This window comes from Xyrauchen texanus, chromosome 8 (assembly GCF_025860055.1).
Source record: "Xyrauchen texanus isolate HMW12.3.18 chromosome 8, RBS_HiC_50CHRs, whole genome shotgun sequence".
NCBI lineage: Eukaryota > Metazoa > Chordata > Actinopteri > Cypriniformes > Catostomidae > Xyrauchen > Xyrauchen texanus.
Window position 1 is genome coordinate 48,827,094 of NC_068283.1, and position 72,089 is coordinate 48,899,182.

General features: G+C 44.7%; 1 protein-coding gene across 1 annotated transcript; it reads right to left on the bottom strand.

Annotated features, from left to right (window-relative positions):
• Positions 1–2,617: 2,617 nt before the first annotated feature.
• On the bottom strand, positions 2,618–59,058 carry LOC127648210 (GTPase IMAP family member 8-like). Its single transcript, XM_052132791.1, is given in 6 exon segments — positions 2,618–4,163; positions 12,934–13,291; positions 13,335–13,976; positions 48,672–49,790; positions 50,009–50,062; positions 58,966–59,058. Coding segments are annotated over 5 exon segments (2,163 nt in total). The 5' UTR covers positions 58,988–59,058; the 3' UTR covers positions 2,618–4,163; positions 12,934–12,965.
• Between the last annotated feature and the right edge of the window lie 13,031 nt (positions 59,059–72,089).

Genomic DNA, 72,089 nt, shown 5'->3' on the forward strand with positions numbered 1-72,089 from the left:
AGTTTTCCTCACATCCACCGTGGTAAGACACCACCACGTGGTTCTGCACTTCAAACCGAGCAAAGAAGTCATTCAGCACATCTGGAAGGGAGGAATCTTTGTCACAGGCAACCGATGTTGTCCTGTAGTTGGTGATGGCCTGGATGCCCTGCCACATACGCCGCGTGTCACCGCTGTCCTGGAAGTGACTGTGGATTCTCTGGGCGTGTGCGCGCTTTGCCTCTCTGATTGCCCAGGACAGTTTGGCCCTAGCTGTTCTTAGGGCTCCCTTATCGCCTACTCTGAAGGTGGAGTCTCGGGTCCTCAGCAGCGTGCGCATCTCCGCAGTCATCCACGGCTTCTGGTTGGAGCGTGTGTTGATGGTCTTGGAGAAAGTGACATCATCAATGCACTTGCTGATGTAGCTGGTCACTGATGCTGTGTATTCCTCCAAGTTGGTAGAATCGCCATATGTTGCAGCCTCCCTGAACATGTGCCAGTCAGTACACTCAAAACCGTCCTGAAAAGCAGAGATGGCTCCTGCTGGCCAGGTTTTCACCTGATTCTGAAGCGGTTTTGTGTGTCTGACGAGCGGTCTGTATGCTGGAATTAGCATAACAGAGATGTGGTCTGAGTAGCCGAGGTGGGGGCGGGGCTCCGCCCGGTACGCGCCTGGGGTGTTTGTGTAAACAATATCAAACGTGTTTGCCCTTCTCGTTGCAAAGTCCACATACAGATGGAATTTAGGGAGTGCTGTCTTGAGATTCGCATGGTTGAAATCTCCGGTGACAATAAACAGTCCGTCGGGGTGAGCGTTCTGCAGTTCGCTCATAGCCCCATACAGTTCACAGAGCGCTTCCTTAGCGTTAGCGCTAGGAGGAATGTAAACTCCGGTTATGCAAACAGTGGTGAATTCACGTGGTAAATAAAAAGGTCTGCATCTAACAGTCATAAGCTCCAACAGTGATGAACAGTAGCTAGAGACTAGCACAGAGTTCTTGCACCATTCCGTATTGATGTAAACACACAAGCCACCACCATGATTCTTACCGCAGCGAGCTGTATTTCTGTCGGCATGTAACGAGGCGAGCCCGTCTAGCTGAATGGCGGCTTCCGGAACTCTGTCGCTGAGCCACGTCTCCGTGAAAACAAAGACGCAGCAGTCTCTAAACTCTCGCTGCGTAGCCTGCTAGAGTCGGATATAGTCCAGTTTATTGTCCAGGGAGCAAACATTTGAGAGCAGCATAGACAGGAGAGCAGGCCGGCTAGGGTTTGTTTTTAGCCTAGCATGGACCCCCGCCCTCTTGCCGCGCTTCCGCTTTCTCACACACTGCTTACCACGTCCTCTCCCCCGGCCACCGGCTTCAGGCGGCACCAAGGACTGGAGGCCTGGTTTCCACAGCAGTAAGTGTAACGCCTCCTGCAGTTCATCATGCAGCTTGGTTTTAGCATGAGTCTTATATTTTAGTAGTGTCTGGCAATGGTAGACACGAACACTGGTTGCTCCGATGTCCATGTGCCGCAAAAGTCGGGATTTTTTAACAAAAATAGCACCATTTTGGATCCGGAGTGGCCGCTGCTTGCTACCGCGCCGCCATCTTGGATAAAGACAAAAAGTTACTTACTAATATTATATTAATATAATAATACAATTATAATAATATTAACTAATATTACTATAGTTACTTATTAATATTATGGCCTTACACAAACCCCTTATCTAAACTTAACCAATCAGTAGAGTGTGTAAACATGATAGGAAGCTGTTGTGTGTGACAGAAGCAAGTAATTGTCGCGTATTAGATGGAAACGATGTCAAGCGACGTCATTGGCTGTAGTGAAAGTCAAAGGAATGCAAACGAGTGCAGTCGCACGATATCATTCAAATTAGCCAAATTTAGAAAGTTGTGTGAATCCTGATGATTTCACCGTGAGAGTGTGCTGCTTGGTCTTATAGAAAGAAGCTCCTTCTGAACCTCACTGTACTGTAAGACAGCAGGTTTTACAGACCTCAGTAATGAAAATGTGTTTGCTGTCATTTTTTAATATGGGGATCGAAACGAATATGCAATGCTCACACACCCGCCAACAAAGTATGTGTGAATGAGCCAATCCAGTTTCGAAGTTTTTTTGGTTTGCTGCTTGGTGGAGTTGAGCACATTGTAAACCTAAATGAACCCATGAAGCAGTGTAGTGGTATTGATTGATATTGGTCAGTTTTATTATAATTAAAATGATACATGGGCAGTGTTTGCCTCAGGATTCCTTGATGATAACCTGACATGAAACCCCTACAAAAAAAAAACAATAAAAAGAAATACAAATGGGCAGATGCTATGGGTTATTATGTAGGCAAGAATTTGGGCAATTGTTTTTTTTTTTTCATAGACAACATTTCTGGTTTAAGAAAGATGGTGGTAAAAAAAATAAAGGTCTATTGTGTTGGACCATTTTGGAAGCATTGATAGTAATCTGGTGAAGTGTATGATTTGTGTCCAATAGACTTAGCATATCAAAATATGCTCAATCGATACCAGAAACTAGTGTACTTTTTTTTTTCTAAAGCAGAAAGTACAATATAATAAAGAACACAAATTGAACAGACACTTGGTTTAATGGTGTTTAATGATTTATGGATTACATTAAACAGATTACACTTTCACTAAAACATTTGCAATTGGTTTGTACAAAGTCATTTGCTTTGAGCGGGCTTTGAACCTGCATCGCTGGCATGGGAGTCAGGTGCGCTAGTGACAGACTCTAGAGGCTGTAGCCTTTAGCCTCCTTGTTAGCATGCCTGATTTCCATGACGCAGGTTCTAAGCCCGCTAGGAGTGGATTGGGTGGGACCTACTACATTAATGCAATAAACGGTTTTCCTTTCACCAGTCAATACATGTAGATTTTGCCCATTACGGTGATTTCGCATGGCATGTAAACACCTTAATCTGCATTCTTATGTGTTTATAAAATGTGTACACGTGTCGTGAACATGACTCTTCACAATTTGATGTCAAAAGCAGAAATTAACAGGATTATTTCAAATGTCATGTTGAATTCTTTGCTTTGCAAGATTTCTTAAAATAGATGATTTTTGGGATTAATAAACATATTGGTGTGCATGTAAACTCTCATTTTTTTCCAGCATTCTTGTTGCATTTACACTGTTTTGACCAACAGATGAAACACTTTGAAACACGGAATCATTTTGCAAAATATAAATGGTTCAATCAATTGATTTGTAGTTTCAAAAAGCTTTGTTTCCACCATGACCATTAGAAGCAAGACAACAGTATTAAGATTTATAACAATATTTAAATAATTTTTTTCTCTTCATATATTTTCAATTCAGAATCAATCTGTATTTTTAAATAATTTTATAATCATGATTTATTCTTCTATCAACTGAAAATATAAGAAAAGTATCTACCATAGAAATATGACCTACATGTAAAAATGTTAAAAAAGAAGTCCATTCCCAAGATAGCAGTAAAATTAGTCATGTAAAGAGACAGGAATCTGATGCCATATTGGACAAAAGTCGATAGGTAATTATTGATAAGGGTAAAATATATAAAATAACTGACATGTAAGTAAAAGATGGGCAGTATTTAAGGCTCTGGGTTACTGAACAGAAGGTCGGGCGTTCAAGCCCTTGACCCTATCTGCTCCAGGGGCACCGTATCATGGCTGACCCTGCTCTCTGACCCCAGCTTAGCTTTAGAATTTCACTGTATATATGCAAAGAATTTATGTATAACATGTGACCAAAATAAAGGCTTCTTATATTCTAAAAGTAGGACTTTTCTTCTTAATTATTTTCCCCTAATTTAGTTACAATTCTTATATTAATTATTGTACACGACTTTCTATCTGGAGTTTGTAAGTTCTCCAATTATCTGGAAGCATTTCTCCTATGATGATCTCTGCCTTCTTCCATTAAAGACTTGATACAATCTTGAAATCCAGGTTTGGCTTGTTGTTTCTCAGACTCAATAATCAGATCAACGTAGTCAAGGGTGGACAGAAGATTGGACTTCAGGGTGATTTCCTGCAGAGGCTCCAATTACTTTTAAAAATCGTTAATAAGTTGGACCACATTTTCCTGAACAACAGCAAACTCCTCAAGTTGTTCAAAGATCTTTTTGTTGAAATGACTTCTCCAGGTGCATCCTCAAATTGCTTCTTTAAAAATGTCAAGGACAAAAAATAACTGTTAATACATTCACTTATCCACATTCAAAGTTAATACAAAATGCTAGTGACTTTAAATCTGTTCAATATATCTACTTTCACAGTCTGTAATAAAATGTAACAATTTAACGATTTGCAATTGTTGGTATTGCTCGATATGTTTATAGTCTGTTGCACTGATGAAACTAAATTAAGGGTGTGTTCATACTTGGCAGGTTTGGTTTGATTAAAACGAACTCTGGTGCGATTGCTCTGTTAGTGCGGTTAATTTAAACAAGTGTGAACGCTGTCATCGGTACCTTGGTGTGCACCAAATGAGCGGACCGAGACCACCTGAATAGTGTGTCTCGGTCCGCTTCCAAAACAATCTCTGGTACGGTTTGATTGATATATGAACGCAACATGGACCAAAGACGTCTAAACGAACCAAAAACAGGAAGTAATTTGCCTAATACTGACATCAAGCACACCTGTTTCTTCTCATCATAGGAGCTATGTTGCCCATTACAGTTCGGGACAGGTGTCGGAACCACCGGTCAGCCGTCCTTGCAGCATATCTTCATTTGTGTGTGCAACGGAGGAAGTCCTGGTGCTGTTTTGAATCCTTTACACATTTTATTAGCTCTTCATTTGTTCTCAGCTGGCAAAAATACCCCCATATATACATATATAAATATAACGAGCACATTTCGTCCAGCAGCCAGCATTGTTTTGGATGTTTGGCAAGTTCCGTCAAAAAATATATGTCATAGAAGCTGTCCAATCAGGTTGTGAATTATTCCTGATGCCTTTGGTTTTGTATCGTTAGGTTCGGTGTTAAAAATGCCAGTGTGAACGCTAAACGAACCAGGACTAAATGTATCATTTTCTTTCCTGGTCCGCACGAAGAGGACCAAGAGAACTGAACTGCAAGTGTGAACACACCCTAAATGTGCATAACTGTATCATGTTGAATTCTGTACTGATGGATGTGTATGAGGCAGCACGGGGTGACAAATCAAGCTGATTTCTCAAACAAAATGATTAATCAAAAACACAAAGTATTTCTAATTTTTGGCTACAGTATTATTTGTCAAATTAAAACACATTCAAAGCATAAGATTTATTTTCCCCTCAAAAAACTAAAACACAACAAGCAGAGAACCCAACAATACATTATTTAATACATTATTGCAAGACTTTTTAATTTATGCCTAAAAATGCTGTCCAATTATTTATTTGTAGTAATAGTGTGAATAAAAAGTCACCATCCCCTTTCAAAATATTCTCACAATGAGTTGGGAAACAACAGGTTGACTGTTAAAAAGCTAAAATTGGTCTGTGGTTACTGAAATTCAAAGCACTGCCCCCAGTGGCTTAAGCGGAAAGTGTTGCTGAACATATGGGCAAATGTGAGCTCCAGTTTCTTGGTGAAATATCCATAGAGGCATCTAAAGTGAGTTGTTTTTAATGGTATGTAATTTAAAATGTTGATTATGTTATACAGAAAATGGGAATCCATATTTGATTAACCATACACCCCAACCCTAAACCTGACTATCAGTAGAATAAACATGCTATCTTAGAGGTAGAAATAAACTCTGAATTGCGGTCATCACTCACTATGCAAATGCAGTTCCCCTTCTGTCGCTCTCTCCACGTTGTGTCCGAGAAGCGACACTAGGGGTCTCACTTGAGCGCCGATATTCACCTCTGAACTATGAAAAAAGGCCAATGAGAGTTGGCAACCAGTATTTGCATGTCCCGCCCCCGGACATACGGGTATTTAAGCGGCGCAAATACGGGAGTTCATTCAGAAAATTTCGTCGGAGCCGATGGTCGTGTCTGCAACTGCTGCTTACCACACACCAAGTTCCTGTCATCCCTCTGCTGTCACTGTTGGATTCCACGGCGCACAACTGCGGCTTTCTCTCGTTTGCACGGCTGTGCATTCCTGCCCCTGGGCGCATCGACAGTGCAGATCTAAAAAACTCTCTCACAAGTTTTTTTCCTAAAAGAGTGATTTTATTAAAAGAGTAATTTCCTCTAAAAGAGCAAAACACAGCGGCGTTGAACGTCCTTTTAAGGACGCGTCTTTATAAAGATGCCCTTCCGCCCCTGTGTTGTTTCTGGATGCGGTAGAGTGCTCTCCGCTTCCGACGGCCACAGGCGCTGTCTCGTGTGTCTGGGTAGCGATCACACAGAGGCTGCGTTTGTGGATGGTTCATGTTCTCACTGCGAGAACATGACCATGACAACGTTGTGGTCGCGACTTGCTTACAACCGTGAGCAAGCCACTCCAGCCGCCCCCCGTATTGCTCCTTCTTCCCACGGGATTGAGGACGATGCGGCTGGCGATGGAGGCGATTTGGGGATGGCAGCGGGTGCAGTTCCGCCGGGTACGCCCCCTCGGACCACCAGCGCCCCAGCACGCTCGTTGATTCCCGTCCGTGCTCGAGGCGGCGGCGACTCGCTTCACAGCCAGTCTGCCGACCCTCTTGCAATGGAGGCTGATGAGCTCGCCGCGGCATCGGAGGGCGGGGCATCTGATGCGGAGGACTCCCCTGGGCTGCCGCCTTTGGGCTTGCATGCCCAGGCTGAGGCTGACGCACAGATGTCCGACATGCTTTCCCGGGCAGCCAACAGCGTGGGCTTGGATTGGAACCCTCCATCCTCCCCACAGCCATCACGGCTGGATGACTGGTTTCTGGGTTCGGCGCGCCGCTCACAGCCTCGCCCCCCCCCAGTTCCGTTCTTCCCGGAAGTGCATGACGAGCTGACGTCTTCGTGGAGAGCCCCCCTCTCCACTCGTCACACCGCCACAGGCTCGTCGGCCCTCGCCACCCACGACGGGCGAGCGCCACGCGGTACGCTGGCGATTTCCCAGGTGGATAGGGCGGTTGCGATCCATCTATGCCCGGTACCCTACCACCTGGCGAGGTCGCCCCGTACTCCTTCGCGGACCTGTAGAGCAACATCCTCACTGACAGCGAAGGCCTACAGCGCCACCGGACGCACCGCTACCGCCCTGCATGCCATGGCTCTCCTGCAGGTCCACCAAGCCAAGGCACTTCGCAGCATGCACGGGGGTGGCCCTGATCCCGACACGCTGCAGGAACTGCGCTCAGCGACCGACCTCGCCCTGAGAGCGACGAAGGTCACAGCGCAAGCACTCGGGCAGGCGATGGCCACGTTGGTGGTCCAGGAACGTCAACTATGGCTGAACATGGTCGAGATGCGTGAAGCAGACAAGACTCGCTTCCTCAACGCCCCTGTCTCCCAGTTTGGCCTCTTCGGCGACACCGTCGAGGACTTTGCCCAGCAGTTCTCCACGGTAAAGAAGCAGACGGAGGCCATCTCTCACATCATGCCTCGCCGCAACCCTGCTGCCACGGTCCATGCCCCGTCTGCTCGCCGAGGGCATCCTCCCGCGGCCAGAAGACAAGCTCCTGCTCTGCCTCAACCCGGGCCCAGCTCTCAGCCCCAGCGTCGAGAAAACCGCGGGAAGTGCACGCCCCCTGTCTCACGGACTCCCTCGAGGACCCGGAAGGCTCCCAGGCGCTCCTGAGACAACACACCCAGAGTCCAAGACGTTAGCTCCGGAGGGGGTAAGACCGCTCCATCCCCCGGTGGAGGGCCGGGAGGAGAATCCTGTGTTTTTTCATTTGCCGCACCCTTTAACGGGGGCTGCGGTACCCAAATTCTCAATAAAAGAGCTATTTCCTTTGTCTCTGGGGCATATGGCCCGCAAATGCCGTTCTCACGGCACTCTGCTTTCAGGCCTCAACAGTCCCGGCTCCATGGACGCGGTGTCCCCGCCTTCAGCCCCACGACTGTTCCCGGCCGGCCGGTTCAGACGAGTCCAGAGGACGCCAGCATCAGACCTCCTCCTCAGTCATGAACCCGCCCCTGCCGGGTGCGCTGAGCAAGGTAAGTGCTTTGAGTTTATTCTCAGTACCAGAGCCTCGGACGCCACGTTGCCTCCCGGCGCCACGCTACCTGTTCCGCACCGCTGCGTAGCCCGCCGGTACGCCCAAAAAACCCGTCCCTTTGGTGCCCCTAGCACGGAGTTTAGAGGCGTGGCTTTCACTGCCCAACCCGTCACGCTGGCTGCACCGGACCATTCGACTCGATTACGCAATTCAGTTTGCCAGGTCTCCGCCCCTTCGTGGGCGTACATTTTTCCGCAGTACACGGCCTACATGCCCATTCCCTGCGCTGAAGAAATCGCCTCCCTTCTGTTAAAGGACGCGATAGAGCCTGTCCCTCCAACCCGAACCGAAGAAGGGTTTCTACAGCCCTTACTGTTGTACCCAAGAAAGGTGGCGGCTTACAACCGATCTTGGACCTCGCGAAGTTTTCAATCGGACCTTGTCCAAACTCCCGCTCAAAATGCTCACCCAGAAACAAATTCTATCTGGCATCTGGCATCTAGATTGGTCAGCGGTAGACCTGAAGGACGCGTACTTCCACGTCTCAATTTGCCCTCGACATCGACCCTTCCTACGGTTTGCGTTCGACGGCCAGGCGTATCAGTACAAAGTCCTCCCCTTCGGCCTGTCTCTGTCCCCTCGCGTCTTCACAAAAGTCGCAGAGGCAGCTCTTGCCCCGCTCCGAGTAGCCGGCATACGCATACTCAATTACCTCGACGACTGGCTCATACTAGCTCACTCTCGAGAGTTACTATGCGCACACAGAGACCAGGTGCTCAGTCACCTCAGCCGTTTGGGGTTTCAGGTCAACTGGGAAAAGAGCAAGCTCTCCCTGGTCCAGAGCATCTCTTATCTCGGTCTGGAGTTAGACTCAGTCTCAATGACAGCACGCCTCTCCAACGAGCATGCTCAGTCAGTGCTGAAATGCCTCGCTTCTTTCAAGCCAGGCGCCGTGGTCCTGCTAAAACGTTTCCAACAGCTCCTGGGGCATATGGCATCCTCTGCGGCACGCACAACGTAAAAGTTACCTCTGCCTGCCGCCAGGCCCTCAAACCCTGGACAGACCTTTGCTTTCTAAGGGCGGGAGTACCCTTGCTGTTGGCTGTTTTTCTGGCCCTGCAGAAGTTTCTCCCGTTGATTTGGCACAAACACGTCTTAGTCAGGACAGACAGCACCACGGTCGTAGCCTACATAAACCGCCAAGGCGGAGTACGCTCCCTCCACATGTCACAGCTCGCCCGTCGTCTCCTCCTATGGAGTCAGCAGCGACTGAAGTCACTGCGCGCCACTCACATCCCCGGCAACCTCAACGTGATGGCGGACGCGCTGTCAAGACAAAGCTTGCCCGGCGGAGAGTGGAGACTCCATCCCCAGTCGGTCCAGCTGATTTGGGACCGGTTCGGCAAGGCTCAGGTAGACCTGTTTGCCTCCCAATAAACCTCCCACTGCCCGCTCTGGTATGCCCGGACAGAGGCTCCCCTCGGGGCAGATGCGTTGGCACACAGCTGGCCGCGGGGCTCCGCAAGTATGCATTTCCCCCAGTGAGCCTTCTTGCAGAGGTGCTATGCAAGGTCAGGGAGGACGAGGAGCAAGTCATTCTGGTAGCCCCTTACTGGCCCACCCGGACTTGGTTTTCGGATGCGGAAGATCTAGCCGGCCTACCATCGACCGTCATAGATACAATCAATCAAGCCAGAGCCCCCTCTACCAGGCATCTTTACGCCCTAAAGTGGCGTCTGTTCGCGGACTGGTGTTCTTCCCGAGCCGAAGACCCGCAGAAGTGTGCAGTTAGGTCAGTGCTCGTGTTTCTTCAGGAGAGGCTGGAGAGGAGGCTGTCCCCCTCCACCCTCAAGGTGTATGTTGCGCTTATCGCTGCCCACCACGACACGGTAGACGGCAAGTCTCTTGGTAAGCACGACTTAATCGTCAGGTTCCTAAAAGGTGCCCGGAGGATAACTCCCTCCAGGCCTAACCTGTTCCCCTCCTGGGATCTCTCGGTCGTCCTTACGGGACTCCAGAGACCCCCCTTCGAGCCGCTTGACTCAGTTGGACTCAGGGCCCTCTCTCTTAAGACGGCCCTGCTGATCGCGCTCGCTTCCATCAAGAGGGTCGGGGACCTGCATGCGTTATCTGTTAGCGACACCTGCCTGGAGTTCGGTCTGGCAGACACTTTCGTGATCCTAAGACCGCGGCCGGGCTATGTGCCCAAGGGTCCCACCACACCCTTCAGGGATCAGGTGGTGAACCTGCAAGCGCTGCCCCGGGAGGAGGCAGATCCAGCCCTTTCACTGCTGTGTCCAGTACGTGCCTTACGTATTTACCTGGACCGCACACAGAGCACCAGACGCTCTGAGCAGCTCTTCGTCTGCTTTGGGGACAGCAGAAAGGGAATGCTGTCTCCAAGCAGAGACTACGCCCACTGGGTTGTCGACGCCATTTCCTGGCTTATCACACCCAGGCCGTGCCCCCCTTCTGTGGTCCGAGCCCACTCCACCAGGAGTGTTGCGTCCTCATGGGCACTGGCTAGGGGCACTGCCCTAGCAGACATCTGTAGAGCAGCGGGCTGGGCAACACCGAACACTTTCGCGAGATTCTACAATCTCCGAGTTGAGTCAGTATCGTCCCGTGTCCTCTCAGGTACCGAGCCCGTAGAACTCGGTGGCACGCCCACGATCTGACCCGGTGAATCGCTTGCATCTAGCGCCCTTCCCCCTAACCAGGGGAAACAGTGCGCCTTCATTCCCAGGAGATCTCAGGTTTGGGACACTGGTTGATTCCTCCCTAGCCCTCGTGGGTCGCAGTTCAGCGGAGGAACTTCGCCGACCCAAGCCACTGCGGGTACCGCGAGCTACCCTGCACTGGTATAGGTGCTCCACAGGTAAGGCCTCCTTCGGACTCCCCCTGTGTGTAACGCCACGGTTCTGTCCCCTCGGGTGAGTGGACCCCCGTGCTTCCCTTAGGCAGTCACGGCTGCCTCGGTTGCCGTGATGTATGTTCCCCCCTTTATAGGCTGGATCCACCACCGCACCGACTTTTCCACATAGGCCCTAAGTCAGGCCTCTGATGGTTTTGCCACTTAAACTTGCCTCCCCTCTCAGGTAGGCGTGGTATCCGCAGGGTCTTCTCCGCCCTGAATAAGGGCTAAGACCCCCTTCCCTCAATGCATGTAAGGGCCCCGGCCTAAGTTGCTCTATGCGAGAAACATAGAGAGAAAAGAGGCCCGGCCAGGCTTGGCCCGTTCCCAGGTTGGCGGCCAGCACCTTGTTCCCCCTCCGGGGTAACGATAAGGAATCCTGATGGCTTAAATGGGGCATTGGGGAAGGGTACGTGCAGCGGTCGTCCTGCACGTAAGAATACCTGCTCGCTTCTGTATCAGCAGTTCACGTACACGGCTCAGCTGCGTGGCTTTTATAAGTGGACCCCTAGTGTACGCTTCCGGACACAGCGTGGAGAGAGCAACAGAAGAGGAACGTCTGGGTTACGTATGTAACCCCGTTCCCGATGGAGGGAACGAGACGCTGTGTCTCCCTGCCACGTCGCTGAGCCGAACCACTGTTGTGGCGGACCATTTCCGGCTCCTCAGAAAAATCCTGAATGAACTCCCGTATTTGCGCCGCTTAAATACCCGTATGTCCGGGCGGGACATGCAAATACTGGTTGCCAACTCTCACTGGCCTTTTTTCATAGTTCAGAGGTGAATATCGGCGCTCAAGAGAGACCCCTAGTGTCGCTTCTCGGACACAACGTCTCGTTCCCTCCATCGGGGAACGGGGGTTACATACGTAACCCAGACGTTACTTTCTGGTTTCAACACAGGACGAAAATGTGGATCTCCCACCCTGCTGACACAATGCACTTATGGTTGCACCACAGAAGTTAAAGACACATCAACGGATGCAAAAATATCTAATGGGTGATGCCGCTTGTCAGTAACTCAGGGTACTGGAACATTCAGTAGCAAGTTACATGTTGACATCCTATTTGAACAAGCTGACAAGAGCTCCAGTCCCTGCTGAAGAGAAATCCCCACAACATGATACTGCCACCTTTACTAGCTTTGCTGTCTGCATGCTTTTCTTTGGGTGGGAAGATGTATTAGGTTTTCACCAGAAATTAGTTTGGCATTCAGGCCAAAAATTTGTATCACATGTGAACACAGCAGATTTTGCCACTTGGCCCAGAAATCTCCAATGTGCTTTTAGGCCAAGAGTGTTTTTTTTCCTTTTCTTTTGGCAACCCTCCCATAGAGACCTTGATCTATGCTGGGTCTGGGTGGTGCCATGTACATTTCCACTTCCTAATAATTGTCTTTACTGTGCTCAGAGGGACAGATGAAGCCATTGCAATCTTTGTATATCACTTCCCTGACCTGTGCCTTTCCAAAACTCTGGATTTTTCCACCTATTGTGGATTCTTTGCCTTGAATTGCACTTCTAAAGGGGCGGTCACACTACACTCCACGCTCCATTAAATCCCATTCAAATGCATCCATCCAAGCTCATTTCATACAACGCTGCATACCAAAGTAAAATTTTTGTAAACTCTGTCCCACGAATCTGTTCGACAAGTGGACGGCTGACAAATATACGATTGAAACGTCACACACTGTCCTCTTGGTTCAATTCAAAGAATGCATATTTCATGGGGATATTCACTTGTCCAAAGTTTGTGGGTTACTTAATATTGTGGGTTACTTTGTGAAAATAAAGACAAAAAATCTAATTGTAAACGTTGTAGGCTGTAAGGCAACAAAATGTGAATATTTTGAAAGTGGCTTGTGACTTTCTATACCTACTGTATTCTCGTGTTTTATTTGAAAAGTTTTATTGCTTAAAGTTGACTCAACTTACCTTTATGTGTTTTTTGTTTCTCTTCATTTCTGTCATAATTCTGTCTTTCTTCCTCCATCTTTTTCTGAAGACCTTCTCTCTCTTTCTATTTTCTCTCTCTCAAGGTTATCATATTCATTCCATATTTCCTGTTCTTTCTTTCTCATTTTCTCATCCTGTTTCTCCCATTCCTCTCGATCTCTTCTCAGCTCTCTCATCTTTCACTCACGCTCTTCTTTCTCTTTTATTTCTGTTTTATATCGAACTTCTCTCTCATTAAATTCATCTTCTCTCTTCTTCTTCTCTTTGTCTTGATTTTGTCTCTCTTCCTCCATCATCTTCATCATTCTCTCTTTCTCTTCTTCATGTTTGGTCAAGAGTTCTTCTCTCTCTCTGTTCAGTGTCTCGACTCTCTCCATCATTGTTCATTTGTTTTTCTTGTTGATCTCTCTCCATCTGTCTGAACATCTTACATGAGTAGTAACTGCCTCCGTTTTCTGTCACCATGACGTCTATTTTCTCCAGTAGATCAGAAACCTGTGTGCGATCTCTAGTCTCATTATTATTGAACACATGGAATCTGTTTCCACATTGTTCAATCAGGTTTCTAATCACAAATCCAGCATTTTTCAAACACTCTTCAATGGTTTTATCCTTCAGATCATCTCCTCTGGTGAAGAGCACTATGGTGTACTTTAAAGAGTTTTCACCAAACGTCTCTTGAATGGACTTTACCGTTTTTGCCTCCTCTTGAGTGAAACGTCCCAGTGGAATCACTAAGAGAAACACATGAGGTCCTGGCAGTATCATTGAGATGCAGTTAGTGATTTCTCTCTGGATCTCTTTACTGAGTTCAGTATCAAACAGTCCTGGAGTGTCAATTACAGTGATGTGTCTGCCGTTGATTTCTGCTGTTTCACTCTGACATTCACTGGTCACTGATTCAAAAGATGCTTCTGATTTAAATGCTTCTCTTCCTAAGATGGTGTTTCCTGTCGCACTCTTTCCAATTCCAGTTTTTCCCAGCAGCACAATCCTCATATCCTTTGTGTCGTCTCTTGAATCTAAAAATAATATATTACATAATTAAAAATAAATTAATTCAAATTTTAATCAGATTCATTACATCATGTACTGATTAATAATTGTCAATACGTTTTTGTTAATGTTTTGATTCATGTAATTCATTTAGTCATTTTTTATTATTTTGTTGTCATGCTCCCTGTGCCTGTTTCATGTCATGTGGTTTCCACAGCATAAGTGGGCTTAAATCCCCAACTACAATAAGGCCAAGGCCATACATCCACAGATGTAATCAAACAAATGGACAGTGACAAAAAAACAAGTAAAATAATACACTTAAATATGTCCTGGGATGTAACACCAGTTTCACTTTCCGCTGCCTATCTGCCAGAAAGCTTGTTATCCACAGACAGATAGAAGTGGGAACTGAGAGATGGGTTAATTTATTCCATAGGAGATCAGGGATGATGTTGTGAAAGCTGAACTGAAGTCCACAAATAGGATCCTTGCATAAGTTAATAGTCTGATTGTTGGTGCCAGATGGGCTGGTTTAGGTATTTCTGTAACTGCTGGGATTTTCATACAAAACGTCTAGATTACTGTTGTAACCTCCGTTCCCAGATGGAGGGAATGAGACGTTGTGTCAATTGAAGCGACACTAGGGGTCTTTCTTGAAGGTCTTGTTTACCTCTGAACTTGAGAAAAGGCCAACGAGAAATTGGCGGACAGAATTTGCATGCCCCTCTCCTTAACATACGGGTATAAAGGGAGGAGGACGTGCATCTGTTCATTCAGAGTTTGCACTGAGGAGCCGAGGATAAGGTTTCAGCCATTACAGTGGCTTGGTACAGCGTCATGGCAAGAGGGACACAACGTTATGTTCCCTCCTTCAGGGAACGGAGGTTACAACAGTAACCAAGAAGTTCCTTTACTGTCGCTCACTTGACGTTGTGTCGATTGAAGCAACACTAGGGGTCCGTATCCAATAACGCCATGACTCTGAACCGTGTTACGTGAGCTGCTGATGCAGGTGCGAGCAGGCAGTTGCGTGCTAGAGTAGCAGGCTGCATCAGACTGCACATATCCTTCCCCAATGCCCCATAGAAATTTCATCATAAAAGTTTTGCAAAAAGCAACATGCCAAGCATGGGAGTAGGCCGCACCAGCTGTGGCCTTTTCTCTTTCTCTATGTTTCTCGCATAGAGTGTAAAGGCGGCTGGGGCTATCTTAACGCTATAATATGCAATCAGGGAGGGTGTTCTTTTCCAGCTCCCATTATTTCAGGGGGAAAAGACCCTGCAGAAAGCACATGTTGCCCAGGCTGGGGGTGGTAAATGTGGAAAATACGTTGTAATGCAGTTCAATGGAAAGGAGGTGAGAACCGGCTTGACAATATAAATAATAGATTTAATGATAAACTTAAACAAAAGATACAAACACACACATGATGAACATGCCCGTAAGGGCTGCCTCTGCGACCTTCGTGAAGACATGAGGGAACAGGGACAGGCCGAAGGGGAGGACCTTGTACTGATATGCCTGGCCGTTGAACGTGAAACATAGGAAGGGTCGTGCCGAGGCAAAATGGAGATGTGAAAGTATGCGTCCTTCAGGTCTATCGGCGCAAACCAATCTTGATGTCGAATGCATGTTAGAATGTGTTTCTGTGTAAGCATCTTGAACGGGAGTTTGTATAAGGCCCGGTTGAGAGCTCGCAAGTCCAAGATTGGTCGTAGCCCACTGCCTTTTTTGGGTACGATGAAGTGAGGGCTGTAGAAACCCTTCTTCATCTCAGCTGGAGAGACAGGCTCTATCGCATCCTTGAGTAGGAGGGTCGCGATCTCCACCTGCAGGGTGCTGACTTTTTCGCCATGCACCAAAGTCAAGCGGATGCCACTGAAATGGTGCCGGGACCACAGGTGCTTGGCAGCAGGGTGCCGTGAGAACAGTATTTTGGCAGCAGGTTGCCATGCAAACGGCACGGAGTGGTCTGGTCACCATCTCTAGAGTGGTCATTTCATTCCCTGGGTCGCCATCTCAGGAACGCTTGGCCTTCTGGGCCTTCCGGGTCCCCCTGGGGGATGGAGTGGTCTGGCTAATCACATTAGTAAAACAGATTGCCCCCATCTTCTTACATATCTTCAACACATCACTGGAGCAGTGTGAAGTCCCTTGCTGCTTCATATACTCCACCATCATCCATGTCCCAAAGAAAAACAAGATCACATTGGTTAATGACTGGGGGTGTAACGATTCATTGATCTGGAAAGATGCATCAATCCAATAACCAACGATCCAATGTTATTGATACAACATGTAAATATCAATATAGACATTTTTTTAAGATGCACCTTTATTTTAATACTCTCATATCAGCCTCGTCCGTGTGCATTTCCGTCGATGAAGCAACCTTATTACATTAATTTCACTTTATGAGCTCTATTCACTTTTCGTGTGGGACAAGGATGTGCGCGGGGTCTGTGAAGCCAAATTGTGCTCTGCTATCCGTGCATGCGCGTCAACCAGGCTTCCTGCTAAACACGAGCTCCAGGCCAGTGACAGGATCAGTGCGAGCACATCAACCAAGCTTCCATGAAACGTGAGCTCCAGACCAGTGACAGGATCAGTGCGAGCACATCAACCAGGCTTCCCATGAAATGTGAGCACCAGACCAGTGAGAGGATCTGTGCGAGCACATCAACCGAACTTCCCATGAAACGTGAGCTCCAGAGCAGTGACAGGATCAGTGCGAGCACATCAACCGGTCTTCCCATGAAAAGAGAGCTCCAGACCAGTGATAGGATCAGAGCGAGCATGTCAACCAGGTGCTCCTTAAAATGCAAGCTATCGTGACAAATGCAGAGCGGCTCACATGCATCATTAATTCGGGCTTCTGTCGATATGATTACACATGCGACACATGAAATTTACATGAGAATTTACTATTTTAAAGTACCATGGAGAAGTACAACCATGTGAAACATCTTGACAATGCCTAAATTCTGAACAGCACTAATGAGTGAAGGTGAAACACCTGCTCAGCACCAGCATCAGTTATCAGACTTTACACATTTACACATCAACACCCTTACTTACATTGCTCCGACCTGAGGCGGCCGCGCTGAAGGGACCCTCGAAACACTTACCTTGCTCCGCACGCCAGGCGTAAGGTGGGCCGGCGACTGAGGAAGAGGGCCCCTCTTGACTCGTCACCACCGGCCGGCCGGGGTATGGTTTGTGTGATGCAGCAGGGCACATGAATTAGGGGGGCCATGTTCATGAGACCCAGGCTGCAGACGATCGGTGTCCGGTAGCAATGGGGCAGTGACCGTGAATATCGGCTGTGTAACCGAGGAGAGAGGAAACTGCTGTTTTTGGACAATGTGGGTAACGCAGATCATACGGGGTGTGGCGAATATAAAAGAAAAAGGGAACAAAAGATTTTCCTCCTGGCCAGGGGATGGAGTGGTCTGGCTACCAGTTCCGGAGTTCCCGCAGACATATCGTCAGCTCGTCGTGCACTTCCGGGAAGATGGGGACTGGAGGAGGGCATGTTTGCGAGCGGTGCGCCTAACCCAGTTCGAGTCCTCGCTGTCCGGCATCACCAAGACGCTCTCAGATGCAGCGATCGACATCTCACCCGGCTCACGAGCTCCGAAAGAGATATTAGGCTGGCACCGAGGCGAGTTGCCTCTCTCATCCCAGAACTGGACTGGCGCAAACGAGCATACTGGAGAGTGGGTGGTCTGTGGGGGTTTACCCAGAGGAACCGTACCCACTGAAGTCCCTGAATCGCCTTCAGCATCAACCAGGGTGGCCTCGTACCCATAGGTAGAAGGACCAGTGATGGGGACAGCTGATGTGGCTTTCCCTTGAATGAAGGAAAGCAGCAACTGCAACATTGAACACATGGTCATGTTTTCACAATGAGAATATGAACCATCCATGAACGCTTCCTCAACGTGACATTGGCCCAGAAACGTGAGGCAGTGATTGTGACCATCAGAGGTGGAGAGGTAACGACCGCATCCAGGAACTGCACAGAGATGGAAAGGTATCTATAAAAAGACGTTCAATGTCACTGTGCCTGCTCTAATAGTAGAAAATACACTTTTTAGATGAAAAGCTCTTTTAAAAGCGCTGTCGAAGCACCCAGGGGCGTAGTCTGCAGTGGAGTGCAGAGTGGAGAAAAAGCCACTGGAATGCACCGTATATCCAACAAATCAAATCAAATCAAATCAAATCACTTTATTGTCACACTACCATGTACACGAGTGCAACAGTAGGTGAAATTCTTGTGTGCAGTTCCAAGCAACATAGCAGTCATGACAGTGACGAGACATATACCAATTACAATAAACAACATACTTACACAACACAATTTACAAATCAAATGTACACATACTTACACAACACAATAATTATGTACAATACACACAATATAGAATACACAATATCCAATACAATAGTAAGGAGTGTATGAATATATATATATATATATATATATATATATATATATGTATATGAAGTAGTATATTGAGGAGAATATGTTGACAGTCCAGTGTGAGGTTATAGATTAATAAAGTGCAGTGCTAATTATTGATCCTGATAGATCAAGTGTTCAACAGTCTGACTGTTTGGGGGAAGAAGCTGTCATGTAGTCGGCTGGTGCGGGTCCTGATGCTGCGATACCGCCTACCTGATGGTAGCATTGAGAACAGACCATGACTCGGGTGGCTGGAGTCTCTGATGATCCTCCGAGCTTTTTTCACACACCGCCTGTTATATATGTCCTGGAGGGAGGGAAGCTCACCTCCGATGATGTTCCTGGCAGTTCGCACCACCCTTTGCAGGGCTTTGCAGTTGTGCGCTGTGCTATTGCCGTACCAGGCGGTGATGCAGCCAGTCAGGATGCTCTCTACAGTGCTGGTGTAGAACCGTGTGAGGATGTGGTGGTTCATTCCAAACTTCCTCAGCCGTCTCAGGAAGAAAAGGCGCTGGTGAGCCTTCTTCACAACGGCCTCGGTGTGGACGGACCATGTGAGTTCCTCAGTAATGTGGACACCGAGGAACTTGAAGCTGCTGACTCTCTCCACCGGTGCTCCATTGATGGTGATGGGGCTGTGTTCTCCGTCTTTCTTCCTGAAGTCCACAACAAGCTCCTTGGTTTTACTGACGTTGAGGGAGAGGTTGTGCTCTTGACACCAGCGTGTCAGAGTGTGCACCTCCTCTCTGTAGGCTCTTTCATCATTGTCAGTGATCAGACCTACCACTGTCGTATCATCAGCAAACTTAATGATGGTATTGGAGCTATGTGTTGCCACACAGTCATGTGTATACAGGGAATACAGGAGTGGGCTGAGAACACAGCCCTGCGGGGCTCCAGTGTTGAGGGTCAGTGATGAGGAGGTGTTGCTGCCCATTCTAACCACCTGACGTCTGCCTGACAGGAAATCCAGGATCCAGCTGCACAGCGAGCTGTTTAAGCCCAGAGCCCGGAGTTTCATATCAAGCTTGGAGGGCACTATGGTGTTGAATGCTGAGCTGTAGTCTACAAACAGCATTCTCACATATGTGTTCCTTTTTTCCAGATGGGAGAGAGCAGTGTGTATTGTAGATGCAATGGCATCATCGGTGGAGCGGTTGTTGCGGTAGGCAAACTGTAATGGGTCCAAAGAGGGGGGCAGAACAGAGCAGATGTGATCTCTGATTAACCTCTCGAAGCATTTGCTGATGATGGGGGTCAGAGCAACAGGACGCCAGTCATTTAAGCAAAAAGCTTACTCAGCAGTCATTGAGTCTGTCCTCTGCTCATGAATGGTTTGGTTCAGCTACCAAGTCAGACATCAGAAGACTTTAAAGGACTTCAGAAGCGCACAACATACGCTTCTGAAGAGGTGAATGGATTCTTAGTAGTATTCAGCTCGCTGAACTACAAACTCTCGGCTCCGAAGAAAATATCTGAATTCAGCCTCATTTATACCCGTATGTCGGGGGGAGTGACATGCAAATTCTACTCGCCAATTCTCATTGTCCTTTTCTTAAAGATCTGAAGGTGTATCGAGCTCTCAAGATCGACCACTAGTGTCACTACATCGACACAACGTCGAGTGAGTGACAGAAGGGGAACCACATATAGCATAGATAGTTGGAAACAAGTCATGGTTAGTTAGTACTTTGTACTATGAATTCGATTAAACTGAAAAATAAGATGTAATCAAATTATTGATGATCATTTGTGTGTGACATAATTTTTTTATTATTATCTGTATAATGTTTTTCAACATCTGATGTACCTTATGTTGTTGTTGCTGTCCCAATGTAGATCCTAAATTTGCACTTTTCAGACAGATCAACAAAATATAAAAATTATATTTTGGTTGCATTTGAGGGCAAAAAACAAAAAATTAAGTGATTGATTGCGTAAAATAGGCACATATTATCGGAATATCGATCGAAGGGCCCTGAATCGAATCAAATCAAAATTGTATACGTGTCAGACTTTAAAGTATCTGCAAATATCGGATCACAGGACAAGAGATTCAATATAAGATTGTATCATGATAAAACATCCGATTTACACCCCTATTAATGTCTACAGATCTGTCACCCTGATGTATCGCGGTCATGTAAAAACTTGAGAGACTGGTGTTGGCTCATCTGGAGGTCATCACTGGACCCTTTTTGGATCCCTGGATATCAGGCAAAAATGTCTGTGGATGATGCAGTCTATATGGGACTGCATAATATCCTGCAACATCTGCCAGACCAGGGACTTATGCAAGGATCTTATTTGTGGACTTCAGTTTGGCTTTCAACACCATTATCGCTGCTCTCTTATGTACTAAATTAACCCATCTCCCTGTTTCCGCCTCTATCAATAGATCACCAGCTTTCTGAAGGATAGGCAGTAGTTAGTGATGGTGTGAAATTTCACCTACAGCACATACAAACAGTACAATCAGCACAGGCCCCTGAAAGGGATGTGTATTGTTCTCCATGTACACATTTGACTGGCCACCAAACACCATCCTAAACAGCACTGTGGCAGCAGTGGAATTATTCAGGTTGCTGGTCTCTACCATCTCTCAGGACCTGAACTGGGTTACCAATAGACTCCATTGTGAAAAAGGCCCAGCAGAGGTTGTATTTCCATTGCCAGCAGAGGAAGTTCAACCTGCCACAGGCGCTGCTGATCCAGTTCTACTCAGCAGTCATTGAGTCTGTCCTCTGCTCATGAATGGTTTGGTTCAGCTACCAAGTCAGACATCAGAAGACTTTAAAGGATTTTTCGGACAGTTGAGCAGATTATTCGTGCTCCCCAACCCAGCCTGCTAGGACTGTACACCTCCAGAGTGAGGAAAAGGGCTAAAAAAATCCCCCTGGACCCCTCACATCCAGCCAAATACCTTTTTGAATTGTTGCCCTCTGGTCGGCGCTACAGATCACTGAGCAACAGAACAGCCAGGCACAAGAACAGTTTCTTCCCTCAGGCCATCCAATTTATAAACAGTCAACCCTCAAAGACTCTAAATGTTTTCCTACAATCATGTGTTTTATCCAGTTCATTCATCTTTATTTTTACAAATATATTTATTTCACTTCTGAACATTACATTATGTTCCCTTGCACATAATTGTACATCTATATATAACATATTTGAACAACATTATTGATCTATTGTATATAGCATGACAAATTCCTTGTGTGTGCATACCTGGCAATAAAAATATTTTATTTTTCTGATTCAGATTTGTTTCATAGAAAACACACAGCATCCTACAGGAAAAACAGCTTATCTGCAAAACTGAACCATTTAAATGTTAGATAAAGAGGGATATGCAAGCTGATTGGCTACCTGATTACAAGTCAAAAAAATGGCCTGTGAGAAATGTATAATAAACCTAATGTATTTTTTTGAACATGACATGAATAGAACAAAAGATACTTTAACCAGTTAAGCAGTCGTCACATCATTGAAAAAGCCCTCTTGATCAGCATGGTAGAAATATTTTGAAAAAAAAGAAAAGGAAAAATATAGCTGCAAGCAGCAATGCGGATTCCTCCTCAAAATGGCAACTCATTTCAAATTGATCAGTAGAGGGTTGGGGTTAAACCCTCTCAATGGATGAATCCAAAAAACATGTATTTCTGTCTGAATCCTAAACTGAAACATTTTCAGTCTACAGGAAAATCCATCATACCTTATGGATCCTTGAAGCGTTTTTGTTCCCAATGAGAAATGAGGCATGTACACCAAGATTCAAAAGAATTGGTTAAATGGCGTGGAAATGGTATCACTTTGAAAATATTTTTTGGGAGCGTGGCCTGTAGCGCCTCCTATGGGCAAATGTGGGTCATTCTTGGTTTGTGGGTTCCTGTTGGCCTGTAGTATCAATGTACATAATTAGAAAATATTTGACCAGAAAATGGGACTTTTGGGAATTACCTGTAGCACCCCTAGGGTGAATGTTGGCCATTCTTGGTTTGAGGGTTCCTGTTGACCTGTAGTATCAATGTACCAAATTAGAACATTTTTGACCATAAAATGGGAATTTCAGTGGCCTCTAGTGCCCCTAGGGCTGAATGTTAGCCATTCTTTGTTTGTGGGTTCCTGTTGGCCAGTAGTATCAATGTACCATATTAGAAAATTTTTGACCAGAAAGCGAAATTTTGGGAGTGGCCTGTAAGCCCTCTAATGGCTAATGTGGGCCATACTTGGTTTGTGGGTTCCTGTTGGCCTGTAGTATCAATGTACCAAATTATAACTTTTTGACCAGAAAATGGGAATTTCGACGGCCTCTAAGCCCACCTAGTGGTGAATGTCGGTCATTCTTGGTTTGTGGATTCCTTTTGGCCTGTACTATTAATGTACCAAATTAGAACATTTTTGACCAGAAAATGGGAATTTCGGCATGGCCTGTAGTGCCCCTAGGGCTGAATGTTGGCCATTCTTGGTTTGAGGGTTCCTGTTGACCTGCAGTATCAATGTACCAAATTAGAACGTTTTTGACCAGAAAGCGAAATTTTGGAGTAGCCTGTAAGCCCCTAAGAGCGAATGTAGACCACACTTGGTATGTGGGTTCCTGTTGGCCTGTAGTATCAAAGTACCAAATTAGAAAATTTTTGACCAGAAAATGGGAATTTTGGCTTGTCCTGTAGTGCCCCCTAGTGGCGAATGTCGGTCATTCTTGGTTTGTGGATTCCTGTTGGCCTGTACTATTCTTGTACCGAATTACAACATTTTTGACCAGAAAATGGGAATTTTGGCTTGTCCTGTAGTGCCCCCTAGTGGCATATGTCGGTCATTCATGGTTTGTGGATTCCTGTTGGCCTGTACTATTAATTTACCAAATTAGAAAATTTTTGACCAGAAAATGGGAATTTTGGCATGGCCATTCTTTGCACAGTACTTCAGAGTGATGTCATCTTTAAGCATGTTAGGTTTGAAAAACCATCAGTCAAAATTAAATTTGATTTATTGACACGTATATATTGTTAAAATTTGGACATTTACATAAACACGCCCCTTTCAGCCATTTTGTATTGTATTCATTTTTCCTAAGTAACGTTTTCAAGGATGTCCATTCTACACATGTGTACCAAATTTCAAGTCAATTGGAGCTACGGTTCAGGAGAAGAAGAGTTTTGTAGGTTTTCGCAAATTTTCAGCGTCTGGAAAATCCATCATGGCGGAAGTTATGGGTTCTTGAGGCTTTTTGTTCCCCATGAGGAATGAGGCATGTACACCAAATTTCAGAAGATTTGGACAAATGGCGTGGAAATTGTATCACTTTGAATTTTGTTTTTTTGGGCGTGGCCTGTAAGCGCCACCTATGGGCGAATGTGGGCCATTCTTGGTTTGGGGGTACCCGTTGGCATGGAGTATCAATGTGCCAATTTAGAAAATTTTTGACCAGTGACTTTTTGAGCTATTGGGGCTCAAGGAGAAGAAGAATAATAATAAATATAGCTGCAAGCAGCAATGCTGATTCCTCCTCAAAATGGCAAATCATTTCAAATTGATCAGTAGAGGGTTGGGGTTAAACCCTCTCAATGGATGAATCCAAAAAACATGTATTTCTGTCTGAATCCTAAGCGAAACATTTTCAGTCTACAGGAAAATCCATCATACCTTATGAATCCTTGAGGCATTTTTGTTCCCAATGAGAAATGAGGCATGTACACCAAGATTCAAAAGAATTGGTTAAATAGGCGTGAAATGGTATCACTTTGAAAATATTTTTTGGAGGCGTGGCCTGTAGCGCCTCCTATGGGCAAATGTGGGTCATTCTTGGTTTGTGGGTTCCTGTTGGCCTGTAGTATCAATGTACATAATTAGAAAATATTTGACCAGAAAATGGGACTTTTGGGAATTACCTGTAAGCGCCCCTAGGGGTGAATGTTGGCCATTCTTGGTTTGAGGGTTCCTGTTGACCTGTAGTATCAATGTACCAAATTAGAACATTTTTGACCATAAAATGGGAATTTCAGGTGGCCTCTAGTGCCCCCTAGAGGCTGAATGTTAGCCATTCTTTGTTTGTGGGTTCCTGTTGGCCAGTAGTATCAATGTACCATATTAGAAAATTTTTGACCAGAAAACGAAATTTTGGGAGTGGCCTGTAGCGCCCCTAATGGCGAATGTGGGCCATACTTGGTTTTGTGGGTTCCTGTTGGCCTGTAGTATCAATGTACCAAATTATAACTTTTTGACCAGAAAATGGGAATTTCGAGCTGGCCTCTAAGCGCCACCTAGTGGTGAATGTCGGTCATTCTTGGTTTGTGGATTCCTTTTGGCCTGTATTATTAATGTACCAAATTAGAACATTTTTGACCAGAAAATGGGAATTTCGGCATGGCCTGTAGTGCCCTCTAAGGCTGAATGTTGGCCATTCTTGGTTTGAGGGTTCCTGTTGACCTGCAGTATCAATGTACCAAATTAGAGCGTTTTTGACCAGAAAGCGTCATTTTGGAAGTAGCCTGTAAGCCCCCTAAGAGCTGAATGTGGACCACACTTGGTATGTGGGTTCCTGTTGGCCTGTAGTATCAAAGTACCAAATTAGAAAATTTTTGACCAGAAAATGGGAATTTTGGCTTGTCCTGTAGTGCCCCTAGTGGCGAATGTCGGTCATTCTTGGTTTGTGGATTCCTGTTGGCCTGTACTATTCTTGTACGAATTAGAACATTTTTGACCAGAAAATGGGAATTTTGGCTTGTCCTGTAGTGCCCCCTAGTGGCGTATGTCGGTCATTCTTGGTTTGTGGATTCCTGTTGGCCTGTACTATTAATTTACCAAATTAGAACATTTTTGACCAGAAAATGGGAATTTTGGCATGGCCATTCTTTGCACAGTACTTCAGAGTGATGTCATCTTTAAGCATGTTAGGTTTGAAAAACCATCAGTCAAAATTACATTTGATTTATTGACACGTATATATTGTTAAAATTTGGACATTTACATAAACACGCCCCTTTCAGCCATTTTGTATCGTATTCATTTTTCCTAAGTAACGTTTTCAAGGATGTCCATTCTACACATGTGTACCAAATTTCAAGTCAATTGGAGCTACGGTTCAGAAGAAGAAGAGTTTTGTAGGTTTTCGCAAATTTTCAACGTACGGGAAAATCCATCATGGCGGAAGTTATGGGTTCTTGAGGCTTTTTTGTTCCCCATGAGGAATGAGGCATGTAAACCAAATTTCAGAACATTTGGACAAATGGCGTTGAAATTGTATCACTTTGAATTTTGTTTTTTTGGGCGTGGCCTGTAGCGCCACCTATGGGCGAATGTGGGCCATTCTTGGTTTGGGGGTACCCGTTGGCATGGAGTATCAATGTGCCAATTTAGAACATTTTTGACCAGTGACTTTTTGAGCTATTGGGGCTCAAGGAGAAGAAGAATAATAATAATAATAATAATAATAATAATAATAATAATAAAACCATCAATTACAATAGATTCCCTCCTACGGAGGAATCTAATAATAATAATAATAATAATAATAATAATAATAATAATAAAACCATCAATTACAATAGATTCCCTCCTACGGAGGAATCTAAATATTCACATCTACCATAATATATTTATTTTCTTGGCTACTTACTCAGACCATACATTTTTGATGAGCAAAATTAACATGTCAACATGGTCTGATGAAAAACGGCACCGGACTCAACTGAGGCGATTATCCTGCACTTGACAAAGTAAACAAATGCAAGCACGCACAGATTTAAAGGATCAAATGTGAAAACATTTGAGGGAACAAGCGTGCACGGCAACATTCAAATAAAACTATATGTGAAGGCATACCTCTGATTATTATCTTGTGTTCGATTAAGTTATAATAATAAGGATGTTTATAGTTCCCTTCCGAGGGAACTCGCACTGCGTCGTTGAAAACGACTCTTTGGGAAGCAGCTCCTTAGCGTCGCCTCTGAATTATGAATGAAACTATTCCAATCTTGATTGGTGTTAGCGTCATGGCGTAACATGTGACGGCATAACCGGATGCATAAAAGTGACGCCGGTACACACACACATTAGCTTTAAGCTCTTCAGCAAAGCTCTATGTTGAAATTGTTTGTCTTATTTGGTGTTGTTTGTCTGATTTAAAAATATTATGGCCACCGAACAGTTCAATAAGTGCGTGCACCCCTGCCCTCGTTTCATTACGGATAGGGACACGCACGCTTTATGTGTGAACTGTTTGGGGCGTAGCACACACAGGCAGCTCTCGAGGGATCTGCCTGTGAAAGTTGTGAACACTACCCATGAGAGTGCTGCGCTCGGTTGGCGTGCTTTGATGAGCACGGTCAGGCTCGCGTTCCCCACGGTTTTGGTCCAGCGTCTGTTGAGGCAGCGCGGCGATTGAGATCGCGGGGTTGCAGCGGATTTTGCAGATGAGAATGAGACTGCTGCGGCGTTCTCATTCTTCGTTTGAGGATCGAGCCTACTGTGAGTGGTGCAGAAGCCAGCGTCGCGGCTTCTTCTGCCCATGATCAGGTCCCGTTGCTTGAGCTCACTGCTTCCGAGGAAGTGGATATGCTCAGCATCGATCGCGGGCGACCGTGAGCCAAGCACGCCAGTTTTTGGCCAAGCTTATGAGGAGAGCTGATTGAGGTTGTGGCTGCGTGCGTGGCCAGACTGAATATCAGCTGGCCACAAAATGAGCAGGAGCGCAAGTTGAAAGCAAATTAGGCGTGCGTTTCCTGCGGCACAGATCACAACCTCAGCGCCGGGGTTTGCCGTTTTCCCGATCTCCACAAAGATATCTAAAACGAGATGCGTGGGGTAAACCGCATTAGATCCCGTATCTCCAGCCCCAGTGTTTGATTACAGGCGATGTTTTGGGGGCATGGGATATGGGCTAAAACCCGGCGCTGCCTAGTAAGCCCTGCAGAGATACATATGCTTTAATAAGTAGGGCTTACATGGCGCACACAATCGGTGTTGGTTTCCACCGTCTCTGGCGCTTCGGGCCACATCAATTTCCAGCGACGCACAACATGCCGTTCGTGTCAAAAAAAATACAAAAATAAAATAAATAAATAAAAATAAAATAAAATAAAAAGCGAGCATCAATGGTGGTCACAGAAACCGTATCGACTAAATCCTGCCGGTCTTTCAGCTTCAGGAAGTCGAGAACAGTGCTTGAATAACACCGAGGCCAGCCTCGAGAGGCTGGTTCCCTTAGTAGAAGCTCAGGAAAGAGGTCCTACCGGTGGTAGAACCTCGGAGGGCTGCCCCCTCCCGCTGCAGAGCAACCGAGGTTGCTCTGCAGCGGAGTCCTCAGGAAATCGGTGTCGGTTCCGCCGTCTCTGGCGCTTGGGCCACATCAATTTCCAGCGAGCATCACCGTGCCGTTAGGTGTCAAAAAATAAAAACAAGCATCAATGGTGGTCACAGAAACCGTGTCGACTAAATCCTGCCGGTCTTTCGCTTCAGGAAGTCGAGAACAGTGCTTGAAAAACACCGAGACCAGCCTCGAGAGGCTGGTTCCCTTAGTAGAAGCTTCGGAAAGAGGTCCTACCGAGGTGGTAGAACCTCGGAGGGCTGTCCCCAGCTGCAGAGCAACCGAGGTTGCTCTGCAGCGGAGTCCTCAGGAAATCGGTGTCGGTTCCCACCGTCTCTGGCGCTTAGGGCCACATCAATTTCCAGAGAACGCACACCGTGCGTTCAGCGTCAAAAAATAAAAAACACACATCAATTGTGGTCACAAGGACTGTATCGACTAAATCCTGCCGGTATCTCAGCTTCAGGAAGTCGAGAACAGTGCTCGAAAAACACCGAGACCAGCCTCGAGAGGCTGGTTCCCTTAGTAGATTTTGTAGATTTTGCATATAATAAAATCAGGGTACAGACTGCAGTTCGGGCACGGCCCCCCCCCAAATTCTCTGGGGTGGTGCAGACTACAGTGGTTCCGGAGCAGGCTCAGGTGATGGAACAAGAAGTGCAATCTCTGCTGCTGAAGGAGGCCATAGAACGTGTTCCTCATTCAGACAGGGAGTCCGGTCTTTACAGCCGGTACTTTATAGTTCCAAAAAGGATGGGGGTTGAGGCCGATTTTAGATCTCAGAGTTTTGAACTGGCCTTTGAGGAGGTTCAGGTTCAAAATGCTTACCATTCCTGTCATCGTGAGTCAGATCAGATCCGAGGACTGGTTTGTCACGATAGATCTAAAAGATGCCTATTTTCATGTACCCATCCTTCCATGTCACAGGAGGTTCCTGAGGTTACGCTTTGGGCTGAAGCTTACCAATATCGGGTTCTTCCGTTCGGCCTAGCACTCTCTCCCGCACATTCACCAAATGTATGGATGCAGCTCCTGCTCCTCTGAGACTTCAGGGCATCCGCATACTGAATTATATCGATGACTGGCTCATTCTGGCCCAGTCTCGAGAAATGGCGATTCGACATCGAGATGTCGATCCTTGGCCATATTCGAAGTTTGGGGTTGAGACTCAACACAAAAAGAGTGTGTTACAACCATCCCAGTGCACAACGTTTCTGGGTGTTGTGTGGGACTCTGTTACGATGCAGGCACGCATGTCTCCTGCACGTATCGAGTCCGTTCTGGCGATGGTGTCCGGGTTAAAGCTAGGCCAGGCCATCACTGTAAAGCAGTTTCAAAGACTGCTGGGCCTCATGGCAGCGGCATCCAACATTATACCTTTGGGCCTTCTACACATGAGGCCCCTCCAGTGGTGGCTGAAAGCCAAGGGGTTTTCCCCCAAGGGGAATCCATTACGTATAATCAGAGTAACGTGCAGATGCCTTCGTTCTCTGCTAATATGGAAGACAGACATATTTCAGCCTCATTTATACCCGTATGTCGGGGGGAGTGACATGCAAATTCTACTCGCCAATTCTCATTGTCCTTTTCTTAAAGATCTGAAGGTGTATCGAGCTCTCAAGATCGACCACTAGTGTCACTACATCGACACAACGTCGAGTGAGTGACAGAAGGGGAACCACATATAGCATAGATAGTTGGAAACAAGTCATGGTTAGTTAGTACTTTGTACTATGAATTCGATTAAACTGAAAAATAAGATGTAATCAAATTATTGATGATCATTTGTGTGTGACATAATTTTTTTTATTATTATCTGTATAATGTTTTTCAACATCTGATGTACCTTATGTTGTTGTTGCTGTCCCAATGTAGATCCTAAATTTGCACTTTTCAGACAGATCAACAAAATATAAAAATTATATTTTGGTTGCATTTGAGGGCAAAAAAAAAAAATTAAGTGATTGATTGCGTAAAATAGGCACATATTATCGGAATATCGATCGAAGGGCCCTGAATCGAATCAAATCAAAATTGTATCGTGTCAGACTTTAAAGTATCTGCAAATATCGGATCACAGGACAAGAGATTCAATATAAGATTGTATCATGATAAAACATCCGATTTACACCCCTATTAATGTCTACAGATCTGTCACCCTGATGTATGCGGTCATGTAAAAACTTGAGAGACTGGTGTTGGCTCATCTGGAGGTCATCACTGGACCCTTTTTGGATCCCTGGATATCAGGCAAAAATGTCTGTGGATGATGCAGTCTATATGGGACTGCATAATATCCTGCAACATCTGCCAGACCAGGGACTTATGCAAGGATCTTATTTGTGGACTTCAGTTTGGCTTTCAACACCATTATCGCTGCTCTCTTATGTACTAAATTAACCCATCTCCCTGTTTCCGCCTCTATCAATAGATCACCAGCTTTCTGAACGATAGGCAGTAGTTAGTGATGGTGTGAAATTTCACCTACAGCACATACAAACAGTACAATCAGCACAGGCCCCTGAAAGGGATGTGTATTGTTCTCCATGTACACATTTGACTGGCCACCAAACACCATCCTAAACAGCACTGTGGCAGCAGTGGAATTATTCAGGTTGCTGGTCTCTACCATCTCTCAGGACCTGAATTGGGTTACCAATAGACTCCATTGTGAAAAAGGCCCAGCAGAGGTTGTATTTCCATTGCCAGCAGAGGAAGTTCAACCTGCCACAGGCGCTGCTGATCCAGTTCTACTCAGCAGTCATTGAGTCTGTCCTCTGCTCATGAATGGTTTGGTTCAGCTACCAAGTCAGACATCAGAAGACTTTAAAGGATTTTTCGGACAGTTGAGCAGATTATTCGTGCTCCCCAACCCAGCCTGCTAGGACTGTACACCTCCAGAGTGAGGAAAAGGGCTAAAAAAATCCCCCTGGACCCCTCACATCCAGCCAAATACCTTTTTGAATTGTTGCCCTCTGGTCGGCGCTACAGATCACTGAGCAACAGAACAGCCAGGCACAAGAACAGTTTCTTCCCTCAGGCCATCCAATTTATAAACAGTCAACCCTCAAAGACTCTAAATGTTTTCCTACAATCATGTGTTTTATCCAGTTCATTCATCTTTATTTTTACAAATATATTTATTTCACTTCTGAACATTACATTATGTTCCCTTGCACATAATTGTACATCTATATATAACATATTTGAACAACATTATTGATCTATTGTATATAGCATGACAAATTCCTTGTGTGTGCATACCTGGCAATAAAAATATTTTATTTTTTCTGATTCAGATTTGTTTCATAGAAAACACACAGCATCCTACAGGAAAAACAGCTTATCTGCAAAACTGAACCATTTAAATGTTAGATAAAGAGGGATATGCAAGCTGATTGGCTACCTGATTACAAGTCAAAAAAATGGCCTGTGAGAAATGTATAATAAACCTAATGTATTTTTTTGAACATGACATGAATAGAACAAAAGATACTTTAACCAGTTAAGCAGTCGTCACATCATTGAAAAAGCCCTCTTGATCAGCATGGTAGAAATATTTTGAAAAAAAAGAAAAGGAAAAATATTCACATCTACCATAATATATTTATTTTCTTGGCTACTTACTCAGACCATACATTTTTGATGAGCAAAATTAACATGTCAACATGGTCTGATGAAAAACGGCACCGGACTCAACTGAGGCGATTATCCTGCACTTGACAAAGTAAACAAATGCAAGCACGCACAGATTTAAAGGATCAAATGTGAAAACATTTGAGGGAACAAGCGTGCACGGCAACATTCAAATAAAACTATATGTGAAGGCATACCTCTGATTATTATCTTGTGTTCGATTAAGTTATAATAATAAGGATGTTTATAGTTCCCTTCCGAGGGAACTCGCACTGCGTCGTTGAAAACGACTCTTTGGGGAACGCTCCTTAGCGTGCGCCTCTGAATTATGAATGAAACTATTCCAATCTTGATTGGTGTTGCGTCATGACGTAACATGTGACGGCATAACCGGATGCATAAAAGTGACGCCGGTACACACACACATTAGCTTTCGCTCTTCAGCAAGCGCTCTATGTTGAAATTGTTTGTCTTATTTGGTGTTGTTTGTCTGATTTAAAAATATTATGGCCACCGAACAGTTCAATAAGTGCGTGCACCCCTGCCCTCGTTTCATTACGGATAGGGACACGCACGCTTTATGTGTGAACTGTTTGGGAGCGTAGCACACACAGGCAGCTCTCGAGGGATCTGCCTGTGAAAAGTTGTGAAACACTACCCATGAGAGTGCTGCGCTCCCGGTTGGCGTGCTTTGATGAGCACGGTCAGGCTCGCGTTCCCCACGGTTTTGGTCCCGCGTCTGTTGAGGCAGCGCGGCGATTGAGATCGCGGGGTTCGCAGCGGGATTTTGCAGATGAGAATGAGACTGCTGCGGCACGTTCTCATTCTTCGTTTGAGGATCCCGAGCCTACTGTGAGTGGTGCAGAAGCCCGCGTCGCGGGCTTCTTCTGCCCATGATCAGGTCCCGTTGCTTGAGCTCACTGCTTCCGAGGAAGTGGATATGCTCAGCATCGATGCGGACGACCGTGAGCCAAGCACGCCAGTTTTTGGCCAAGCTTATGAGGAGGAGCTGATTGAGGTTGTGACGCGTGCCGTGGCCAGACTGAATATCAGCTGGCCACAAAATGAGCAGGGAACGCAAGTTGAAAGCAAATTAGACATGCGTTTCCTGCGGCACAGATCACAACCTCAGCGCCGGGGTTTGCCGTTTTTCCCCGATCTCCACAAAGATATCTAAAACGAGATCGTGGGGTAAACCGCATTCGTCCCGTATCTCCAGCCCCAGTGTTTGATTACAGACGATGTTTTGGGGGCATGGGATATGGGCTAAAACCCCGGCGCTGCCTAGTAAGCCCTGCAGAGATACATATGCTTTAATAAGTAGGGCTTACATGGCCGCACACAATCGGTGTTGGTTTCCCACCGTCTCTGACGCTTCGGGCCACATCAATTTCCAGCGAACGCACAACATGCCGTTCGTGTCAAAAAAAAATACAAAAATAAAATAAATAAATAAAAAATAAAATAAAATAAAAAACGAGCATCAATGGTGGTCACAGAAACCGTATCGACTAAATCCTGCCGGTCTTTCGCTTCAGGAAGTCGAGAACAGTGCTTGAATAACACCCGAGGCCAGCCTCGAGAGGCTGGTTCCCTTAGTAGAAGCTTCGGGAAAGAGGTCATACCGAGGTGGTAGAACCTCGGAGGGCTGCCCCCCGCTGCAGAGCAACCGAGGTTGCTCTCGCAGCGGAGTCCTCAGGAAATCGGGTGTCGGTTCCTCGCCGTCTCTGACGCCGGGCCACATCAATTTCCAGCGAACGCACACCGTGCCGTTCGGGTCAAAAAATAAAAACAAGCATCAATGGTGGTCACAGAAACCGTATCGACTAAATCCTGCCGGTCTTTCGCTTCAGGAAGTCGAGAACAGTGCTTGGAAAACACCGAGACCAGCCTCGAGAGGCTGGTTCCCTTAGTAGAAGCTTCGGAAAGAGGTCCTACCGAGGTGGTAGAACCTCGGAGGGCTGTCCTCCTGCTGCAGAGCAACCGAGGTTGCTCTCGCAGCGGAGTCCTCAGGAAATCGGTGTCGGTTCCCGCCGTCTCTGACGCTTCGGGCCACATCAATTTCCAGAGAACGCACACCGTGCCGTTCGTGTCAAAAAATAAAAAAACACACATCAATTGTGGTCACAAGGACTGTATCGACTAAATCCTGCCGGTATCTCGCTTCAGGAAGTCGAGAACAGTGCTCGAAAAACACCCGAGACCAGCCTCGAGAGGCTGGTTCCCTTAGTAGATTTTGTAGATTTTGCATATAATAAAATCAGGGTACAGACTGCAGTTCGGGCACCGCCCCCCCCCAAATTCTCTGGGGTGGTGCAGACTACAGTGGTTCCGGAGCAGGCTCAGGTGATGGAACAAGAAGTGCAATCTCTGCTGCTGAAGGAGGCCATAGAACGTGTTCCTCATTCAGACAGGAGTCCGGTCTTTACAGCCGGTACTTTATAGTTCCAAAAAGGATGGGGGTTGAGGCCGATTTTAGATCTCAGAGTTTTGAACTGGCCTTTGAGGAGGTTCAGGTTCAAAATGCTTACCATTCCTGTCATCGTGAGTCAGATCAGATCCGAGGACTGGTTTGTCACGATAGATCTAAAAGATGCCTATTTTCATGTACCCATCCATCCATGTCACAGGAGGTTCCTGAGGTTCAGCTTCGGGGCTAAGCTTACCAATATCGGGTTCTTCCGTTCGGCCTAGCACTCTCTCCCGCACATTCACCAAATGTATGGATGCAGCTCCTGCTCCTCTGAGACTTCAGGGCATCCGCATACTGAATTATATCGATGACTGGCTCATTCTGGCCCAGTCTCGAGAAATGGCGATTCGGCATCGAGATGTCGTCCTGGCCATATTCGAAGTTTGGGGTTGAGACTCAACACAAAAGAGTGTGTTACAACCATCCCAGTGCACAACGTTTCTGGGTGTTGTGTGGGACTCTGTTACGATGCAGGCACGCATGTCTCCTGCACGTATCGAGTCCGTTCTGGCGATGGTGTCCGGGTTAAAGCTAGGCCAGGCCATCACTGTAAAGCAGTTTCAAAGACTGCTGGGCCTCATGGCAGCGGCATCCAACATTATACCTTTGGGCCTTCTACACATGAGGCCCCTCCAGTGGTGGCTGAAAGCCAAGGGGTTTTCCCCCAAGGGGAATCCATTACGTATAATCAGAGTAACGTGCAGATGCCTTCGTTCTCTGCTAATATGGAAGAAACCTTGGTTCCTGTCCCTAGGGCCAGTGTTGGGAGCGTCATGTCGCCGGAAAACCGTTTCGACAGACGCCTCCCTCACTGGCTGGAGCGCTGGTCATGGACGGCCGCTTTGCCAGGGGTCTGTGGCAGGACCATCATCATTCTTGGCACATAAACTGTCTAGAGATGTTGGCTGTGTTCAGGGCTCTGAAGAGCTTCCTTCCAGACATCTAAGGTTACCATGTCCTAGTACGTTCGGACAATATATCAGTGGTAGCTTATCTGAACCAACAAGGGGGACTCAGATCAGCCCTCTGTGCAGACTGGCGCATCAGATAATTCTTTGGTCCCAAGGGAAAATACTGTCTATCAGAGCAATGTATGTTCCGGGGGTTCAGAATCAGGGAGCAGACATCCTGTCGAGGCAGGGGCTGAGGCCCGGGGAATGGAGACTTCATCCAGAGGTGGTGAAGTCGATAGGGGACAAATTTGGACCATCGGAAGTGGATCTATCCACGTCTCGAGGGACGTCCCACTGTCCACTTTGGTTCTCCCTCTCACATCCAGCCCAACTTGGGTTGGATGCCATGGTACAGGCCTGGCCGAGGCCTCGCCTGTACGCATTTCCCCCGATCGCTCTGCTCCCGGGAGTCCTGGAAAGGGTCCGCCAAGAGGGCATCAGTCTACTTCTGGTTGCCCCGATGTGGCCGGCCCGAGTATGGTTCTCAGACATAATTTCACTCCTGATAGCTCCGCCACGGCAGATTCCTCTGAGGAGGGATCTGTTGTCTCAGGCAGGGGGGCACAGTTTTCCACCCTCGTCCAGAGCTGTGGAAACTGTGGGCTTGGCCCCTGAGGGGGTTCAGTACCTAAATGCTGGTCTATCAGCGGGGGTGGTTGAAACCATACTTAGCTCTAGGGCTCCGTCTACTAGGAGATTATATGGCCTCAAGTGGAATGTGTTCTCCACTTGGTGTAGAGAACATGAATTAGATCCAGTTAACTGCCCGGTGGCTTCAGTTCTGGAGTTTCTTCAAAATCGTTTCTCTGCTGGTCTCTCCCCTTCTACACTTAAGGTGTACGTGGCTGCCATTTCGGCTTTCCATGCACCACTGAGTGATGGGCCTCTGGGGAGGCACCAGCTGGTCATTCGTTTTCTCCGTGGTACATGGAGGATGAGACCGACAACCAGGTCCAGGGTTCCTGCCTGGGACCTGGCGGTGGTTCTCGAAGGGTTATCCCTGGCCCCCTTCGGACCCCTTCAGTCGGCTTCGCCCAAGGACCTGACGTTCAAGATGGCTTTTCTTTGCTCTGCCCTGTCAGAGCTTTGGGCATTTACCTCGAGAGGTCCTCTTCTTGGAGGAGGTCGGACCAACTGTTAGTGTGTTTTGGGTCACCTAAGAAGGGGCTCCCTGCCTCGAAACAAACCATTAGTAATTGGATTGTTCAGGCTATTATCTCGGCCTACAAGGTGCGCAATTTGCCTTCACCTTTGGCCATAAGGGCTCATTCAAGTAGAGGCATGGCGTCCTCTAGGGCTCTCTTATCGGGAGTGCCCCTCCAGGAGATCTGTGAGGCAGCCGGTTGGGCTACCCCGCACACTTTCATCAGGTTTTATAGTCTGCACCTCCCTAGTACGCCTGGCGCGCGTGTGCTCTCGTCCTAGTTGAGTGCCTGAGTTCAGTTTCACTCTAGGGCAGGCCTTTTTCGAGTGCGTGGCCTAGTGGGCATTCGTTCCCCAAAGAGTCGTTTTCAACGACGCAGTCGCGAAGTTCCCTCGGAAGGGAACGTCTCGGGTTATGACTATAACCCTTGTTCCCTGAGAAGGAACGAGACACTGCATCGTCCTGCCACGCCCCTCAATGCCTGAGAGTGGCTTGCTTCATCGCTAGGCTAATGTGTGTGTGTGTACCGGCGTCACTTTTATGCATCCGGTTATGCCGTCACATGTTACGTCATGATGCAACACCAATCAAGATTGGAATAGTTTCATTCATAATTCAGAGGCGCACGCTAAGGAGCGTTCCCCAAAGAGTCGTTTACAACGACGCAGTGTCTCGTTCCCTTCTCAGGGAACAAGGGTTATAGTCATAACCCGAGACGTTTCATTCTGTGATCATGCATGTCAAAAGGCATACGACTAATATTGATAACATCTTGGATAAGTTTCCTACATTAAAGTTTTGCACCTTAAGCACACAAGACAGACTCTAATGCACAATCGTGGATATGTTCTATGCATCTAAAGCATATAAAGAGAATAAACTTGTCTTGTCAACTCACCAGAAACCATGATTCAGCTTAACAACTTCAAATTTAATGTGCATGCACAATAAACAATAGTAACATTCAATAACGTCTCTTGGCTGAAAAGTTTATGCATGATTTAATAAAAATCTTATAAAACTAGGCATAAGCATATTTCCAGTATGTTATTAAAGAAACTTACATTTTGCCCCAAGCTTGTTCTGGTCCAGGGGTGGGGAACCCTGTTCGTGGAGGGCCACTGTCCTGAAGAGTTTAGCTCCAACCCTAATCAGACAAACCTGAGGACACTTATCATGGTCTTGATTACTTGAAAAATTTAAGGGCAGGTGTGTTTGATTAGGGTTGGAGCTAAACTCTGCAGGACAGTGGCCCTCCATGAACAGGGTTCCCCACCCCTGTTCTAGTCCTCTGTATGCACATATTATTATCATCAACTCGGCAAACTTCGACAGTTAGTTGATTCATTCGGTTCTTTTTGATTCAGACACGACCGAAAAGCTTACTTTCAATTTTGCCTGTTGGTTTGATTCGTTAATTTTGAAAGTGTCCTTTGGTTCAATAAACGGTCTAGTAACACTTAAGATTCACCTACAGGACTCAGACTAGTTCACAACACATTCACTTCAAACTCTGTCTCAGGCTCGTGGCTGGCACACTGGCTTGTTTTAGTATGTTGTTGCTGATACATACATTGAAGAAATTTGGATTTATTGAAAATGCCCATCACAATTAGCTACACAATTAATTAAGTCTAATTAAAAATACAAACAACTGAAAAACTAATATATCATTAATAATTGGTGTTATACATCAAGTGACATGCCTACTTCAGTTTCAAGACATTCATTTGACATTACACGTTACAGACAACATTGACAATTAAAAAATAGTAATTTTAATGTTGTCAAATAGTGGTTTGATGTTATTTAACGTAACTTGAGATCACATTAAACTTTACTGATGATGTGTGCGAGCAGCACTGCAGTTCATGTCTGACTGAAGAGAGGAAGAAAACAGATCACAGTCCAGATGAACTCTAAACTTTCCAAACAGCTTCAGCTGATGTACATCACAAACTAAGAGGGAATTCTAATGCAAAAATACCAAATGAGGATATACTCTCTTTGTGGAATAAGCGGAGCCGGAGCTCTTTAAAGGAAACGCCCCGAAGTTACATCTTTAATGCAGTTATATTTCATGTGTTACATCTTTAATGCAGTTATATTTCATGTGTTACATCTTTAATGCAGTTATATTTAATGTGTTACATCTTTAATGCGGTTATATTTAATGTGTTACATCTTTAATGCGGTTATATTTAATGTGTTACATCTTTCATGCGGTTATATTTCATGTGTTACATCTTTAATGTGTTACATCTTTAATGCGGTTATATTTATTGCGTTACATCTTTAATGCGGTTATATTTCATGTGTTACATCTTTAATGCGGTTATATTTCATGTGTTACAACTTTAATGCGGTTATATTTAATGCATTACATATTTAATGCGGTTATATTTCATGTGTTACATCTTTAATGCGGTTATATTTAATGTGTTACATATTTAATGCGGTTATATTTAATGTGTTACATCTTTAATGCGGTTATATTTAATGTGTTACATATTTAATGCGGTTATATTTCATGTGTTACATCTTTAATGCGGTTATATTTAATGTGTTACATATTTAATGCGGTTATATTTAATGTGTTACATATTTAATGCGGTTATATTTCATGTGTTACATCTTTAATGCGGTTATATTTAATGTGTTACATCTTTAATGCGGTTATATTTAATGTGTTACATATTTAATGCGGTTATATTTCATGTGTTACATCTTTAATGCGGTTATATTTCATGTGTTACATATTTAATGCGGTTATATTTCATGTGTTACATATTTAATGCGGTTATATTTAATGTGTTACATATTTAATGCGGTTATATTTAATGTGTTACATATTTAATGCGGTTATATTTCATGTGTTACATCTTTAATGCGGTTATATTTAATGTGTTACATATTTAATGCGGTTATATTTAATGTGTTACATCTTTAATGCGGTTATATTTAATGTGTTACATATTTAATGCGGTTATATTTAATGTGTTACATATTTAATGTGGTTATATTTAATGCATTACATATTTAATGCGGTTATATTTAATGTGTTACATCTTTAATGCGGTTATATTTAATGTGTTACATCTTTCATGCGGTTATATTTCATGTGTTACATCTTTAATGTGTTACATCTTTAATGCGGTTATATTTATTGCGTTACATCTTTAATGCGGTTATATTTCATGTGTTACATCTTTAATGCGGTTATATTTCATGTGTTACAGCTTTAATGCGGTTATATTTAATGCATTACATATTTAATGCGGTTATATTTCATGTGTTACATCTTTAATGCGGTTATATTTAATGTGTTACATATTTAATGCGGTTATATTTAATGTGTTACATCTTTAATGCGGTTATATTTAATGTGTTACATATTTAATGCGGTTATATTTCATGTGTTACATCTTTAATGCGGTTATATTTAATGTGTTACATATTTAATGCGGTTATATTTAATGTGTTACATATTTAATGCGGTTATATTTCATGTGTTACATCTTTAATGCGGTTATATTTAATGTTACATATTTAATGCGGTTATATTTCATGTGTTACATCTTTAATGCGGTTATATTTAATGTGTTACATCTTTAATGCGGTTATATTTCATGTGTTACATCTTTAATGTGGTTATATTTAATGCGTTACATATTTAATGCGGTTATATTTAATGCGGTTATATTTATTGCGTTACATCTTTAATGCAGTTATATTTCATGTGTTACATCTTTAATGCGGTTATATTTAAAGCGTTACATATTTAATGCGGTTATATTTAATGCGGTTATATTTATTGCGTTACATCTTTAATGCAGTTATATTTCATGTGTTACATCTTTAATGCGGTTATATTTAATGCGTTGCATATTTAATGCGGTTATATTTATTGCGTTACAGCTTTTTTAAAGTTCAAATAATACAGAAGCAGATCGTGTAAATAACTACAAACTCCAACACTGGCATTTTTCTGTGCAGTCAGTGCATCTTCTATGAGTCGCTTGAGTGTCCCGATTTAAGGGGGAGAGATTGAAACTGCACCGGCTGATGCACACTCTGTCACGGGACGCTCGTTCCTCGAGCACACGCTTAATGCAGCTAGATTATAACGTGATGACTCGAGACTTTTTTAATCATAATATATGTGTCACTGTGTGCTTCTTATCGTGAAGAAAACTGGCAATACGCAGCTTTATTAATAAGGAGAGTTTGTTTTTTAGTGAGCTAAAGATGGATTGAAGTGAACAGATAGGTGAGAGAGTCTTCACCCATCTTACACTGAAACAAAATACATTTATGATTTGTTTTGGCTTGTTTTCCAATAAAAATATATTTTTTTCCAATAAAAATTTACTTTAGCAGCTACTGCAGAAGCAAACATTGTTATCTAATAATTGTTATATGTTGAATATACTAAATATAAAATTATTTAAAAATATCTAAAATCCTTTAAAAAAGATGCATTCACCTGAGAAGCAGCATATAAGATATTTAGACTTGCTTTTAGAGAATAGATCTTGAATATAAGTATATTTAGTCTTTAATGCACTCAGTTGCAATTCAGTGAATGTCATTTAGAGGTATTTTTAAAAGAAGATTGTTTGTCTACTTTATTGTTAGTAAGCACGTTGTAAAGAAGTCAATGGAAAGGAGGAGGTGAGAACCAGTTTGACAATATAAATAATATTTTAATTATAAACTAAGACAAACACACACAGGTGTCGGACAGCTGTCCATAAATCTCTCTCTCTCACACTGCCATCTCCAGTCGGCCTTTATTCCTCTCGGGCTAATGAGTGTGCAGAATCACGACCTGGCCCCACCCTGTGCCCTGCCACACATGTTTAATAGAACCTTTTCAGTTGGGGCACAAGCTGAATAATCGGTTAAGAGCTAATGATTAATCGAATAATCATTCTAATAATCGTTCGATTAATCAATTATCAAAGTAATCGTTAGTTGCATCCCTATTTACAAATATTTTTAAACAATTCAACAGTAACACCAAAATAAACACCTAGGATTATAAATGTTGTATTTGGCTACTCTCATTAATGTTTTAACACGTAGCAAGTCCTGGGGAATCCTCTGCAAACGTCAACAGTGGGACCAGCTCATTTGAGTGTATGAGTACTTCAGCTGTGCATCTTGTGTCATCAACCCAAAACTAACGTTTGATTCAGTTCGATTTTGTGAACCACCTCAACTATTTACTTGCTGCAAATTGGCTTAAAAGAAGATTAGGAATTGGACATCCCTAGTCCACAAGTCTTGCATATCTCTAGAGGCTATGCTAACAGATCCATCTGAATCTTCAATGAAAATAGATATTAATTTCACCTGGTGTGAGATCAAATTCAAGAGTATACTGAATACTAATGACATGATTAACAGAAAATGTGCCCAACCATCTCTTCTAAATAAAATTCTGTTTAACACCTTCTTTTATTTAGGCAGTAATAGTGCAGTGCTTTATGCTGCAGGCGGACAGCAAAGAGGACGTATGGAGAACTGTGCTGTGAATAAAATGCTATCTATTATGAACAGTGTAAGGAGGTCTCTATTAAAGGAATTGAATGATAATGACTTCATTTAAATAAAGACACAGTGAAATTTTAGCCTTGATTGTGCCTCCGTAAACAAAAGTTTGACAAAAGTTATTAAGATGCAGGTTTTTGCACTAACACACCATTTGAAATGTGCTGCAACTGTTTACTGAATTCACATTTACTGAGTTGTGAGATGTTGTTAGGAGCAAACAAAAATATTCCTATGTGATCAGCCATGGGCCGTGCATTTTAAGCATTCAGTGTGATTCATGCCATTAAGAAAACACAGTTCCCTTTACAAAAAGCTTCACTATGATGCTGCGCTGCTAAGCGCTACGGGGAACAACTCTAGCTGTGAACCGAGCTGAATAAATGTGTGTAACACGTCAATGAACATTGACCGGAATTTATAGCCTCGGCTGATGTAATCATTAGATGCACCTGAAGCCAGGCTATAAATGGATACGTCACCAGGTGTCGTCAGAAACTCTTTTTTCAGAGCGATTCTGTTTCTGTATGTTTCACACACCCTGTCAAAACTTTCTTTCCTCTGTTAGGAGATAGAATCAGTTAGACAGTGTGCAGTAAACGTTGTTCTTTTTTCTCTTCTGTTTAGAAAATATTATATATATATATTTCTAAAAAAAAAGAAAGAAAAAAAGAGAGAATGACTGAAAGCCGCAAACGGTGCATGTTCCCCTCTTCTCGCTCTATAGCTGAAGAGGACACACATCAGTTTTTGCTCTGTTTGTTTGGGGGTAAGAGCACGCTGCTCTCGCGTTGCAGCAGGGCGGGTGCGAGCACTGAGATTTGCTTTAACAGGCAAAGTGCTTCGCGATCGCCTCCTCGTCCCGTGGAGTCAGCACTCAAGAAAAATAAAAAAATAAAGATCGTTCGTGGGGCTCTTGCATGGATTTGGCTGAGGAGCAAGAGACGGGTTGATCCCTTTCTCTCACTCTCTCCCCAAAACCAGCTGGCCCTTCACACGATCTCGAAGCGTGTTCCGACGCTTCTTCGGATCATGAGCAGGATCGCGATTCTCTTCCCGCCCTCGAGCTTTCCGTCCGCGATAAAAAAATCTACAGAGGAATTGCTCGATGTTGTTACTCGTGCGGTTGCCAGATTGGACTGGCCACACGAAAAAGAGACACCAAACCCTCCAAATTAGGGGATAGATTTTATCTTCCAGTCTAAGAAAGGGAACACCTCATGAGTCCCTTCCCTTCTTTGATAACCTCCATGAAGAGCTTTTTCGCTCATGGAGGAACCCCTAAAAAAAAAAAAAATAAATAAATAAAATAAATAAAATATATATATATATATATATATTTTCTTCCCGTGTTCACATACCCTCGACGTCATTATATTCGACCATCATGGGTGCTGAGGCACGGGGGTATTCAGTGATGCTGCCGGTCGAAGAGACGCTTGCAGGCTATCTCTCGCCGGGCTCGACATCGTCACTTAAGAAGCCCTCTCTCCCCTCAAAGCCATGTAGGACAACCTCCACTTTAGTGGGAAGGGCTTATCAAGCAGCAGGTCAGTCTGGTGCTGCTCTGCACACTATGCTGTTTTACAGGCGTACCAGAATGACCTCCCGGACGACCTGAGTGTGGGTTCTGCGCTTGACGAGCAAGCCTCAGACCCGCCTCAGTCCTGTCTGAACGGAGGCTCAAAAGCAAAGCGTGGCGAGTCATGCTCCTCCTCCCAGGGATTGGGGACAGTCTCGCCTCCCTTGCCAGCCCCCGAAGCAAGACCTCAGGGCTATCATTTCTAGTAAGAGAAAACCCTGACGGTCTTGCGCCTAGATTAGGGGGTAGCTCCCCTCGGGACGGGGGCGCGTGCTTCACTTCACCCCTCCCGGTACCCCCTCGAAGCCCCTCCATTCCCGCCACATCTTGGTGTTTCGGGTTGCAGAGGCTTCCGTCAAAATTGGGTGTTTTCGCTGTTGCTGCATTTTATTCAGGACGCAAAACACTCGACAACCCCTCAACAGGAAGTGTTCAAATATAATACCCATCTCAGAGATCCTGGCAGCGTGGATTTAATTCACCACGGCGTGTTCTCACTACCGTAAACCGGATTTCTTTTTTATGTAAAAAAAAAAAAAAACTCAATCTCCTGGTTAAAGGGGCCATGATATGTGTTCCCCTTCCAGAGAGAGAGTTAGGTTATTACACTAAATACTTCCCGTTTCCCATGGAGGGTGAGGGGTGGCGTCTGGCTTAGGTCTTAAAGCTTGAACTGCCCGTGGGTGTTCAAGTCCAAGATGATGCCTGTCAAAACGGTCGTGTCTCAAGCCCTACAACTCGTTTGGCTGGTCACCATCGATCTTATGACGCACTTCTATACTTCATTTAGAAGTTCTGCCACAACATGGAAAGTTCCTGAGGTTCGCTTCCGGGGGCGAAGTCTTCCAGGATCAGGTTCTTTCACTCGGCCTAGCCCTTTTTACCTGCACATTCACAATGCATGATGTAGCGCTGGCTCCTTGCGACTCGCGGCATCTGAATTTTGAATTGTGTAGACGACTGGCTGATCCTAGCGCAGTTCCAGGAACTGGCAGTTCAGCACAGGGACATCGTCTTAGCTCATCTTTTTCTCTGGGGTTGAGGCTCAACGCCAAGAAAAGCGTCCTCTCTCCCACTCAGAACACTGTCTATCGGGGCATCGTATGGAGTTCAATCACAATGCGGGCACAACTGTCTCCCGCTAGGATTGAGTCCATTCAGATCACCCTGAGCAAAGTCAGGCTAGGTCAAGGTTGCACTGTTATCAGTATCAACGATTTCCAGGTCTCAGGGCGACCGCGTCCACGGTGATCCCTCTGGACCTTCTGCTCATGAGACCGTTTTTGTTGTGGCCAAAAGCCAGGGGATTTCTTCCAAGGGCCAAAATCCCTAGGCTAAATAGGGTTACGCGCCTCAGGCTTCATTCCCTTCCTATGTGGTTCAGACCCCGGTTTTCTGCCTTGGGTCCCACTCTAGGTGCGTCTTGTTGTCGCAGGCTGCTAACGACAGACGCCTCCCTGACAGGCAGGGTAGCGGACTTAAGTGGTCTTCCAGCTTAAGGGGATAGGAGGGTCATCAGCTCGGTTGTCACAGTCACTGTCTCGGGTTGATGGCTGTATTTCTGGCCCTGAAATACCTCCTCCTGAGGCTGCCATGTCTTGGTGCGGGTGGACAATACAGCGGTAGCCTCTTACATAAATCATCAAGGAGACCCACGTTCCTGTCAGCTGTATTTCTGACACGTCGGATTCTCCTTAGGGCCCAGGGCAAGCTCCTGTCACTCAGGTCAGTTATATCCCTGGATGCCCGTATATGGGAGCAGATTTACTGTCCAGACAGAAAATACCAACGGGGAGTTAAGAACTCCACCCTAAGGTAGTAGTTGGCCAGAGTTTGCCAGCAAGGGTTTTGCCTCTTAATGATAGCACCGCGCAGGCCGAACAGGGCTTGGTTCTCGGAGCTGAATTTCTTCCCTCGACGGCTCAGCCTTGGGCGATTCCGAAGAGGAAGGATCTTCTATCTCAGGCACAGGGCAATATTTCATCCCTGCCCCAATTGTGGAATCTTTCATGTTTGGCCCCTAAGGGTACCAACTGAGGGACACAGGGCTCTCTCCTGTGGTTATCGAGACCTTTTAAATGCCGGGCTTTTTCCACTTGGAACAAGTTTGGGTGAGATCTTAGGGCAGAAGAGGACCTCTTCGCCTCTATGAATAGCGCAATGTCTCCTCTACTTCTCCCTGAAATCACCCAGCCCCCTTGGGTCTGGACGTTAAGACACATACATGACCCAGAATGCGTCTGTATGCGTTTCTTTCCCCGGTTTCTCTGCTCCCGGGAGTCTTGGCAATGTTCACCAGCAAGGGTCTTGCCTACTATTAATGGCGCTGCGCTGGCCGAACAGGATATGTTTCTCGGAGTTAATTCCTCTCCTCGACGGCTCGCCGTGGGTGATTCCGAACAGGGAGGACCTTCTCATCCTTGGCCCGAATTGTGAGACCTTTCCTGTCTGACCCCTAAGGGTACCAAATGAGGTTCACAGGGTTTTCTCTTGAGGTTATCGAGACCATTTCAAGTGCTATGGCTCCCTCCACTTAGAACTGATCTGGGTAGATTTTACAGGGCAGAAGAGGACCTCTTCGCCTCTGTTGATAGCGCAATGTCTTCTCTACTTCTCCCCAAGTCGCCCAGTCCCCCCCCCATCCCCCTCGGGAGGGGCTGAACGTAGTAACGCAAATGCGCCTGCATGCGTTTCCTTCTACTAAAGTTCTTATTACAGAACCAGCTAACTGCCAGTTTGCTTCAGTTCTGGATTTTCTGTAGAAAGAAATGTCAGCGGGCACTTGCCTCACCACTGCCAGGTTCTATGTGGCCACTGCGGTTTTGCCACGGCTTGGTGGGCGGGGTGCCCTCAAAGAGGCATCCTCATTATTGCCTGGGCCTACGAGGCGCGCGGTCAAGCTTCGCCAGTAGGTTTCAGGGCGCACTCTACCAGAGGGCTCTCCACCTCTAAAACCTTGGCTAGAGGTCTCCCTCTGCAGCAAGTTTGTGATCGGCAGGTTGTCCTTTCCGCACACATTCATTGGACTTTTTTAGTTTGGATGTTCTGCACTCCGGGCTCTTATGCCCTTGAGTCGACATCTCAAGCTCATGTCTGGACAAGTTTGTGATGCGGCAGGCTGGTCCTCTCCGCTCACATTCATCAGTTTTTATGACAAGTTTGTGTTGCGATGGTTCTCTTCGCACACATTCATCGAACTTTATGGGCTAGATGCTTTGCTACTCCGGACTCTTATGTCCTTGAGTCGACATCTCAGCCCATGCCTAAACAAGTTTGTGATGCGGCAGGTTGTCCTCTCCGCACACATTCATTGGACTTTTTTAGTTTGGATGTTCTGCACTCCGGGCTCTTATGCCCTTGAGTCGACATCTCAGCTCATACCTGAACACGTTTGTGATGCGGCAGGCTGGTCCTCTCCGCTCACATTCATCAGTTTTTATGACAAGTTTGTGTTGCGATAGGGTTCTCTTCGCACACATTCATCGAACTTTATGGGTTAGATGCTTTGCTACTCCGGGCTCTTATGCCCTTGAGTCGACATCTCAGCCCATGCCTAAACAAGTTTGTGATGCGGCAGGCTTGTCCTCTCCGCACACATTCATCAAAATTGAATGGTTTAGATGTTTATGCTACTCCGGGCTCTTATGCCCTTGAGTCGACATCTCAAGCTCATGTCTGAGACCTCTTGTGTTTTTGTGAGTACACTGCACAACCGTAGGGGTCCGGACAGTCCCAAGTGCGGCGGCGTGGGTATTGCGTTCCCCGTAGCGCTTAGCAGCGCAGCATCGTAGTGAAGCTTTTTGTAAAGGGAACGTCTCGGGTTACATGTGTAACCCTTGTTCCCTGAAAAAAGCGGAACGAGATGCTGCGCTGCTTTGCCGCACTGGGACGTCCCAGGACTGCTCTTCAAAAAGAAGTATCTGACGACACCTGGTGACGTATCCATTTATAGCCTGGCCGCAGGTGCATCTAATGATTACATCTGCCGAGGCTATAAATTCCGGTCAATGTTCATTGACCTGTTACACACACTATTTCAGCTCGGTTCACAGCTAGAGTTGTTCCCCGTAGCGCTTAGCAGCGCAGCATCTCGTTCCGCTTTTTTCAGGGAACAAGGTTTACACATGTAACCCGAGACGTTTCACAATGAATAAGACACCCTATGCCCATCATATATTACGTGGCAGTCAACTAATAATACCAATTGACATTTTAAAAACACATCCACGCATGAAATCCAGAACTTGAAACAACACTTAATCCTCAAGCAAGCCTAATTTTAACTGCAGCATGACTGTTTTATGAAATGAATGTCAAAAATCATAATTTTTCATATGAATCTACCAAGGAGGTCTATAATACCTGGAAAATCTATCTAATAATATTAGAGATTTAAATGACACTTGTGTAGCAAGTGGCCTTAGGGTGTACCAGGAAGCGCGCCGATAATGATACGATGCAGACGTGTTCAAAGCCATGCAGAGTGGTAGCCACGGACTAGTAGTGTACATGGACGCTCCCGTTGTACCAAGAAGTGCACCTAAAACAAAACACAATATTACTACTGCTACCTTTAACCATTGTCCAAAATTAGCAAGCACCCCTGTATACAGTATACACTCTGAGAAGCAGACGTACTCAGAGGCATGCACAACAGCGATAGCCACAAAAGCAATGCGAGACCCACACGTGAAATCCTGCGGCTCCGAACCATACGACAGGGAATGGCAGTTAAGCAATCGACTCTTACTATCATACAAACAGCATGTGACCAGCAGGCATTCAGTTACCAAATTAAAAACAACCGATTGCTCATACCTTTCTCAATGTCCACATCTGATGCCAGAAGAAGCAGCAATGATGTGCTGGTGATGTAATTGTGAAATTAACAATGTCACACGTCCGAGAGAAGGATCCTTCCCCTTTTATATCATAAGGGTGACAGCTAATTGGCTTACGACCCCAATATATTTATTAGGGAATATAACTGACTTCCCCACTACACTTGCAATACATTTTGATTCATCAGGGTACACGGTTACTTTTCAAATCTTGATCCGACACTGAATGCTCTAGCAGCTTATACTTAAATTGTGATTGCGTCACTCAAGGCCAGCTAGAAGGCCTGGACTGGGACATATCCTAAAGATCAGACCCACCAAGAACAAATAAATCAGTCTGATTGGCTGATGAATCTGACAATCTGAGTTTAGATGCTTATTCACTGCATTGTTGAGGGATTCTGAAAGCCTGACGGGGTGGAGCTCAGACTCACGCGCTGCTTCGGCTAAGGAGCATGGCTTCAGGTGATTTGTGAAATAGTTGTCACACTTTGTTTGTAAGCATTGAGGAATAAATTCTGATTGGATAAACTTTCAGTTTTTTGCTATTTGTTTGTAGATTAATTAGGAGTGGAAGAGTTGAAAATACATGGAATTAAGGATGAAAAAATATCTATTTATTAGGCATGCTATGCCAGCAGAGAAGGCTTTACTCTCTTTTTCAGCCCTGAGAAACCACCACTAGTGTACATAGTGGCCAAGCCTGGTACCTCATGCTATTTTTGTTCCTTGTGTAGAGATGTTTTGATCATTACCTGATTGAAACGGCGTCTCTAGTGAGTGGATTTTCCTCATCTCATATTTCAGCAGTTTTTTCATCTGTGCAACCCAAAATTCCTCTGTGGAGAAACAGTCTCCATTATTGGCTTTCACCATCTGCTCCAGTTTCTCCATCGACATGGACACTTGTGTGTTGGGGCCACAGAAATGATGTCGTCCTGCATAACTTTCAATGACAGACTTTGTTTCTTCATTGAGTTCTGCTGTTGTGTGTTCTGAATTCTTCATTATGAGGACCATGATGTGTTTGTTGATTCTTGAGCTGAATATTCTCTGGATCTTCTCCATTTCTGCTTTGTCTTCATCAGTGATTGGAGCATCAGGAATAATGAGGAGGAAAACATGAACTCCAGGATGACAGAGAGACACACAGTGGAGAGATTGACGCATCACTTCCTCTTCTGAGAGCTGAGAAAGTGCTGGAAGCTCCACCAGAGTGATCAGACGTCCAGACACCTCTCCTTCAATCCTCACACACTCTGAACTGGACTCTGATCTTCTGTCGCTCTCATTCAGGATCAGATTTGATATGGAGGCTTTTAATCGTCTGTCACTGCCACACACAACCACATTCAGCTTCACACTCTCACATTCAGTGCAGATCAGATGTCGTCCTCCATTACTGTGTACAATCTCTTCACATTTCTCCATCAGTTGAGCAGAAGTGCTGTTTCTCTCCAGTCTGAAGTGTCTGTCGTTGCATTTGTGAATGATTTCCTGTATAATGTCATTGACTTGAGTGTGTGACTCGTGTGTGGTGATCATCATGGTGTGTTGATAAACAGTGTGAGAGAAAGAGTTGAGCAGCATCTCCACACACTCTTTCTCTTCTCTTGAACACTGATCATGTTTCAGTACCAGAAGGATCACATGAGGTCCTGGAGCAGACAGAGACACACACTCTCTCACTCTCTGTGTCATGTGATGGAGTGAGATGTTTGGAGTGTTGATGACTGTCATGTGTTTTCCTCCAACTCTCTGTACAACATCTGGAGGTTCTTCAGTCTCAAACGCTGCTCTTCCTAACAGGAAGTTTCCTACTCGACTGTTTCCTGAAGCATTCGTCCCCAGCAGAACAATCCTCAAATCACACACTGGAACACAAAATTACATGATAAATAAAGTTTCATGTGATCTTTAGAGTTTAAATTCATCCAAACATCACTAATAGACATGAAGATAAGATCCAGCAGGAGGAGCTACTTTTGAGGTTTAAATGTGACCTTTTTGTTTTTGAGGGGTCAAAAATGCCCATAATTTCCACATATGGTTCAACGATTCAAATCAAACATTTCTTTATATAAAAACTCACTTTCAGGAGGTTTCTCTATGCTCCATTTTCTCCTGCGAACAGGACTGCAAACATCTGCAGAAACAAAAACACTTTTATTTGACTCTTGGATACAACAATTAACTCCACTTCAGAGAAATTATAACTATTATCATTATTACTAAAGAAACAATTTGATTTGCACCATTTTAAATTTTCTGAAAATTACATCTTTTTTTATTTATTTACCTTCAATCCATTATCTCCCCAAATTGTTGTTTAGTAAAACATACTCAAGAGGTTTTGATCCTCTGTCAACAGATTTATAATCTTACACAGTAAACCCTCCCTCTGATTAAATATAAATGATGGTGGTTGTATACAGGTGTAATTCACACAATAATATACAGTATTTTGTATATAGAAATAGACAATAGACAAGTAAATAACTAATAATGTAGGCCAAATGATAAAAGCTACAACAGCAGAACATTCTGACCATTTATTTGAAGTTTTATCAGGTATGTATCTTCTAGTGTTCCAAAAATCATCATATTTTAGGAGTTGGGATAATTAACGTCTAAGTTACAAATGTAACCTCCCTTCCCCGATGGCGGGAACGAGACGTTGTGTCGGAGAAGCGACACTAGGGGTCTCTCTTGAGCACCGAATATACCTCTGATCTATGAAAAAAGGCCAATGAGAAGTTGGCAGCTAGTATTTGCATTCCCTGCCCCCGGACATACGGGTACAAAGGCGAGGCAAATACTAGAGTTCATTCAGGATTTTTCTGAGGAGCCGGAAATGGTCCGGCCACTACAGCGTCTTGGCTCAGCGACGTGGCCGGGAAGGACACAACGTCTCGTTCCCCTTCTGTCGCTCTCTCCAAGTTGTGTCGGAGAAGCAACACTAGGGGTCCCGCTTCAATCATGCCATAAGCTGAGCCGTGTATGTGGTCTGACACAGGAGCGGGCAGGTGTTTTTACGTGCCAGTCGACCAGCTGTATCAGACTGCACGTACCCTTCCCCAATGCCCCACCAAAGTCGTCGGAATCCTTTTGGTTACCCTGACAGGGGAACAAGGCGACGCTTGCCAACCTGGGAACGGGCCAAGCCTGGCTGGGCCTCTTTTCTCTCTATGTTTCTCGCATAGAGCAATAGACAGCCGGGGCCCTTACATGCACTGAGGGAAGGGGGTCTTACCCAATTTCCTATTCTTTAGGGGGAAAAGACCCTGCCGAGACCACCCCTACCCAGCTGGGGAGGTAAGGTGGTGAATACATCACATGTGTTTTTAGGCGACACGTGGAAGTGGCATGGTGGTAGATCCAGCCTCAGCGAGGGGGAGTTGCTACAACACGGCGACCGGAGGACAGCCGGAACTACCTAAGGAAAACGCGGGTCTGCTCGTAAGGGGACCGTATCGTGGAGAATACACACAGCTGGATTCCGCGTAGGAGTCCTCACCCTGTGGAGCACCTATTCCAGTACAGTGTAGATTTGAGTACCCGCAGTGGATTGGGTCGGCAAGTTCCTCCGCCGAACTGCGGACCCATGAGGGCTAGGGAGGAATCGACCAGGGATTCGAGTTGAGTGGAATCTCCTGGGAAATAAAGACGCACAATTTTACCTCAACCAGGGGAAAGGGCGCTATATGCAAGCGATTCACCCGGCCAGCCCATCAGCGTGTTACCGAGTTCTACTGGCTCGGACCTGAGAAAACACGGGATGAAACTGACTCAGTTTACCCCTGGCCAGTGCCCACGAGGACGCAACGCTCCTTGTTGAGTGAGCTCAATATGGAGCTACTAGTGTGACTTGCTCCTCGTCCTCCCTGACCTTGCACAGCACCTGTGCAAGAAGTCTCACTGGGGGAAATGCCTATTTACGCAGCCCCGCGGGCCAGCTGTGTGCCAGCTGTGTGCCAGCTGTGTGCCAGCGCGTCTGCCCCGAGGGGAGCCTATGTTCAGCAATACCTGAGCGGGCAGTGGGAGGTCTCTCGGGAGGCAAGCAGGTCTACCTGGGCCTTGCCGAATCGTTCCCAAATCAGCTGGACCGACTGGGGCTGAAGCCTCCACTCTCCACTGGGCAAGCGTTGTCGTGACAGCGCGTCTGCTACCACATTGAGTTTGCCGGGGATGTGAGTGGCACGCAGCGACCTGAGCCGCTGCTGGCTCCAAAGGAGGAGACGACGGGCGAGTCATGACATGTGACGGGAGCGGCAGCCCAGGGGAGTCATCAACGTCAGACGCCGCACTCTCCAATGCAGCGGTGAGCTGCATTGGCTAGGCAGGCTGGCTGTGAGGCGAGCTGCTGTTGCCTCGAGCACGGACGGGAGTCAACCAGCGTGCTGGGGAATGGGTGGTCCGTGGGTCTCTGGTACTCGACAGAGCCACACCCGCTGCCATCCCCAGATCGCTTCCAGCGCCACTCGCACCGTCCTCAATCCCGTGGGAAGAAGGAGCAATGCGAGGGGCGGCTGGAGTGGCTCGCTCTCGGTTGAAAACGTGCCGCGACCACAACGTTGTCATGGTCATGTTCTCGCAGTGAGAACATGAGCCATCCACAAACGCAGCCTCGGTGTGATCGCTACCCAGACACACGAGACAACGCCTGTGGCCGTCTGAAGCGGAGAGCACTCTACCGCATCCAGGAACTACACAGGGGCCGCGTTCTTAAAAGGACGTTCAACGCTCGCTTTGTATGCTCTTTTAGAGAAAATCACTCTTTTAGAGGAAATCACTCTTTTAATAACTCTATTAAGAGTTTGTTTTCTGCGCTGTCGAAGCGCCCAGGGGCAATTGCACTGCCGTGCAAGAAGGAGTAATCGCCGCTGTAATGCGCCGTCAATCCAACAGCATGCAGAGTGTCAGAGTAATACAGGAATTGGTGTGATCTTCACGCGAACAGCATGCACAACCATCAGCTTCGAAGAAAATTTCTGAATGAACTCTAGTATTTGCCTCGCCTTTGTACCCGTATGTCCGGGGGCGGGATATGCAAATACTAGCTGGCAACTTCTCATTGGCCTTTTTTCATAGATCAGAGGTATATTCGGTGCTCAAGAGAGACCCCTAGTGTCGCTTCTCCGACACAACGTGGAGAGAGCGACAGAAGGGGAACTAATAATTCAAGTTTGCATGTCCTAATCCTTGAAGTGGCAATGGTAAACAGATTGTGAAGAGTAAATTAATTTTACTTGTTGTCCATAAAGGAGGAGCTCAAGCATGAAGGGTGTCAGTATGTGACTCAGTGCGTGTTTGAAGTTCCCCCATCCGGACTACTTTCCTGAAGTTAGTTAAGATTGATAATAAAGGAGGTGTTTATATACACTTACATTGTGATTGACAGAACTAAACTGAAAGTGTATTTTTTTATAATTGTTGATTAAAACATATTTTAGTTTTCTTATGAAATTGGGAATATTTAGCTGTTTTGTAGCCATCTCATATTACGTCTCCACCCATAAATCTGTCAAAAAAACATGTCAACCTGATCTCATGTTGAACTCGGAATAACGCACATCTTCTGATTTTGTTCCACATATTTTTGGATTTTCCATAAACGTCACCACATGGAGTTCTGGAAAATTCAGTATGCATCCAAGATCAACTTGATACATTTATGAAAAATCACAACAGATGTTTGATGGTTATTATCATTTGATTTATTCACATCTTATTGTCAGCATCATGAGCATCATTATATCATTCTTACAATACAAATTAAATCATGTTTATGCTGCCATTCTTAATAAAGTCACCGGCCAAATGGCGAGTCGTTTCGTTTGATTCCCGAAACTCCCTCACTAAACCATGTCTCAGAGGTACTGTTACGATTCAGACGAGGGTAGACGAGGAGTGAGGATCCAAATGCAGTTCTTTAATGAGTGAAACAAACGGTGAACAGGATAACTCAGAATGAGTGAAACAAACGGTGAACAGGATAACTCAGAATAACTAAACAACACTGGAACAAACAAAACATCCACGAGGGGAAAACGAAACATAAACACGAGGAACATCCACGGAGAACATGGGCAGGAATAGCCCTGGGAGGCTCAAGAGGCGGAACCCTGAGAGGACGGAGCCATGGAAGGCTTCGAGAGGCGGAGCCCTGGGAGGCTCGGGAGGCGGATCCCTGGAAGGCTCGAGAGGCGCTGGCTCTTGGACGGTCATGGCTACAGGCGCTGGCTCTTGGACGGTCATGGCTACAGGCGCTGGCTCTTGGACGGTCATGGCTACAGGCGCTGGCTTTTGGACGGTCATGGCTACTGGCGCTGGCTCTGGGACGGTCTAGGCTACAGGCACTGGCTCTGGGACAGTCGAGGCTACAGGCGCTGTGACGGTCGAGGCTACAGGCACTGGCTCTGGGACGGTAGGGGCTGCAGGCGCTGGCTCGCTGACGGTAGGGGCTGCAGGTGCTGGCTCGCTGACGGTAGAGGCTGCAGGTGCTGGCTCGCTGACCGTGGCAGGCGTAGGCTCTCGCTCGCTGACCGAGGCAGGCGTAGGCTCTGGCTCGCTGACCGTGGCAGGCGTAAACTAGGGAGCAGAAGCCTTTCTTCTCCTCCTCCTCCTCCGGGCGGATGAAGCTGGCAGCACTGGCTCTTTGACCAAGGCAGGCGTGGGGGTTGGTTTGCTGACAGGCGGGGCAGGCGTGAAGGGACGAGCCATGGACGAATGGAGGGTTACCACTGTGGGAGGAGAGGCGGAGTCCTCCTCGACGACGCCCACAGTGAAAGGCAAGCCGCAGGCCAGAAGCGTCTCCTCAATAAATTTGCGGAGCATCCAGCCGCGCGTCGCCGGTGGCAACCGCTCCTTGAGCGAACTGTTTAGGTTGGCCCGGAAGAAAGCCACCAGGGAGGAGTCTGGGAAATCCATGGCACTCGCTAGTTCGAGGAAATCGCGGACGTGGACCTCCACCGGACGATTTTCCTGCATCAAGCTGAGTAGACGGCAGTTGGCTTGAAGAACCGCTAGATCCATTATCTGGTCGGTCAATCTGTTATGATTCAGACAAGGGTAGACGAGGAGTGAGGATCCAAATGCAGTTCTTTAATGAGTGAAACAAACGGTGAATAGGATAACTCAGAATGAGTGAAACAAACGGTGAGCAGGATAACTCAGAATGAGTGAAACAAACGGTGAACAGGATAACTCAGAATGAGTGAAACAAACGGTGAACAGGATAACTCAGAATAACTAAACAACACTGGAACAAACAAAACATCCACGAGGGGAAAACAAAACATAAACACGAGGAACATCCACGGAGAACACGGGCAGGAATACAATCAGGACAACCATAACATTACCATTTGGATTTGACGACTGACAACGAATGAACAAACAACAGGGTTTAAATACAGAGGGATGATGACTAAATTACACACAGGTGAGAACAATGACACTGGCAGTGATGAGGGCAGGGGATAAACACAGAGCAGACAACGGGGAATCGTGACAGGTACAATATTTGTCTGAATGAACTGAGGTAGAACTATGGTTTATTCAGCCGAATAATTTTTCATTTGTTTATTATTCATTTTAATTTAACTTTACAACACATTTTATTGTATGTACTTTTCATTTCATTTAACTTGGGGAATTAATCTTTGAACCCAAAAAGCTGCTCTATATGCATGTCTCTCAGTAGTCTGTCTTCATGCAATCTTTTTACTATAAAGTGTATTAATATATTGTAAGATTGAATTGAGCCAGTGGTGCTAATTATAGTTTGGGATCATCTTCTCTAAAGCTGCTGATATGATCCACTGATATTCCTGCTGTTATACACTATTAATAAAACTGATATAGAGAGTCTGACCTGTGCTGTCTCTGATGGACATGTTGATATTGTGTTCAGTGTGTTTCTTCAGTCTTCACTTCATCATCTTCTCTATAACTGATTATCAGAGATGATCTACTGATATTCCTGCTGTTATACACTATTAATAACACTGATATAGAGAGTCTGACCTGTGCTGTCTCAGCTGGACATGTTGATATTGTGTTCAGTGTGTTTCTTCAGTCTTCACTTCATCATCTTCTCTATAACTGATTATCAGAGATGATCTACTGATATTCCTGCTGTTATACACTATTAATAACACTGATATAGAGAGTCTGACCTGTGCTGTCTCAGCTGGACATGTTGATATTGTGTTCAGTGTGTTTCTTCAGTCTTCACTTCATCATCTTCTCTATAACTGATTATCAGAGATGATCTACTGATATTCCTGCTGTTATACACTATTAATAACACTGATATAGAGTCTCTGACCTGTGCTGTCTCTGATGGACATGTTGATATTGTGTTCAGTGTGTTTCTTCAGTCTTCACTTCATCATCTTCTCTATAACTGATTATCAGAGATGATCTACTGATATTCCTGCTGTTATACACTATTAATAACACTGATATAGAGAGTCTGACCTGTGCTGTCTCTGCTGGACATGTTGATATTGTGTTCAGTGTGTTTCTTCAGTCTTCACTTCATCATCTTCTCTATAACTGTTTATCAGAGATGATCTGCTGATATTCCTGCTGTTATACACTATTAATAACACTGTTATAGAGAGTCTGACCTGTGCTGTCTCTGCTGGACATGTTGATATTGTGTTCAGTGTTTCTTCAGTCTTCACTTCATCATCTTCACTATAACTGATTATCAGAGATGATCTACTGATATTCCTGCTGTTATACACTATTAATAACACTGTTATAGAGAGTCTGAACTGTGCTGTCTCTGCTGGACATGTTGATATTGTGTTCAGTGTTTCTTCAGTCTTCACTTCATCATCTTCACTATAACTGATTATCAGAGATGATCTACTGATATTCCTGCTGTTATACACTATTAATAACACTGTTATAGAGAGTCTGACCTGTGCTGTCTCTGCTGGACATGTTGATATTGTGTTCAGTGTGTTTCTTCAGTCTTCACTTCATCATCTTCTCTATAACTGATTATCAGAGATGATCTGCTGATATTCCTGCTGTTATACACTATTAATAAAACTGATATAGAGAGTCTGACCTGTGCTGTCTCTGATGGACATGTTGATATTGTGTTCAGTGTGTTTCTTCAGTCTTCACTTCATCATCTTCTCTATAACTGATTATCAGAGATGATCTACTGATATTCCTGCTGTTATACACTATTAATAACACTGATATAGAGAGTCTGACCTGTGCTGTCTCAGCTGGACATGTTGATATTGTGTTCAGTGTGTTTCTTCAGTCTTCACTTCATCATCTTCTCTATAACTGATTATCAGAGATGATCTACTGATATTCCTGCTGTTATACACTATTAATAACACTGATATAGAGAGTCTGACCTGTGCTGTCTCAGCTGGACATGTTGATATTGTGTTCAGTGTGTTTCTTCAGTCTTCACTTCATCATCTTCTCTATAACTGATTATCAGAGATGATCTACTGATATTCCTGCTGTTATATACTATTAATAACACTGATATAGAGTCTCTGACCTGTGCTGTCTCTGATGGACATGTTGATATTGTGTTCAGTGTGTTTCTTCAGTCTTCACTTCATCATCTTCTCTATAACTGATTATCAGAGATGATCTACTGATATTCCTGCTGTTATACACTATTAATAACACTGATATAGAGAGTCTGACCTGTGCTGTCTCTGCTGGACATGTTGATATTGTGTTCAGTGTGTTTCTTCAGTCTTCACTTCATCATCTTCTCTATAACTGTTTATCAGAGATGATCTGCTGATATTCCTGCTGTTATACACTATTAATAACACTGTTATAGAGAGTCTGACCTGTGCTGTCTCTGCTGGACATGTTGATATTGTGTTCAGTGTTTCTTCAGTCTTCACTTCATCATCTTCACTATAACTGATTATCAGAGATGATCTACTGATATTCCTGCTGTTATACACTATTAATAACACTGTTATAGAGAGTCTGACCTGTGCTGTCTCTGCTGGACATGTTGATATTGTGTTCAGTGTGTTTCTTCAGTCTTCACTTCATCATCTTCACTATAACTGATTATCAGAGATGATCTGCTGATATTCCTGCTGTTATACACTATTAATAACACTGTTATATAGACTCTGACCTGTGCTGTCTCTGCTGGACATGTTGATATTGTGTTCAGTGTTTCTTCAGTCTTCACTTCATCATCTTCACTATAACTGTTTATCAGAGATGATCTGCTGATATTCCTGCTGTTATACACTATTAATAACACTGTTATAGAGAGTCTGACCTGTGCTGTCTCTGCTGGACATGTTGATATTGTGTTCAGTGTGTTTCTTCAGTCTTCACTTCATCATCTTCTCTATAACTGATTATCAGAGATGATCTGCTGTTATTCCAGCTGTTATACACTATTAATAACACTGATATAGAGAGTCTGACCTGTGCTGTCTCTGCTGGACATGTTGATATTGTGTTCAGTGTTTCTTCAGTCTTCACTTCATCATCTTCACTATAACTGTTTATCAGAGATGATCTGCTGATATTCCTGCTGTTATACACTATTAATAACACTGTTATAGAGAGTCTGACCTGTGCTGTCTCTGCTGAACATGTTGATATTGTGTTCAGTGTTTCTTCAGTCTTCACTTCATCATCTTCACTATAACTGTTTATCAGAGATGATCTACTGATATTCCTGCTGTTATACACTATTAATAACACTGATATAGAGAGTCTGACCTGTGCTGTCTCTGCTGGACATGTTGATATTGTGTTCAGTGTGTTTCTTCAGTCTTCACTTCATCATCTTCTCTATAACTGATTATCAGAGATGATCTCCTGATATTCCTGCTGTTATACACTATTAATAACACTGTTATAGAGAGTCTGACCTGTGCTGTCTCTGTTGGACATGTTGATATTGTGTTCAATGTGTTTCTTCACTTCATCATCTTCTCTATAACTGATTATCAGAGATGATCTACTGATATTCCTGCTGTTATACACTATTAATAACACTGTTATAGAGAGTCTGACCTGTGCTGTCTCTGTTGGACATGTTGATATTGTGTTCAGTGTGTTTCTTCAGTCTTCAGCTCATCATCTTCTCTGACGTCTCTCTGTTCATTATTCTGGAATACATTACACTCATTAACAATCATTCATATTTTTATATTTGTTTTTAGTATAGTATATTACAGTACTGGTGACACTATCCATCAGGCGGTGTGTTTTGACAGTCAATTTATTTTTTTTTCTTTAAAAAAAAATAAAAACCTTTTGTAATTTTCATTGTTATTGCCCAGGAAATAAGATACAGTTAAATTTGTTAGAATATCCTTGTGACGACCCTGAATATTCTTGTGATTCTGTTGGAGCAGAATTAGGTTAATTGATAATTAACAAAAGTATAAGAATGTTGTGGGTTATTTGGGGAACAGGCTCGCTGGGATAGTTTGTTTCTTAGGAGTGGCTGGTCCAGTATGTAAGACCTCATTGACACTTTTCTTGTTTTTCTTTTCTTATGTCATGTATCAGAAAGATTTTGTAATATTTATATTGTTTGTTAACTCCTTGTTTTTCCTTCATTATCACTAGACTCATGTTTATTATTTATTGGTTGTGGTGGTATTTGTTTTATTACAAATAAAACTATTTTGAATTGATTAGACTTTAGACGTCTGATTCCTCTTTTATGTTATGGCTTGAAACGAGCTGGTCGTGACATAAAATTGGGAGCTTGTCCGGGATTGCTACACGTGTAAGTAAATGTTGTCAGTGTGTTCATCTGTGTAAACGAATAGACTTCAGTTAGTTCGAGTGTCTCAGCTGGATTTAAAATCCTTCCATCGTGGCACTGTTTGTTATTTTGCCTTTTTCATTTTTGAAGGTTATTCTAGATGGAGGTTTTAAATCTCTGTCGGGGGTACGCTTCAGGCTTTTGGTTTGAAATGCCAGTTGTCTTCGAGTTCAGCGTTTAATGCAGCCCCGAGTCCGGTACACCTTTAAAGAGCAGGAAGGTTTAGTTAGTTCTGATTATAGTTAGGAACTGGAGTCTCTCGTTTTCATTTAAGGTGACACTTTGTTGTATTTTCCGTATCTGTGTTGTTTGTGATGCCAGACGAGTATGTAGATAATTTGAGGAATGACTAAGTCTGTATTTATCTTAGAACTAAGGTGGGGTTTGCACCCGGAGCGTGTATGTGTGACGATCCCTGGCGAAGTGGCTGATGGGATTTGTATTTTCAAATGCTCTAGTTTAACAGCGTCTCACATGTGTCTGTATTGCTGTTGTGTTTGCTCTGCTTGCTTTTTTTGGCAGAAATGTCATCGGTAATCGAGGATTTCTTCTTATTGGAGAAATGTACGAAGGAAGAGCTGTTACAGATTGCCGAGCGCATTGATGTGGAGGTAACCAGATAAGAGTGTAAAAGAAACTCTGATTTACATACGTGTGTTCCACGAGACAGCACACCTCCGCACAATCATACATGCGCATAGATGCTTTTCTGTCATCTGTTTTTAATAATATAATGAAGTGTGTTTCTTCAAGCGCATGTCTGTGTGACGCAGGGCAAAGTTTTTGTAATATTAATTTGATAATATTAATAGCCTAATAATAATAATAATTTAATTCATTCATGAAAACAAGAGGCAAATATCATGCCGGGGTGTTTTAAAGGGAAGAACTCAAGTTATTCATTCTGAAGAGACTTTAGTCTCTCCTCTGATACTGACAGGAATGTAAAGTTTAGTGAGATGTCTTTGCAAGAGAAACAGTTGTGTGTTGATGCGGATAAACTTTGTGCTGAGCGTGACGCGTGTGCACTGAAAGAGAAAGATTTAGAAAATTATTTTGAGATAAAGAAATTACAACAGAAATTAGAATTACGTAAACTGGCATTACAGTTTGAAAAGGAAAGGGAGGAAAGAGTTTCAGCTGAGGAAACTTGAATTAGAGCTGAATGCACAAAGAGTTGAAACTCCACTTCACGTGCCATCTGTTTTTGATGATTTTAGAGAAGGAAGTAAAGAAGTATTTCCAAAGTTTTGATCATGTTGCACATTCCTTGAAATGGTCTAAATAGTTTTGGACCTTACTTGCAATGTGTTTTAGTAGGGAAAGCACAGGAGGTTTATTCAGCGCTGACTATAGAACAATGTGGTGATTATGAAATCGTTAAGTCTGCTATTTTGCATGCTTCAGAATTTGCACCTGAGGCATACCGCCAGAAATTTAGAAGTAATTTTAAATCTGAGCAGTGTTCTTATATTGAGTTTGCTAAAGAGAAAGAGAATCTGTTCGACCGCTGGTGTACCTGTAAAAGTAAACACTACATCACTAAGCTGATTCTTTTGGAAGAGTTTAAAAACTGTGTTCCAAGAACCGTTGCTATGTATCTTAATGAGCATAAAGTACATTGTCAGATGCTGCTCTTATAGCAGATGAATTTGTTCTTACTCATCAAGTTTTTGTTAGTCACTCAAATGATCTGAGTAGGTCTAAATTGAGTGTCTCTGCTAAAAATAAAAGGATGGTTGTATGCTACAATGTTGTGTGAAATTCTGCTGACAATATCTCAGTTACAAGCACAAAAGGTGAGATGGTTTTCTTTTATTGTAGAAAGCCAGGACATAAAAGTTCAGACTGTATTGTTCTCAAAAAGAAAGAGAAAGTTGTTAAACCTCTTGGTTTAATTTCCACATCAGGCATGAATCATACTGCTCAATTTATTAAGCAGACTGAACAGGTGGATATCACAGTGTTAAAAATGGCACTGATTTTTCACCATTTCTCTCTGAAGGGACTGTATCATTGCCTAATTCTGAGGAGACTGTGCTTGTATGTATTCTTCAAGATATTGGTGTGGGGCAATCCTTTTTGTTGACTTTTGCCCTTGACTGAACGCACTGCTACAGGAACACATGTATTGGTGAGAGGGCTTGAGATGGGGTTCATGGAAGTTCCTCTACACCGCATTCAACTTAGATAGTTGAGAATGCGAATGCCCACTTCCCTTAATGGGGCAAGGGCTGCCTCTGCGACATTCACGAAGGAGCGAGGTGACAGGGATAGACCAAAGGAGAGGACCTTGTACTGGTATTTGAAAGCAAACCGAAGGAAGGGTCTGTGTCGAGAAAGGATCGAGACATGAAAGTACGCGTCCTTCAGGTCTAATGTCCCGAACCAATCTTGATGCCGGACGCTTGCTAAAATGCGTTTTTGCGTCAGCATCTTGAACGGGAGTCTGTGCGGAGCCCAGGTAAGAACTCGCAGGTCCAAGATTGGCTGCATTCCGCCACCTTTTTTGGGTACAATGAACTAGGGGCTGTAAACCCCTTCTTCATTTTGCCTGGAGGGACAGGCTCTATCATGTCCTTCCATAGGAGGGAGTTGATTTCCGCACATAAGGCAGCGACATTCTCGCCTTTCACTGGCTACCGCACCCGAGGGTGGGAGTCCGGCCGAGTCTTCCATGTCAGACATGACATACCCGTTCTCCGATGCTGCAATCGACAGCTCATCCTCTTCACAAGCCCCGAATGAGACTGCGAACCTGCCGTGAGACAGGCCGGCGGTCTCATGCCAGTACTCGTCCGGGGCATATGAGCGTGCTGGGGAATGGGAGGTCCGTGGGGGGTTTCCTGGTGGAGAAACTCCCATTGAAGTCCCCAGATCTCCCCCAGTGCTAACCGACTCTGCCTCAAACCCATAGGTAGAAGGACCAAGCCGGGGGGCAACTGGAGTAGCTTTCCCTCTAACGAAGGAAAGCCGCGACCACAACGTAGCCATGGTTATACCCTTGCAATGAGGGCATGAACCATCCACGAATGCCGTCTCCGCATGGGTAGCACCCAAGCACGTGAGACAGTGATCGGTAATCTGTAATGATTCTAAATGTGTCATAAAAACCAGCCAAGAGACTGTCTGAACATTTTGTTAATTTATAAAGAGAAATATACATTAGGGTTGTTCCGACAGACGATGGTCAGAAGGATCACAATAGCTGATGCCTTTGACGATGTCAAGATGATATTTGTCTCTTGTTTTCATGAATGAATTAAATGATTATTATTATTATTATTATTATTATCAGGCTATTATTATTATTATCAAATTAATGTTACAAATATTTGTGTGCAGTCTCGTGGAACACTCTTTGTTTCTGTCTTTCGATCTTTTTATTTTGCAAGAACAGTTTCATCTATGAGTGCTGCAAATGACCTCAGACATCTCAGATCAGGATGTGTTTTGAGTTCAGTTCACTTTATTTCCACAGAGCAGCTCATTGTGAATGCATCTCTGCAGCCTGTAAAATAATACATAATATATAAAATAATACAAAATATATCATATAATATATGTATGAGGGAAGGATGCCTGAAGTTGAGTCACCTGTGCTCTGAAGTGCATGGTTAGGCCCTTAGGCACATGGCCTTTTCTGGGTTTGACAGTGGCTTTTGAAAGACCGGGGCCAAACTCCAGACACGAATTGTCAATTGATACTGCATGCAGGTCACCGACCCACTTTAATGAGGCCAAAGCCAGCAGTAGTGCGGTCTTAACGACTCCAAAGGCTCAAAGGGGGCCCTGCGTGAGCTTTTAGGACTAAAGTTAAGTCCCATGTCGGGAATGTAGCTGGGCGAGGCGGGGCCGGGCCATGACTATGCCTCCAATGGGCTAATCAGCTGAGGAGAGGGATAAGTGCAACGAGATGCGGCAGTTCAAGAGAGAGCCACATGCAGCTTCCATGTGTGTGTTTGTGTTGTATGTCTTTTGTTTCAATTAAATCGCCACTGCCATCCACGAGTGGAGGGGCGGCTCTCTGCCGGCCACCTGGAGCAGTGGAGCCGCTGCCAGGGGCGGAGGTGTTCCCTACCGGCTGCCTAAATGCGGAGGGGCATTCCATCCACCAGGGATCAGAGGACTCAGTCCGGTCTGCCTGGGAAGAAGCGGCTGTCATCCGCAAGTGGGTCAGTGGGAGGGGCCGGGCCTACACAGGGATAAGTGCAACGAAATGCGGCAGTTCAAGAGAGAGAGCCACATGCAGCTGCCATGTGTGTGTTTGTGTTTTGTGTCTTTTTGTTTAAATTGTTTTATTGTTTCCCTATAGTGGTGCTGGCTTCATGTACGTGATATGCAGATATAGTCACCACATACACTTTGAGCATTGATGGAGTGAGTCCTGCGTCTAATCACTCTTGAAGAAAAATAATAATTTAATGTATGGTATAATTTAATGTATGGTGCAGGTTACCATGTGAGAGACACCAATCAGTGAACACATTCAATTTTGGCATGTAGAGGCATCTGATGGATGGTGCTTTGGCCTGCAAAATGGTGTTCATGACTAAATGTGTCAGTTCTGGCACGGTTAGCGTGCTCCGTTCAGGGGCCACACATGCAGGTTCCACAGTTTGGGCTGGTGATTCCAGATTGTGCCTTGCGCCTGAGAGAGGAGATCCCTCCTCAGCGGTATTTCCCATGGCGAGCTGTACAGCACCTCTATCATTTCTGGAAACCATGGCTGTTTGGGCCACTTTGGCTAACTAATAGAATCGTATCGAACAGATCGATTTCTGCTTTGCCGAATATTTCCCAAATCCACAATAAAGTGGAGGATGAAGTCTCCATTTGCCGGTATCACCCCTGAGCATGACAATTCCCCTGAGCACTGTAATTCAGGCAGCCTGGGATATATATTGCTCTCAGGGAGAGGAGATTATGCTCGCTCCATAGAAAGAGGTGACACGTCAGTCTCAACAGTGGCGGTGAATTAATTCTGCCTTGGCGGTGTGTCTGAGCGAACCAGGACATGACAGTTCGCTATTTCTGACTGAAAAGCCTTTAAGGCTAAGATTATAGCCAAAAGCTCTAGGCAGCTCATGTGCATGTTTTCTTCACCTCATCCAGATGTTGAAAGTAGGGTGTCCATCACACACCACCCCCCAACCTGTGTTGGAAGCATCCGTAGTCATCACTTTCCACCTGACAGGCTGCCCCAGCACGACACTTCGCTGGTAAAATGCAGGAGCTGTCCATGGGGCTAAAGCAGTTATACAGCGGCATGATATAGTGATGCACGTGCGCACTTGGTTCCAAGCATGTCGTGGCACACAGCACTTCAGCCAGCACTGAAGAGGTCTAATGGAATGATGGCAGATGTCGCTACCATAAACCCCAAACAGCTTCACTGGAAGTGTTCTCCTCAGTTTGAACTGAGACAGACACTGTACAATGGCCTGAACGCGCTCGCTCATGAGATTTGTTGGCAGGGGGAGAGCGTGCTCTTCAACTAGTTCACATTGAGGCTCAAGCTGTTTAGATGTTGAAGCAGTAAGTCTCTGTGCTGGTATAACATAGCCTCTGATTGTGCCAGTAACAGCCAATTGTCGGGGTAGTTCAAGCTGTGCACGCCGCTCAGTTTAATGCACTTTGTGAACATGCGAGCATCCAGAGACAGTCCGAAGGGCAGGACTTTGAATTGATACGCTGTTCCTTCAAACGCGAATCTCAAAAAAATCCTGTGATGTCGTAAAATTTGGATATGAAAGTACGCATCCTTCGGATGTATTGATGGAAACCAATCATGTGGGTGTACATGCGATAAGATCCGTTTCTGAGTTATCATTTTGAATGGGTGCTTTGTGAGTGCGCAATTTAAATGTCTAAGATCCAGGATTGGCCAAAGCCTGCAGTCTTTCTTTGGGACAAGAAGATAGCAGCTGTAAAACCTTTTTGGGCTTGACAATTTGGCACAATCTCTATTGCGCTTTTCACGAGGAGATATATATAATGCAATTTGAATATATATATATATTTTTTTTTTCTGAATTCTGAAGAAATGGTGTTTGTGCACCTGTTTTTATAGCAGACAGCTTTGCGCCAAAACAGGCGGGGCTTAAATAATCAATATTAGAATATTGTAGAGAGGTTTCAACTAGGTTGTGTAAGAAGGCACTCCCCATATGCATTAATATGCTTTTTAATATATTGTTCCTGAGATATAGACACTGTGACATCTTGCAATTCAAAATGCCTTTTATTATTATTATTATTATTATTATTATTATTATTATATGTATAAATTAAACGCATAAAAATATACAAAAAGAAAAATGTGTTGCATATATTCATGCTTCTCATCACAATCTTACGCAGGCAGATTTGTTTTTAAGAAGTTTCTGTGACAGAAGATGAATGTGAAACTAACTGATGGTATTCAGCATTATTAAACTCTTTTTGTGTTGTTTCTTAAGATCAATATAGAGGGTTTTAATAAGGAATGAGATGCCTGTATGTAGTGTGTGTTGCTCTTCATGATTACAAGAAGAAACTTGTCTGTGTGAGACATTCATGTTACACAAGCCATTTAGATGTCTTATTCTTTGCACAGGTAAAACAGGGTTGACAAGTGTCTCGTATTATCCAGGACATCATGTATTTTCAGTGAAATTCAAGTTTGAATATCCAAGAAGATTAAATAACAGTGGATAACTGAACAGTGACATTGCAGAACACATCTAAAGACACAATCATATACCTGTCAATAAAATCCCTGTCAATCAAAACCCTGTCAATCAAATCCTGTCAATCAAAACCCGACAGAACAGGAGATTTTTTGAACCCCCCAAATATGGATGATCCCCTTCCTAAAATATATAGACAGCTGTGAGGGGGGAAAAAACAAAAGACATTTTCCAAAATCATAATGAACTTTTATATAATAATAATAATAATAATAATAATAATAATAATAATAATGATTGTTTTGAACCGAGTAAATCAACATGTCTCGTGTTTCTTCTCCTGTATCCGGTTCACAAGCGTGTAAAACATCTCTTATTCCACAACAAACACATCAGAAATGAACAGAAACAGATCATCTGTGATTATGTAAAGATCATTATTCAACATGTTTGCTGTTTGTTACGGCATTGATCTGTTTGTGTTCGAGTGTTTATTCCTGATTAAAAAGAAAAGTGCGAGTGTACAAATGAAACATTGTAATAAAGTAAGAGAACTAGACAGAATCAGTCTTTGTAGTCTGCTTTGATGAAAACGATTATCTGAAGACACTTTTAACTTAAATAAACACACTTTAAACCGAATTTGGTTCTTACCCGGACGCTGCGTCATCTTCGCATGAGGTTTCTATCGAAAGTAAAAGTGTGTTACAAGTGAAATGATTGAAATGAAGAAAACGTTTATCTTTATGTTTAAAACAATTCATATTTACAGTATTTCAAATAAACACCAAGCCAGAGAGAAACAAACATTTATTATATGAATGAATTTATTAAACATTAAAGCTACAGACACAGATAAACCGGCAATAATTAAACTAGTAACTTTTATTTAGTCACTGGGATAATATAAGCTGTCAAACTAAATTGCGGATAGACTACATGTACTGACCACAGTAAATAACATAATATTATAAAGATAATCTAATCTAATATGCAGCTGTGGGCGTGCACTTTAAAAACATCCAGCACGAAAATCGACTACGCCATGGATTAAATCCAATACGTCATTGCGCTACAGTCCGCAGCGAGGACAGTCTCGTGAATCCTCAAAAAAAAATGGCTTGAAAAGATTTTATAATTATGCGATTGGTGCCACGTGACAACAGCGTTAATGCGCAGCTTCAGGAGAGTTTGGACAATAATTTACACATGAATATTGATAAAGAGAAACTTTAATAGTCATTCAAATCATTATAAAAACATTTCTGGTCTTCTGAAAGTTGGTAGGGACATAATGTAAAATCTGACTCACTGTAGTAAATCACTGTTTCCCTCACCTAAGAGAAATGTCAAAGGGATTATATTCAACACACTCAAGTCAATCCCTCAAGTGTGAATCACGCATTAAGTGTCATGCTTAAGGGAAAAACAACATGTTTTATGCTGAACTTAAAGCCCCTTCAATCTAAAATGCACTTGTTCTGAATTAATCAGTGCTTTATAAAGATAATCATACAATGTTTTTGATATTTCTTACAGTATTAATCCATGAGTTCTGCGTTAATGACATTCATAACCAGGGAATTAGGGGTGCTGCAGCCTAACCCTGTTAAGTGCTGTCAAAATAATGTATGCATGACAAATTAATGTTCACATTTCATTAAAATTATTTGAAAACTATCGTGTTATTCTCACTAACGCAAAAGTTTATTTATTTATTTATTTAATCAAAGATAATAAAAATGACAAGAAAAAGATTATGACGAGAAATTAATTATTTTAATTGGAACTTTATATGGAAATGTGAGGAGAAAACTATAATACTGTAAGAAATTAACAAACAGTTTTTTCAAAAAGAATAATCAAGAAAGAATGTTAAAATAATTCAGTCAGTGTTTTTCCCGCTTGAACTGCGCGGATCACTGATCACGACAGCAGAACTAAACATAACACTAATACTAGCTGTAATTTACACTCTTTCTATGACATTATTTCAAGAGTGCAAGAGTTTTTTTTTTACAAAGACACCTTTCATAATATTTTAAAATCATAAATCTAAATCTGTTTGTGGTGATTTTATAGCGTTATAGTGAATTATAGCAGAAGTTTCAACTGGAGAATTTGTGCTTTACATCTTATGTCTACATAAGTTTTGATAAACAATATTAAATAATGGACGTACTGTGGAAACATTTTTAATGAACTAAAAATAGCCAAAATAGCGATTTATATTAAAGTGTTTCCTAGAGAATTCAGCTCTTTTGCTCAGATGCTTGGATAATTAAATATTATTTCTATCAAAAATGTGTCATCATATTATATTAATAATATGTAGCCTATATATTATATTAATTTATATATTTTATTATGATATAATGAATAACAATAATCAGGAGCTAAAATGCATTTCTGAAAACGAGTCGTGTTCTTAACACAGTGTTTCTCAAGCGCTGTGCCGCAGTACACGAGTGTGCCGTGAAAGATTGTCAGATTCCACGAAATAAATCAGGGCTCTAAGACTCATTGTTCAATGTTTCCTAACAGTGCGATTAAATATTGCAAGAGGTCGCACTGGTCGACTCTCTGATTGTGCTCTATCATTGTTTTGTTCCGTATGAGAAATATCAAATGTCCCAAACGTGAAAGGGAACAGCTTTACCCGGATCAGTCAGCGCTGCTCTATGGACAGATCAGTGCAGATGTGCATTTACACATGGACGGGTCTCGAGCGCTCAGCTGCACAGATCATCATAAACAGAGCTGAGAGAGGCGCGGGCTGGGTCACGAATTCAACATTGATTATTTGTTTAAACCCTCTATGAAAGCCCATAATGTGTATCAAACCAGTTTAAAATAGAATTAAATGGCCCCAACATTTTAAACAACACTGAGAAAAAATAATAATAAACAGAACGTTTCAATCCACATCACGGATATTAAAAAAAGATATAAACAGTGAATTTATATCAGTATAGTGGTGAGAGAATAAAAGTTTATTTCTGGATGTGTTTTCTTATGAAAAATGCCATAATTTGTTTTATGGTTACTGCTAATCATGGTTTTACTTTTGGTTATGATCTTACTGCAAATGCCCCAGTTTAAACTACAATGGAAATTTCCTTCTGTGTAAAATCTTTTTTAATGCCCTCTGATTGTAGAAATAAGATGTGTTTGTCTTCAGAGGACTGTATTTTAAGATCCTGATAAAAAGAAACCGTGAAAGAGTGCTGGTGCGACCGTTTGTAGATTTTAACTCTGGGGCTCTTAAATGTTAGTCTGGAGCCATTTAAATAATTAGATAAATAAAAAAGTATTTGCTGTGGCATTACAAGAATTGTAATTAGCACTCTTGCCACCTGTGATCTCATTATAAACTGTACATCAAACATTACGAGTAAACACGCAACTAAAATGGACAGAAAACTATCAACGTGTCACGATCCCTTGTTGTCTGTCCCGTGTTTTCTGTTTCACTGATCACGTTCCATATCACGTTTTCCTTGTTGTCCGCCCCGTGTTTCACTTGTCTATTGTCATGCACTACATTTCCCATAGTTCCCTGCCTTCATCACTGCCCATGCACTTCATTGTTCTCACCTGTATGTCGTTTAGTCATTAGTGTGTCTGTGTATTTAAACCCTGTTTGTTCCTCTATCCCTTGTCGTTCGTTTAGGTTTGTAGATGGTATGTGTATGTAGATGTTCTTGTTATCTTTGCCACCTGTGGATGTTTCCCAGCCTGTGTTCTTCTTTTATGTCTTTCGTGTTTTTGTTTTATTTTCCCATTGTGGACGTTTGATTTGTTCCAGTGTTTGTCTAATTATTTTTAAAACAATAAAACCTAACCGCACTTAGATCCAAACCCCTCGTCTGACCTCGTCTGCCTTCCTGCTCAGCATAACAGAACGAACGACCACAAATGGATCTAGCGGTTCAACAGGCAAACTACCAACTTCTCTGCCTAAAGCAAGAGGACCGTCCAGTGGAAGACCACATCCGCGACTTCCTCAACCTGGCGAATATCTCGGACTTCCCGGACTCATCCCTGGTGGTCTTCTTCAGGGGCAACTTACGTAGTTCGCTGCAGGAGCGGTTGCCACCGGCAACGCGTGGCTGGACTCTCCGTGACTTCATGGAGGCGACTTTACAGGTCTGCGGCTCGCCGTTCACTGTGGCCGTCGTTGAGGAGGACCCTGCCACTCCTCCCATAGTGGTGACTCTCCAGTCGTCCATGGCGCTTCCTATCACGCCAGTCCCCCCAGTCAGCGAGCTAACCCCCACGCCTGTCGTTGTCCTTGAGCCAGCGCGGTCAACTTCGTCCGCCCGGAGGAGGAAGAGAAGACGGGCTTCCGCCTCCCGGCCAACGCCTGCCCCGGTCTGCGAGCCTGAGCCCACGCCTGCCCCGGTCTGCGAGCCTGAGCCCACGCCTGCCACGGTCAGCGAGCCTGAGCCCTCGTTAGCCACGGTCAGCGAGCCTGAGCCCTCGTCAGCCACGGTCAGCGAGCCTGACGCCACGCCAACCACACACAGCGTTCCAGCGTCGCCAGTCTCATCCGCCCGGAGGAAGAGGAGAAGGGGAAAGTCCTCTGCCCTCCAGCCTCCGCCTCCCGCAGCTCCGTCCCCAGAACCCCCCGTGGCTCTGCCCTCAGTGTCCTGCGGACCCAAGCTCACGCATACCACGGTTAACCAGCCAGAGCCTGAAGCCTCAAAAATCAGCGAGCCAGCGCCTGTAACCTCAAACGTCAGCGAGCCAGCGCCTGTAGCCTCGACCGTCCCTGAGCCAGCGCCTGTAGCCTCGACCGTCCCTGAGCCAGCGCCTGTAGCCTCGACCGTCCCTGAGCCAGCGCCTGTAGCCTCGACCATCCCTGAGCCAGCGCCTGTAGCCTCGACCGTCCCTGAGCCAGCGCCAGTAGCCATGACCGTTCAAGAGCCAGCGCCCCCCGAGTCTTCCAGTGCTCCTCCTCCTGAGCCTCCCAGGGCTCCGCCTCTCAAGTCTCTCGAGCCTTCCAGGGCTCCTCCTCTCGAGCCTTCCGAGCCTTACAGGGCTCCTCCTCTCGAGCCTCCCGAGCCTTCCAGGGCTCCGCCTCCCGAGCCTCCCAGGGCTCTGCCTCTCAAGCCTCTCGAGCCTCCCAGGGCTCTGCCTCTCGAGCCTCCCAGGGCTCCTCCTCTCGAGCCTCCCGAGCCTTCTAGGGCTCCACCTCCCGAGCTTCCCAGGGCTCCGCCTCTCAAGTCTCTCGAGCCTCCCAGGGCTCCGCCTCTTGAGCCTCCCTCGGCACAGCCTACGCCTTCCACGGCACCGCCTCCCAAGCCTTCCACGGCGCCGCCTCCGAAGTCCTCCTTGGCTCCGCCCACCACGGTTCCGCCTCCTGACCCACCCAAGGCCTTACCACCTGAGTCTGCCACAGCTCAGCCTGCCTCTGCTCTGCCCTCAGAGTTTCCCACGGATCTGCCTGCCTCTGCTCCACCCACAGTGTCTCCCACGGCTCTGCCTGCCTCTGCTCCGCCCCCAGGGTCTCCTGCGGCCTTGCCCACGCCTCCTTCGGCGCCGCCACCCAAGTCTTCGACTGCTCCGCCTCAGAAGTCCTCCTTGGCTCCGCCAGCTCCCCCAGTGGCCACTCCTCCTCCCAGGCCCCCTGAACCGGCCCTTGCCCTATGGCCACCTCCTAGGCCACCTAAACCTGTCCCTGTCCT